Here is a 70252-nt window from a genome sequence, read left to right on the forward strand (position 1 = left end):
GTTTACATGTTATGACAATTTGAGATATGAGAAAATCACTTTAACTCACACAAAATCATAACTACTTGATGGGGACTATCACCTCCAAGGTACATCCTATAACTCCCACATCTCCTAGAAGACACATTTGCAATCATATATAAAGCATTTTGATTCTTTTTGCTTTTATTTATCTTTGCATATTTTCTTTTGTTAAGCATATCATGCATGGGCATATAAGAGAGAGAAAATAAATATCCAATGATGTTAAGCTTTTGACATTGCACTTTTGCTATGCTAAAGCATACAAATATCATTTCATGATTAGCAGACAACAGTGGTGAGATGGTTATTTATGCCTTTCTCTTAGTATTTTCTAGTCATTCCAGTCGAAAAGAGTGATACAAGTGTTAAGTACAAGAGTTTACATAATCTTACTCATCACAAACACGAGCCACAAAGCTCACTTGCTTAGTTGTGCATAGAGATGCTTATCTAAGCTACAAATGACACAAAGTTAAGAAAACCTTGTTTCAATGGTCATCCAAGGTACACAAATACCAATGTACACAAAACAACACTGTTTTTGTATTTTTCTGATTTTTTTATTTTATTTTATTTTTATGAAAAATACAAAATAAAACAAAACTAAAAATAAACAAACAAAAACAAGTTAAACCAAGCAAAGCATAAACTAGACTGACTCAAAACAAAAAAGCAAAACACACAAGTAATGCAAACTCAAAAACAAGGAAAGGGGAGAGAGAGAGAAAAAGTGACTAAATCACTTGGAGCCCTTTTCCTTCCACACCTTGGAAGAACCTTTCTGTTTAGCAAACCCTTTAGCCGGCGGTGAAGGGGAAGAATTGAAACCGTTCAAGTTCGAAAGGAACATGGGGGCTTTGAGTAGATCTCCAACAATATGATCTCATCAGGAAACTGATTCTGGTTTCCCAATGAGATCATACCATTTCTCTGTAAGTGGCTAACCACTTATAGCAATTTGGTTGAGTATGTCCAATCACTCCACAATGATGACAGAGATGATGCTTCTTCTGTTTAGGCTTTTGAGTGTTTCCCTTCTTAGCCCTAGAGTTTTTAGTCTCTTTCTTATCCAGCTTAGGGGGTGCTCCTAAGATAGATTTACCCTTATATATGTTCTCACTAGCTAAAAGAGTTTTGACATCATTGTTCTCAAATTCAACATTATTAGCAGGTGAAACAAAAATAGTAGTACTAGTAGAAGCAACCTTGGGAGAAGAAAAATCATACCCTAATCCGGTTTGATTTGAAGTAGATTTCTGAATGCTGAGCATCTCGTTAAGCTTTGCACTTGAAGTTCTTTCCAACTGAGCTTTGACTTGGAACAATTCTGCCTCAAGCTTTTTGGTCTTTTCAGCCAAGAAATTGTTCTCAAACCGCAGTGCTCCAATAGTCTGATTAGCTTCATCAAACTTTATGGAAAGCTCTTCTCGATCAAGTTCCATATCACTCAGCTTCTTGGTGGCCAGCCTATGTAGTTTCTCATGCTTCTCAGAAACTTTATACAACTTTTCATAGGCTATATGGATATTATCTTGATCATCCATTTTCTTGAACTTAGAATCCACCAAGTCCTCTTTATCATCCACATCTTCAACAATCCCCTCAGTAGGATTTACAGTGGCAGTGAAGGCATTTAGGATTCCATCATCCTCATTATCAAAATCACCCTCAAGCTCGATGTCGCTCAAAGTAGCAGTAAGTGCCTTGCTCTTCCCAATGGTCTTGAGATACGTAGGGAACTCTTGTTTCATGTGACCGAAGCCTTGACACCCAAAGTACTTTAGTTCGAAGGGAACAGTGTACTAACCGTCATCCCTAACATCCTTCTTTCCTTTGTCTTGGTTCTTGAACTGAGATAAATTGGATTGCTTGTGATTTTTATCAAATTCTCTTGTATTGGCATTCTTCAAGATCTTTTTGAATTGCCTTGTGATATAGGATTTCATTTTAGAATCTTTGTCATCAGAAGACTCATCAGTATCACTGCTTTTGACCTTCAGTGCCATGCTCTTGCTCTTACTTGATTTCCTGATCCTTGTCAAACCCAACTCATAGGTCTGCAGATTGCTAACCAGCTCTGTCAAAGGAATTTTGTCAATATCCTTTGATTCTTCAATCGCGGTGATCTTGGCATGAAATCTCTCGGGTAGAGATTTGAGCACCTTTCTAACAATCTTGGGTTTGGGAATGGTTTCCCCAAGATTAAAAGCTGAGTTCACTATGTCCTTGAGCTTGGCATAGAACTCATCGAATGTCTCATCCTCCTCCATCTTGATCTCTTCAAATCTCGAAGTAAGCCTCTGAAGCTTCGAATCCTTGACAGTCTTAGTTCCTTCATAGGTTGTCTGGAGGATGGTCCATACTTCCTTTGCAGTTTTAGTAAAGGATATCTTCTTTAACTCCTTATTCATGACCACACTGAATAATGCATTCAATGCCCTATTGTTGAAATTTGCCGCCTTGATCTTAGCATCATCCCAATTAGTCGGCGCTTCCTTAGGCTTGGTCCAGCCTATCTCCATAGCTTGTCACACTTTCTCATCTAATGACTGTAAGAAAGCTCTCATGCGTACTTTCTAGTATGTATAGTTAGTGCCATCAAATAAAGGAGGTATAATAAGAAACTGTCCTCTATCCATAACAAACAAGGGTCAATGGATCATACAGCAAAGATTAACCCTAATCAGAGTGTGCCTGCTCTAATACCACTTAATAAGCCAAGAATGTATTAACCCCTTATGATGAATTAACCAATTAATTAGCCAAGTCAATTAATTAATTCAATTTGCATGCAATAAGCGTGGTAGCACAAAAAAATCACCAAATAAGTTAATATGCAGCGGAAAATAAATTGACATGGTGATTTATTTACGAATGGGGAAAACCTATACAACAAAAACCACAACGGGTGATTTTAAGGTTACCACTTTTGAGAATCCACTATTATCACAACAAGCGGTTACAAGTAAAGGAATCCCAGTACCTTATATCAACCTACAGTTGAACCCTTACCCCAATACCTAATTGGACTTGTTTTGTTGTGATAATCTCTCCTTTCAATGCACGGCTCCCAGTACGAGACTAACCAATTGATGCGCAGATCCTAATACGCGACTTATGTTAGGACATATGTGATTTGATGTTAGGAACATATGTCAATTGTTTATGTAATTAACTAATCTTTTAACAAAACACACTTTACTTATATTTAGGTAGATCTAGGATGTGTTTAATACTTCAAGGAACGAGGTTTCAAGTTCAAGTGTTAAAACCATGCAAGTCTGTCCAAGAAATAAGTGAAGGAGTGCTGGATTTTAAAGCTCAACAGCTAACATCTATTGACGTTTAAAAGTTGTTTCAGCCCGTGACTCGACAGCTAGCTCGATAGATGGCTATCTATCGAGGTTTATGAAACTCAGTTTTTCAAAGCTGATTTTCATCCAATCCATGAGTATGTGTTTAGGCTTTCTTTTCTCACAACCTTAAACATATATAAGGATTATTTTGAGGGTTGTCAAAGGTTACACAAGTTGCACGAGTGTGAAGCAAAATTTTGTTCATGCAAATTGTGACCAGAGACAGAATTTGCCTTAGTTCATCTTTTGCTTGAAGAAGCTGCTGTGTTTGTACACCATAGGGTTTTGTGACCAAGGAGCTTCTTGATCTTCATCGTGTGATGAATTGAAGAACTTTGCAGCCAACATCCTTTTCAAGTTGGTGATTAAGTCGCGTACTGCGATCCACGCATCTATTGGTTAGTCACGTACTGGGAGCCGTGTATTGAAAAAGAGAGATTGTCACTACAGAACAAGTCCAAGTGGGTATTGGGGTAAGGGTTCAACTGTAGGTTGGTATAAGGTACTAGGATTCCCTTACTTGTAACCGCTTATTTTGATAATAGTGGATTCTTGGGAGTGATGACCTTAAAATCACCCGATGGGGTTTTTACCATGTAGATTTTCCCCATTCGAAAACAAATCACCAATGTCAATTTAATTTCAACTGCATTTAGTTTAATTGGTGATTTGTTTGTACTGCCATGCATATTGTATGTTAATGTGATTAATTAATCAACTTGGCTAATTAATTGGTTAATCCATCACAAGGGGTCAATACATTCTTAGCCTATCAACTTACACACCAACTTGAGAAGGATGTTGGCTGCAAAGTTCTTTAGTTCATCCATGCGATGAAAATCACAAAGCTCCTTGGTTACAAAATCCTACGGCGTACAAACGTAACAGCTTCTTCAAGAGAAAGATGAACTAGGGGATATGTCTCCGGTTCATAATATGCTTGTGAAAAACTTTTGCATTAAAGTGCATCAGCTGTGATGGCCCTTGAAACAATCCTTATATATATTTAGGGTTGTGAGAAAAAAAAAGCCCAAACATCTATACATGGAATGTAGTGAAATCAGATCTAAAAAAAACTTATTTTCTTAAATCTCGATAGATACCCTATTTATCGAGCAGCTGTCAAGCATTGGGCTTAAACGGCCTTTTGAACCTCAATAGATACTATCTGTCAAGCTAGCTGTCAAGATTTAAAATCCAACACTTCTTCACTTGATTCTTGGACAGACTTGCATGGCTTTAACACTTGAACTTGAAACCTTATTCCTTGAAGCATTAAACACATCCTAGATCTACCCAATTACAAGTAAAGTGTGTTTTGTCAAAGGATTAGTCAATTCTATATTAACATATGTTCCTAACATAATTCACATATGTCCTAACAATTGCAACCATAGTTCAGAACATGTCAACAAAAACCATGGACCAGGAAAAAAAATCGACAAAGACCCTAAATTGGATAAATTACTAAAGTGGGTTTGCATAACCTCCATTTACCACCGTGAATTTATCAAGTACAACGCTAAATCGGTAATTCTTGAGTAATTCTCTCATTTAACCTAAAAAATTGAACCTAAAACTCTAATTAGACTTCAAACCCAAAACATGTGTATTTGCATATCCATCCAAAACTTGTGTATAATGGAGAAAATCCATTGTTATGGATCAAAGGAGCTAGATTTGAGTATGGGAAACTGCCGATCTTGTCTCCTACCTTCCAATTTCCGAAGCCTTGGAGTTCCACCTCTGATTTGAATTCCAAGCCCAACATCACTCCTATCAAAGCAAGTCTATCAAAATTGTTTGATTTCTCTTCAAAAGGGTATGGGTGCTATGAGAGACCACAAACTAGGGGGGCCTCTCAAAAAGGAGAGATTTTTAGAGTGCCTTTCAAGGAACCTCTCTTTTTGGATAAGTGGTGTGGAGTCACCACTTAATTTTTTTACAAAAAAATAAGAAAAACTAAATACAAAATACATGACTTAATTGTTCTATTTCATTGATTGAGTAAAAAAAATACATGTTTGATAAAGTGAAAATTACATGGCTTTGGGTCCTAGTTACAAACTACCAAAAATACATGGTTTTTTGTCCTAGTTACAATCTACCCAAAATAAATAAAGAACAAAGATAAAGCCAAGGTCTAACTATCCAAAGACTCTAAATTCAAAGGCCAGGTTATGGAATGGGAAGGTGTTAAGCACCCATTCCGCCCAAATAGAGTCTGGTCTTCTAGACTCTTATGACCAATGTACCCCTTTTATGCATGTTATGAATGACATGTTGTACATATGAACAAAACTAAATCACACAAGTTTATTTATGAATGCATCCTCTTCTTTGTAAAAAAATTCAGATCCGTGTTGTCAATAAAAAATTAAATTTGATTTAGAAAAAAAAAAATCAAATCTATTTTTGTTGTGTAAAAAAATTGTTTTTTGGAGAGAAAATTCAGGTCTTTTTTTTTTTTTATTTAACCAAAACAAAGTCTTTTAATTTGAAAAAAATATCAAATCTGTTTTTGAGAACTTAGAAAAAAAATGGTTTTTGATTTGTAAAAGACTAGATCTGTTTCGTAAAAATAATAAAAAATAAAAAATCATATTTGTATATTAAAAAAATCAGATCTGTTTTTGTAGATGCAAAGAATGTGAAACAGATTTCTTGAGAAGAGAATTTCATTCATGAAATAAATTTATGCTACATGTATCAAATAAAACAAACACAACCAACACAAACATTCATGACCTTTTTTCTTTATTTCAAAATCTGCTATGTTAAAAAAAAAAAAAAATCAAATTTGTATCTAAGAAAGATACAAATCAGTTTTTATTTTAAAAAATTTTAGATCTGCATCTAATGAAGATGCAAACCAGTTTTCAACTTGAGAAAATTCAAATCTACATCTAATAAAGATGCACACCAATTTTTGATTTGAGAAAAATTCAGATTTGCATTTAATGAAGATGCAGATCAGTTTTTATTTTGAGAAAATTTAGATCTGCATCTAATGAAGATGCCAATCAGTTTTTTTTTTTTTTTTTTTTTTTTTTGAGAAAAAGAATTGATAACATGAAGATTTTTGAAACTAAGAAAGAGATCACAACAATAATAAAAGAATTAAGAACATGCTTTATCAATATGAAAGAACTACACTAAAATAAACATATAAACATGAATCATTACTACAAGAGAAACATAAGAAAAGAAAAAGGGGTAACAAGAAACAACCTCTTGCATGGAGCACTCCTTCTTCTTGAGAGGATATTTTAGGGTTCAAAGAAATTTATGCAATTATCTTTGAAACCTAAAAACCCTAGCTTCAGAGAATATCAGAGAGAGATTTCGGAAATATGAGAATTTCGAGTGTGTGAGAAAGTGTCTCTCTTGAGAGTGTAAAAGAGTGTCTTGAATTTCGAGATCTAGTCTCTATTTATAGAGGTTGGAATGCTTAAAAAATAAGCATCGACAGGTAAAATGAGCATCGAGACGCGTCTTTCTACGAAAAAGTCGAATAGGATGTGCCTTATCATCACCCAAAAAGAGTCGGGCCAAAAAGGTGCCATTCGGCACTTTGAAAGTGCCAAATGGTACTCTTGGGTGCTGATCGCACTTTCATGTTCGGGTGCATTTTGGACTCCTTTTTTAGGTTTTCTTGAACCGGGCCTTGCACTTGGACATGTTTTCAATTCGAATTCTTAGATTTTTATCACTTTTCTGGATAATTCAGGTCTTTTTAGCAACAAATATCTTGTAGATAAATACTCTAAAATAAATCTTGATAAAGTTCAGATTATCTACAATTTTGTTGTTATCCAATTATCCCTTTTTTTCCTATGCAAGCAATCCTATTTTAGACAATAATTATCAACCAATCGCAAAATTATTTAATTAATTTTAATTGTTTAACCAATCAAAATCAATTTAAATTAATCATGCGTGGTCAACTCTACTTAAACACAATGCATGCTAACTGTACAAACTTGATCATGAGATATGTTTCAATTCGATGGTTCGATTTAGAAACCAAACATACTATCGCGACCGTTAGAATCTCAAGATCATTTTTATGATATGAAATGAATGAATTAATGCATGTAATAATTTTTGGGGTACATGGAAGGTCACTCTAGTCATCTTCCTTGATTAAATCATGGGTGTAAAATTGAGTGTCTATAGGTACTTGATTTCTAGCAGAGATAGAAGAGGGGGTTGGGAGAGTTTCACTTTGTGAAACAGAATAGACTACTGCTCAATCCATGCAAAATTTTAACGCCATTTAGTGTGTTTAGTTAAATAGCCATGTGTTTTAATATTAAAAAGAAAACCTAAGGTACTAGACATAAGGTATTGTATCTAAATTTTGCCCTATTTAATTTACATTTAGTATTAAAACCAACACACTAAAAATTTTCTCATTATAAATGCTAATTGGGGAGAACATGTTTTTTTTAATTGTTTTTTGGACTGAACATGGTTAAGAACAATTATTTCACATCTTGATAATTACTATCTAAATAATTTTTGAGTGATGTAATGTCCCTCTTGAGCTAAAATTTAACATCATTTTTATTATGTACTAATTACATTTTGTCACTTCCCAACAAAAAGAAAAAATACAATATTCTATTACTTAAACAAATATTATTTCTTTTTTCCCTCATTAGAGTTATTGAATTATGCTTTAGGTACTAATTGTTGAACTACACTGTATGACTCCAATAATTACTCCGTATTTTTCCTGACAAGGCAAACTCCAAGGGAATATTCATGTTTTGTGAGAATTTTATTTTTATTGAGAATAAGTTCAAAAGAAAGTAAATAGATTTTAGCTTACATACTTGTAACCACCAAAAAAAGAAATAAAAAAGAAGAGCATCTTTTTTAGCATTATTGATCACTGTCTGCCTGCCACGCACACATTATTACACAAACGTAACATATTGTATTGATTAATTGTTGCTATTGCATAATATTTTCGAGTCAAAAGGTTGACACTTCTGTTTGATCAAAGAAGAGGCCGGAAGGACCACCTTCAGGCATCAAAGCAAGCATCACAGGACCTTTTGCAGCTTCTGCAATAGTGAAAACCCCAGTTTTGTCGTTCAAATCCGTTTTCGTATAGCCAGGACCAACTGAGTTAATAGCAATATTGGGATTCTTCTTAGCTAGTACCCTTGTGTAAGCATTCAGAGCTGCCTTGGAGACCAAATAAGCTGAAAAATTGATAGGCCAGCCTTTGACTTCTATGGAATTCTCCTTCACATCTTCTAAGAACCCTTCAACCACCTCGTCCACTCTCTCTTCTGTGAGACCATCTACATCTTCTAACTTCTTCCTAGCATTTTCATTTGAAATAAACTGAAATACAAACACACAATTGAATATATAAGCTCATCATTCATGGTCAATCAATTCTAGCACCAAATGTTCATTGCATGTCCAGTTCAATGGTCAAAGCACAAATCTCAACATGCCATGTCCTGCAACTAATTCACACTTCATATTGTTAGAAATGACCAAGAAATTTCCAAGTGTATTGACTTTTGAATTTTCACAAAATGATTTCATTAACCCTGTGATTGTGAGTTGTACCTTTTTCATTAGTAGCATCTATAACCTAACTACTTTTGGATTAATAATAATTTACCTTTAGCTGCCCCAAACTGGAGGAGATGTTTACTATTCTTGCTGAATTGGATAATTGAAGAAGCGGAATAAGTTCTTCGCTCACTTGCTTGGTCCCATAATAGTTTGTTCTCAAACAATTCTCCGTAGTTTGGTAAGTCTGCTTTATAAGTTCCTTCAAAGGTTTGGCATTTGGACCTATAAACTGTATAATCATATGGAGGTAAGCGATGTTGCACTCGTGCTTAAAACATTTTATTTCTATTTTGTTTTTATTTTGTGAAAATTGAGGGAGTGGGGAGGGGAAAAAATTTATTGCTAAAGTATATACGACTTCAGGATGATGCTCTCTAATTGACACAAATAATGATTACATAGCATTAAGAGACTTACTTCATCCAAACCAAGGTTCCATAATTCCTTATCGACTATGGCTCCATTAATCCCTGCATTGTTTACCTACAATTTTGAAGTTATATCAATCTTAAAGCCATCGAAACTGGGGAACAGAGCAAGATTTCCTGGATTAATATATGGTATATATTTTTCTTTTTCCAAACAGGTGATATATGTTCATCTACTGATGAAAAAGGTCGTAAAAGAAAGAAAGAGGACTCTCTGATTCATCTTTGTTAAACACTATAAACTGACTGCAAGAGGTTCCTAGCATAGCTATTCTGATCCTCACTGGACTATTTGGATTTATTCTCTTCTACTAGTCAAAATTATGTATTTTTTTTAATGTATGAGCTCAACCAATGCTTTACTTTCTTTGTTAAATTCAGAATTCAATGATTCTATGAAAAATTCCATAGATTCACTGTAACATATGAAGAAAAAAAACAATCATCACTATCAAAATAAAAACAGAAAAATAACTTCTCTATAGTAATCCCATCTTCATAACCATTGTCATACCTTTCTATTACCATTGACACCACAAAAAAAAATTACTCACATTGGAAATCACAACACACAAGTTACCCATCCCTCAACCCAGATAAAGTGAATGCTTACCCTCAATCCAATCAAGCCACTCCATGAAGTATTATGTTGCCACCGAGATCCCACTGGAAGCCTTCCTACCCACTCATTGTTGTGCCACTTCAAAAAAAAAAAAAAAAAAAAACCAAGGAGAGAATGGGTCCGACAGTGGTGATGTTGCAAAGAAGGGAGAGGCAAAGAATAGGAGATTGCAAGAAACAGGATAGCTTGAAGTGGCTTTTTTTGAGGTTTTGAGCGAAATAACCTCCTTCAGCCTTTCTATTTTGTAAGTTAGACAACGTTTGAAACAATTTTGGAAAATAGCATCTCGAGTTTCAAAAAATCGAGATCCACTTACAAAACTCGACCTTCAAAGACTCGCGTTCTGAGTGGAAAAATGCCACATAGATCTCGAGTCTTTAAGACTCGAGTTTTATGCAAAAAAATTCACCTATAGTGGCGTTTTTAAGCCTTACAGTGATGTTTTAAATCCCTATAGCGGCGTTTTCCTGCAAAAAATTTTTGTAAGTACCAGGTTTAGGGTGCCCTATAGTGACGTTTTTAGTCCCTATAGTGACGTTTTAAAGCCATATAGCGGCGTTTTTTGCAATTTACGGAAATCGAGTCTCTAAAACTCGATTTTCAGCGCAATTTTTTTTCCCCAAATCGAGACTTAAAAACTCGAGTTCCATATGGAACTCGAGTTTTAGATACTCGAGATGTTATTTTTCAAAATTGTTTTGAAATATGACAATTAACTAAATTGTTTAATATTTATTGTTATTTTAAAAAAAAATTCGGCTTTTTTTGAACCATTTGATCATTTAATTGCCATGTATCCTTTTATCTATACAACAAATGGAGAGAACAGGAGGATTTCTACGGAAGAGGAGCCGGACCCATAGTGGGCCAAATGCCAAAATCTTGTTGGCCCAAAGCCTACCCACTAGGCCCCCACCATTGGAGTTGGTAGTCAAATCTGCTTTGGCATCTCATTAATCATAATAGAGGCTAATTCAGTAATTCACTAATTGGGCTGAACATTTTTTTTTTTTTTTTCATTTTCTAGGCTCTGAAAAACAATTTCACAACTTCATCATTGCTATTTAATTTTTTTTTTTTTTTTATTAATGTAATGTCACTTTAATTTGCACTATCATTAAAGACTATTTTTACTAATTGCTAATTACAATATATTATATTATCACCTCAATAATTATGATTTTTTATCATTAAAGATATTAAATTACGCTTTAGGTACAAATATGGTTTTCCGGGAACAAAGTTAAGGTGGAGGGATCTAAAAGCAAACCAATTGAGCTTGCTAGACAAATAAGGTGTGTCTTCGAGGAGTATAAACAAGCTTGGAGTGAATTACCAAGGAGACCACCAAAAATTAATATTTAGCAGCCCCCCTCCAAACAACTACATAAAATCAAACTTTGATGCAGCAATAAGGAAAGAGAAAATTTCTATTGCAATAGTGGGCGGAGATGATTCAGGAAAGCTTCTATTGGCATTGGCAAAACAATTGGATCCAGGAAATTCTTTGCTAGAGGAAGCCAAAGCAGCTTGGTGTGCTATCAAGTGTGCTGCTATGGAAGGTTATAGAAATATAATATTGGAAGGTGATGCTCTAAATGGTATTGATCCTTTGAAGAATGTAGATTTTGTCCCTCACTAGAGTATCAAATCCATACTTCATGATATTTTGTATTTAACTAAATCTTTTGTAAATATTTTTTTTCCTCTTTTGTAAATAAAGAGGGCAATGTCTCCACTCATCTTCTTGCCCAATGGGCTGCTTTTGTAACTTAGTCTGGGCTAGTTCTCATCTCCATTCTGCCTTTATCTGTGATGAAAACTTTAGATAGAAATAGTTCCAAGCCTAGACTTTTTTGTATTTCTCTTGTTTTGGGTTGAATAATAAAGTATTTATTCAGGAAAAAAAAAAAAAAAGGGTACAAATTGTAGTAACTATACTGTATGACTCCAATAGTTTCACCTATTTTTCCCTGGGAAGACTAACACCATGAAAATTGTCATTGTGCACTATTCATCAAAAAAAAATTATTAAAAGAAACCCCAATGCATGAGCAAGTAGTTCGTACGTCACCCCCCCCCCCCCCCCCCCCCCCCAAAAAAAAACAACAACAACAATCTTAAAAAACAACAACAACAACAACAATCTTTAGCCTTGTTCTGTCTCTGCCTTCCACGCACACATTAGTACACATACGTAACATGTTATTCTATTGCTGCTATAACTATTACACAATATTTTGCAATCAAAACATTGACACTTCTGTCTTATCAAAGAAAAGTCCAGAAGGCTTAGAATCAAGCATTAAAGCCAACATCACAGGGCCTTTTGCAGCTTCTTCAGTAGTCAAGACCCCAGCGTTGTAATTCAAATCTGTTTTGGTAAATCCAGGACTAACTGCGTTAATGGCAATCGTGGGATACTTCTTCGCTAGAACCCTTGTGTATGCATTCAGAACTGTCTTGGTGATAGAATACGCTGAAAAATTATTACTAGGCCAACCTTTATCTTCTATCAAATTCTCCTTCACATCTTCTAAGAACTCTTCAACCACCTCATCCACTTTCTCTTCTGTGAGACCATCTATATCTCCTAGCTTCTTCTTTGCGTTCTCATTTGAAATCAGCTGAAATACAAACACAAAATTTCAATTTTTTTTTTAAAAATCTTGGTAGAGAAAATTCTAGCACCATTCGTTTAATGCATGTCAAATACAATTTCAAAGCACAATTCAAAACATGCCACGTACGCTCAGTTTATATCATCTAATTATCAGGTATAACCATAAAGTTTTCAAGTTATTGGAGAATTTATGGTTTACCCATAATAAACTATATCTCATTTTACACTTACTCCCTTAAAATATATCCTCATTTACACTTACTCCCTAAACTATAAGAATACACACTTTATCCCCCCTAAATTATAGGTCATTTACTCTTACCCCCTAAACTAATCTCATTTTACACTTATCCCATAAACTATGAGAATATACACTTACTTCCCTAAACAATGACCCATGGGTTGGAGTACAAAGTGTTACATAGGCAATAGTTTAGAGGGATAAGTGTGCATTCTCATAGTTTAGGGGAAAATGTAAATGAGAATTAGAATAGTTTAAGAGAGTAACTGTAAAAAGAAGTATAGTTGATGTAATTTTCCTCAAGATTTTTGACTTGAAACAATACGAAGAGAAAATGTATTTACACATTCATTAGTGTATATTCCGTATGCATCATATCTAGAATTTCGTGCATGATTTCCACAATTTTTGTACAAATATTCTTAATAAAATGTGAACAGTGACAGTGTATACGGGTCATGTACACTAGTAAATGTTTGATAATCATGACTCAAAATACTAAATCTACAATCAATTTTACTTCAAAATATTTATAATCTAACATTATAATCAATGTGAATGATGAAACATCAACAATATCGTAAATAAATTTTTTTGATTATCCTTTTATCTTGTATTTAAAATGTGACATTTCAATTTGCAAAATTTAAATAATAAAATTGTAATATTCCTAGTATTACTATTTAATTGTCACATAATAATTTTATCAACCATGTAAGGGATGTGATGTATATACCCAATACATAAGATACATTCTCTTTCTTCAGTGGTTGCATCTACTATGACATATATAACTAGAGGTAACTAGATTCTTTGGATTAATAATATTTTACCTTGAGCTGTCCCAAGCGGGAGGAGATGTTTACTATTCTTGCTGATTTTGATAACTGAAGAAGTGGAATAAGTTCTTCGCTCAAATGCTTGATCCCATAATAATTTGTTTTGAAAGAGTTCACCGCAGATTCATAAGTTTGCTGTACAAATTTCTTAAAGGCTCCGTCATTTGGGCCTTCAACCTATTATCGCATACAGTGGAAAACGATCTTTCATACATATCTAAATTAAATTATTTGATTACTTCTTCTTTTTTCCACTTTTAATTATTCATCCTGTCATTGCCACTAAATTCTAGACTTTGTCCTCAATTTTGAAATACTAAAAAGATTATATTACACTGAGAGACTCACATCATCACGGCCAAATTTTAAGTCTTTTGGATCCACTGTACCAACTGTGGTTAATCCATTAACTGCTGCATTATTTACCTGCATAAGAACAAAACTTCATCTAGTTAAATTGGGTTTCAATTTCACCAAGCTAGTGACTGTAGGTTTTTCTTTATTTAAAACTCTATATAGAAAAATAATTCAACCATATTTGTCTTTTTCATAGCTACAAGCTGATTAAAAAAGGAGTCTAGTCCAGCTATTAGACATATTCATATAAATATTGTTGTATATCCCCCATCTATTAGTCAAAATGATATAGTATTTTATTAGAATCTCATAAATTATTGTTTATCTCAAAAGTTTAAATTGTTAAGAAATTATTAATTTAATCATTTAATCTAATACTTCCCTAGTCAAAATGATATAGTATTTTATTAGAATCTCATAAATTATTGTTTATCTCAAAAGTTTAAATTGTTAAGAAATTATTAATTTAATCATTTAATCTAACACTACCCTTTCACATGAGGGCCCAAGCTGCCTTATGTGAGAATTTTTTATATATTTTCTTAAAAAATAAGAGGTAATGTAGAGATAAAGATAATTCAACTAAAACTTCCTACTACAATACAATGATAAATTTTAGAACAATCAGTAATATCATAATCAAAGCACCCTATTAATGTATTATCTTTGCTAAAATCAAAATTTTGGTAATCCAAAACTCTAGGAAAATGGTTGTAATAGATGAAGAAGCAATTAAACACAATCTTCACAATCACATGCAAGTAGTAGTATATATCGAGTCCATTCAGAAGAGGGCTAGAGAGTTGGATTAGGTACCAATATGTCAAGCTTCCCAAATTCGGTTTTGATGAAATTCACGAAAGAAGAAATGCTAACTGGGTCCGAGACATCAAGTTGATGAAAACTCAAATCGGAGTATCCAGCAGCCTTGAGTATTTCAACAGCTTCAGTGCCCCTCTTCACATCTCTAGCAGTTAATATTACCTTGACCCCATTTGAAGCTAGCTGTTTAGATATCTCAAATCCTATTCCTTTGTTGGCTCCTGTTACAACTGCAACCCTGGGAAAAAGTTTGAAATAAAAGCAAAAGAAACAAGGAAAGAATAACGAGTATTAGGGATGTCATTAGGATCTCAGGCTTATGTTCAACTAAAAACATTATAATTAAAGATCAAATTACCTCTTCGTTTCAGGATTCTTGGTTGTTTCAGCCATTTCTTATGAGCGTAGAGTATGTACTACGGTACCAATGCAGAAGATGCCTTAATTAAATTTGTGGTTTGAAGTTGGTGTAAAAAATGTTAAGATAATTGGTATTTATAATTTGGCTCTTTGAATTGCCTCTTTGTCAGTCTTGGTAAACGTTGGCATACGTAAGCCATGACATTTTTTTCCATCTAATCTATTTAACGCGTACGCCATGACGTCTATGATCATCTATATAAATATTTACCTGTTCTAGACATTGAATTAATATTTACTATGACATCTTTTTGCTCCTCCCGATTGGAACAACATTAAACTTTAGTCTCAAATTTATCATATATAGTTTCTCATATATATATATATATATATATATATAGAACTCAGTCAAAGGAACATTTCAGGAGATTTGCTCCCATGGGCTTCGTGCCTCTCGTGTCTTCCTAGTGAAGCCTTTTTTTCTCCCCGTGAGTGTTCCTATCTTCCCAGTGAAGCTCTTGGATTCTCTTATCCCCTGATATTATACCATCCCACTCTCTATTTTCTCGTTATTGCTTCCTAATCTATTGAACCTATTGGCCTTGTCTTTTTCCTTTCAGCTAAGTCCTTACTGTCATGGCAGAAGACTCGGTTGACACATTAACTTCACAAGCGGCCAAACTCAGCTGGCTTAAAGGCAAGATCAATCTAGAGGTGGTCGAATCTTCCGGTGAAAGTTCAAAGAAGCTTTTGATTGGTAAGATTATATCCAACAAGCCCTTTTCAAAGAGTTTAGTCAAAGAAATTTTGGTGAAAGCTTGGAATGTGATAAATGATATAGAAGTGACAGTAGTAGACAAGAATGTTTTTATGTTTTCTTTTCAACATGAGGCAGACGTGAGACGGGCTTGGGATAGAAGGCCCTGGACAGTCAAGGGCGATCATTTAATCCTAAAACGTTTCTGCTCTGATATCAGTGTGTCTGAAGTAGATTTCTCCACCACTGAATTCTGGATTCAGATCCATGGTCTCCCACTTAACAGAAGAAGTAAGGAGAACGTGCTGAAAATTGGTAGTATAGTGGGTAAAGCTTTGGATACTGATTTGGTTGGCCCTGGTTCTGGGATTTGGAGCAAAAGTGTTAGAGTTCGGGTTGAATTGGATATTTGTTGCCCGTTAGTGCCAGGTTTCCCGTTGGAAAGGGATAATCTTCCTGTTCTGTGGATCCCATTTAAGTTTGAAAAATTGGGGAATTTTTGTTTTGGATGTGGTTTGCTTGGCCATGATCTCCGTAACTGTCAGGATTTGGGAGTCCAGAACGGTGGTTTCTTTGGAAGATGGCTAAGAGCAGATAATGATGAATTTCAACCGGGTATCAAGTTGGATGACTTTCACATTCCAAATCGTCCAGCATTGATGTCCATTATCCCAGATTCAAGGCCCTCTGTTCAGATAGAACAGTCCAGTCGGATCCAAACAGCCATGGGTTCTCGGGATGAAATGATCACAAGGGAGGCACATGGCAAAAGAGTAGAACCAGTGGAGGTCCTCGAGCAGTGTAGGATGGTGACTCTCCTTCAGAATGATGGGACTTCATTGGAAAAGGTTACTGATGTCCGGTCAGAATCCTTAGTAAGTCCCATTCCTTGTTCCAATTTAGTTACATTTCAACCCAATTGTTGGGGCCCAGATTGCTATCCTTTGGACTCTCCCATACATAAGAGAGCTGGCCCATCTTATACAAGACCCAATATCACAAAAAGATCCACCTCCCAACCTTTAAACAAAACTAGCCCATATCCCCATCCGTTGCCAGGAAATAAAAGAAAGGCAAGCCAGTTAAGCCCCTCAGAATCCCCAAACACCTCGCCCAAAAAATCAAAACACAATGTCACCGACACCTTGCCCAAGCTCACTCACACTCCTTCCCATCCTTTACCAAAACATTCCAGTCATCACAAGAGAAAATCACTCAAAGTGCTTGCCAGAGCAAAGGCTATTTCACGTGCTCAGAAATTAAAAAATGGTAAGGATGATTCCTTTATATCTCTCTGCTCTTTTTCTACATCTTCATCAAATGTATCTGCTATGGCCGAGGAGGCGGGCCTTACCATGCCCCCCTCCCCGCCATGAGAACCTTTGCATGGAACTGTCGGGGTGCTGGCAGAGCTCCGACAGTTAGAGCTCTTAAGGAGCTTTTCCGAGAGTCTAATCCGGACATAGTTTTCCTCTCGGAAACAAAAATAAATTCTCCAAAGGTAAATAAGTTATGCAATAGATTTAAGTTTGCTGACTCGTGGTGTGTTGATTCTAATGGAAGTTCTGGTGGTCTTGCCCTTTTTTGGAGACTTGGTGTTGAATTAGAAGTAGTGTTTTCTGATAGGAATATGATAGTGGCTCTAGTTTATTCGGATCCTCCTGAAGCACCTTGGCTTCTTTTTGCTATCTATGGTCCTTTTCAAAGGTCTAAAAGGAAAAAATTCTGGGAGTTGCTAGAGGACATGGTCTCTTCATTTTCGGGGCCCTAGGTTGTGATTGGTGATTTCAATTGCATCAAGAGGGCGAAAGAGAAATGTGGTGGTAGGTTAGTGGCTGAGAGCTCAGTGAATTGTCTTAGAGATTTTATGTTGAATACGGGTGCTATTGACCTTGGATTTATTGGGCCTTCGTTCACATGGTCTAATAGAAGGGAAGGTTTGGCCAATATAAAAGAGAGATTGGACCAATGTCTGTGTGATCAAGAGTGGCAGAACTTATTCCCCAAGGCTGGGGTTAGACACCTGTGCAACTCCAACTCGGATCATAATCCGATAATGCTTGATACTCATTTAGATTCTGGGAAGTGGCCTCGACCATTTCGTTTTGAAGCTATGTGGACCAAGGAGGAGGGTAGTAGACAGGTGGTGGAAGGTGCTTGGCAGACTCGGGTGGAGGGCTCTCATGGCTTTAAACTAGTTAAGAAGCTTTCTGTGACTTGTCGTGATCTCTTGCGATGGAATAAGGAAAAATTTGGAAACACAAAAGAAAAAAACAGAGATCTCCAAAATAAAATTTCTTTGATTCAACAAGCGGTTCCTTCTAGAGAGAATCTGAATACTGAGGCTTCCCTAAATTTAGAACTTGATGACTGGCTCACAAGAGAAGACCTGCGGTTACAGCAGAGTTCTAGAGAGCTGTGGGTTAAAGAGGGGGATCGTAATTCTAGATTTTTCCATCTCTCAACCATCATCAGAAGGCGTAGGAATTGCATTTCAGAGATAAAGTTGGATGATGGGTCGTGGATTAGAGACCGGGAGGATATCCAGAGATATTTTTTGGATAATTTCTCCACTCTGTACAATTCTTGTCAACCCCAGTTCCCTATGAATCTTGAGAATCTCATTCAACCATGTGTTTCTGATCAAGAAAATCTGGGGCTGTGTAAAGTTCCCTCTAGAGATGAGATTAAAAAAGTGGTTTACGAGATGAAAGCCCTTAAAGCTCCAGGTCCAGATGGCTTCCCAGCTCTTTTTTATAAGCATTACTGGGACATTGTGGGGGACCAGCTAGTTTTTGCTGTCCAGAGTTTCTTTCTTAATGGCAGGCTGCAGAAAGATTTCAATAAAACCTTCATCGCCCTTATTCCAAAAAAGAAAGGTGCGCATAATTTTAATCATTTCCGTCCTATCGGTCTGTGTAATGTGAGTTATAAGGTGATATCGAAAATCATTGTTAATAGACTGAGGCCTCTTTTAGATAAAATGGTGGATCCAGCCCAAGTGGCATTTGTTCCGAATAGATGGATTAATGAAAATATAGTTCTGGCTCATGAGATTGTGCACAGTTTCAAACACACAGGGAAGAAGAAGGGCTTTCTTGGAATCAAACTAGACTTTCAAAAAGCATACGATAGAATGGAATGGAGTTTTCTGCTGGAGGTTCTTAAAGCTTTTGGTTTCAGCAACTCCTTTGTTAACCTCATTCATCAATGTCTATCTTCAGTTGAATTCTCACTTCTATTAAATGGGAGCCAATGTCCAAGTTTCTCCCCCTCCCGTGGCCTTAGGCAAGGTGACCCAATATCACCTTATTTGTTTATTCTGGGCAGCGAAGTTCTTCTAAGACTTATAAAAAGGGAGGTTGATCAGCAGAGGCTATCTGGTGTTAAAGTGTCCAATACGACTCCTCCCATTTCTAAGCTATGTTATGCTGATGACATCATATTATTTTGCAAGGCAAAATCTTCTGAGCTAGCCACCCTTAAAGTTTGCCTGGAGAAATATTGCTCTTGGTCGGGTCAGTCCATTAACATAGAAAAATCTGGTTGTTTCCCCTCCAAAGAGGTGAGCCCTCAATTTATCAATCAAGTGAGATGTAGCTGGGGTCTGAACATTCTGTCAAATAACACCACCTATCTTGGAGTTCCACTCTTTCTTTCTAGGAGCAGGAATAAAGACTTCAGATACATTAAAGAGAGGCTGGATAGTAAGCTAAGTGGATGGAAAAGCAAGAATTTGTCTTGGTCTGGGAGAGCAACTCTTATCAAATCGGTGGCCCAAGCCATTCCAGCCTATGCTATGTCTACCATCCAGCTTCCTAAAGGTCTTTGTGAGCAACTTGACGAGTCAACTCGCAGATTTTGGTGGAATTCTAAATCTAAGTCCGGTTCATACTGGACTCCAGTATCTTGGTCTACTCTTTGTTGGCCCCAAAAGGAAGGAGGCTTGGGTTTCAGGAATCTCTGGGACTTCAACCAAGCTCTCCTCTCCAAATTTGGCTGGTGGATTTTAACAGGAAAAGATTGTCCTTGTGTAAATGTGCTGAGGGCGAAATACAAGATCCGTAATAACTGGCTGACTCATTCCTATCATGGCCATGCTTCCCTATTTTGGAAAAGCTTGTTGGGTATTAAGCACATCATCGCCAAGGCGGGATGTTTTGTTTTGGGCAGTGGGGATTCTATTAGAATATGGTTTGATCCTTGGATCCCCGATCTTCCAGGCTACATTCCTTCCCCTAAGGTTGATGCTAATCCAGACTTGGCCTTGGTTGTGTCTCAGCTCTTGTCATCGGATCCATGTAGATGGGATGTTCACAAATTGAACTATTTCTTCGACGAGACGGTAGTTGATCTCATTCTGAAAATCCCCATCCCAATCAGTCATTCTGTGGATAGTTGGTCGTGGACTGTCACAAACTCGGGGTCTTTTTCAGCCAAATCTGCTTATTGGCTGTGCAGGGCAGCCTCGTCCCCCTCGAATATTGATGCTACTAGGGGTCAAATATGGAAATCCAAGCTTCATGAGCGCCTTAAAATGCTTTTGTGGAGAATTGCTACCAATGTGCTGCCTTCTAAAGAGGTAATCAGTAGATTTAATGAGAATATTGATAGTTGTTGCTCATTGTGCGGTTTGGCTACTGAGTCTTCCCTTCACCTATTTACGGTTTGCGCTATTGCTAAAGCTGTATGGTTTCAAAGTCAGTGGGGGTTGAGGATGGAAGAGGTTGGGATTTGAGTCCACTTCGGACTTTATTGGCTTTCTCATTTCTCCTCCGTTTGTGGACAATCTGAATCCTTGTCAAAGAGATGATTTTTTGCTGTTTGGCGCCATCCTTTGTGATGTTATTTGGAAGCTTAGAAATAGTTCCATATTTGATTCCGTTGTGCCTAACTTGGAGGGTGCTGTGTCAAGGATTTTTAGCCTTTTTGCTGAGCATAAAAATTCAAGAGCATCCTCTACTAGTCATCTGGCCTCGGCCTCTCCTCAGGTTTGGTTTCCCCCCTCAAGGCGGGACATAAAAATAAATGTAGATGCAGCAGTGGGTCCTCGCTTTTCTGCCATCGCTGTAGTTGTGAGAGATTGGAGAGGGGAGTTGGTGTTTGCTGGCTCTATGAAAGTGAACACCACCCTCCCTCTTCAAGCTGAAGCAGAAGCAGTTAGATGGGCAATCTCTTTAGCTCCTGCTCTGGATGGTGTTTCTGTGCTTGTGGAGTCTGATTCTCAAGTTGTTGTACAACTTCTATCAAATTTGACACTACCTCCTCCTTGGAGAATCAGGTCGCTTTGTGTTGATTTGAGGTCTCTGCTCACTCTCCATGGTAAATTGTTGGTGTCGTGGGTTCCTAGGCTGTGTAATCAGGCTGCCCACAGCTTAGTAAAATGGAGTTTATCTTGTAATTTTTTTGGCTCTTTTGGCAGTGGGTTTTGCTCGGACTGTCTCTCTTCTGTTGTTGTGAGAGAGTCCAGTAGGGAGTTGTAATTTGTTTCTCCTTCTTTAATAAAGTGTTTGGTTCATCAAAAAAAAAAAAAAAAAAGTCAAAGGAACATTTCTACATCAGCATGGTTTTTTTTTTTTTTTTTTTTTAGAAATAAAGATTGCAAAAAGGCTAACAAACAAGAACGGTAGAAAAACTATAAGGGTGTGTTTGTTTGAAGGTAAAATAAAGTAAATGGAAAACTTTGAAAAGAAAATGGGAAGAAAAACTTTTTTAGAGTGGGTTTGGTTGGGTGGGGAGGAAAGAAAATAAATGATGTAACTTAGACATTTTTTCTCTAGGCCCACCAAAAGGTTTTTTTCTCCAAAATGGGGAGAAAAGTGAAGGGAGAAATTGGACATCATTTTTAGACGAAAATGACCATATACAATTACAACTTCACCCATGTTACTTTTCTTCACACTTTTTTTTTTCTTTTTTTCCTAAGTTGCCTGCCTCTCTCTCTCTTTTTTTTTTTTTTTTTTTTAAGGCAAGCATTGCCTGCCTCTCTTTTTTTTTTTCTTTTTCTTTTTCTTTTTCTTTTGATTTACTGGGCATCTTGTCTGGTATTCTTTTTTTTTTTTTTTTTTTTTTGCCTTCTTTTGCGTTTTTTTTTTAGATGTAATTTTTTTTTTATGGACATGATTTTTATTTTTTAATAAATTTAGGTGATTTTTTTTTTTTTTGGGTTGTTTATCACTTTTTTTGTTTTAATTGGGCATCATTTTTTAATAAGAGTATATGCATAAATTTATACAAATTCACTTTTTCCATTCCTTCATTTTTCCACTCCCAACCAAACAAAAATGAAAGAAATTAAAATATTTTCTATCCTCTCACTATTCCATTCTCTCACCATCTTCTATCCTCCCATTTTTCCTCCCCTCCAACCAAACGAACCCTAAAGTAGGGGTGTGCAACCAACCCACTAACCCCCAAAACTGACCCGACCTAACCCAACTCACCGGATTGTGTTTGTTTTTAGTGGTTGGTGGGTTGGGATGGGTTCTGAAATTTTTTTTAATAGCGGGTCGGGTTGGGTGCAGGTCATAACAATCACAAATCCGCCTAACCCGACCCTACCCACCTATATATTTAAAATTTAAATTATATATATTTAGAAATATATTATATAATTAATAATGTTTTCTCATATTCGGCTCTTCTTATCTAAAACTCAATTACCTTGCAAATTCTAACAATCTTATTTCTCTCTCTGCCGCCTCCCACTCCCACTCTCCAATTCCACTCCTACTTGTTTATAACTGAGTTGAGATACTAGTTCATATATATTTTGTTTATCAACTTAATTGGATATGTTTTTGTTTATAACTAAGTTAGAATACTAGTTTATGATATTTTATTTATCAACTCAAGTGGCAAGTGGGATATATATTTTTCCTAATCAAGTTAATAATAATAGTAATAAATAAATAAATAAACAAAACTGTCCAACCCATGGGTTCAACTCGACCTAACCCGATCCATGTGGGTTAGGTTAGGTTGGGTTGGGTTGGGTTGGATTTTTTTTAACCCACCATGGTGGGTTGGGTCAAAAAATCCGTTCAACCCGACCCAACCCGACCCATGCACACCCCTATCCTAAAGAACAAAGATAGTGCTTAACAATAAAAAATTCTTAAATATGTAAATATCTAAGAACTTTGATAGTTTAAATGGTTGACACTTTTTGGTGTTTTAAAGAAGACATTCAAAATTTAAATACTGAATCTCCCAACTATCGAATTAGCAAAAAAAAACGACAAGGTTAGTAAATTACTATTGTGGGGATAAGAGAACCGAGTAGGGGTATTAGGTCATGGGCCATGCTCGAGGATGCCAAGGAGCCTAAGGAAAACCAAGTACTAATAACGGAAAGTGGGTTAGTGGGCTGAAGAGAAGGGCCAGTAACAACGAACAAGTAACGTTTCTCGAGGAGCCAAACTTCCTCAAAAAGCGGAGTGGGGGTCTGGAGCCCGACCACCCAATGAATACTAGGCAAGAGGCAACCATACTTGGGAGGATAAGTTTCAAAGAGAGGAGTCAACAGTGAACTAAGAAATATCTGAGAAGAAGGTTGCTACCACCACATTGAATGTTTTGCACCTAACCAACTGGCCACATTCATGTGAAAGTGATATCTGAACAGTGATATTCAACCTTATAGCTACACAGAGATTTCAGGAAGGTTCTAATGGGACAAGCATCCAAGAGATCACTTACTTGATCAACAAATGGAAGGCTAAGATAGGGAGAAAGGGAATGAGTATATAAGGGAAGGGATTCCTTGACAGAAAGGGGGATCTGATTATAAAAAAATAAAAATTTGTAAACTAAGAACTCTGTGTATTCATGAAAGTCTGAAATTTATATAAGAACATACCTTCCTCAGATTTGACCGATGAATGTTTTTCTCTTCAAATTATACTTCTCAATCACTATAGCACTAAACCAATCCATTGTGACTCATACTTGATTCATTAAGTCTTTACCTATTAAATCTACTCTCTAACAAATCTATTATTGTGGGCTTATTAGGCCATCACTGTCTGTTGGGCTGAGGGTCAATTTCAGTCCATACAATTGGAGCCGTTTGTGGGAAGAAGGTAAGCACCCGTGGTCTTGTTCAGTCATGGTGGGTTCAAGGCCAAATCAAGAAGAGTCTGTGGGATCTCAACACCAGGACCATTTTCTTAACTTGGAATGAAGGAGTGATCGTCAAGTAAGTTTGCACACGACTCATGCCAGTAGGAGTCACTCAAGAACTAGGAGCCATGTCTCACATGGGGAAGAGACTAGAAACTTGCAATTAGAGATTGATCATTTACATAGAAAATTACGTCGTGAGCAAAGGAGAAAGTCTCCTTCAAGCTCAGGATTCGAGTCTGGTGATGATAACAGTTATAAACCAAAATCAAGAAATACTCCTAGTGAATTCTTTTCCTATAGGGAGGAGCGTTACCATAGGTGAAGGAGTATAAGTCCAGCCCATAGGGGCTTGGTAAATGATGCAATGAGTAGAGCCCTACGCCAAATCTTAAAGTCACCATTTACATGGAGAATTGAAAAGGCAAAACTTCCTCATTGGTTCACACAACCTGCTTTTACCATTTACAATGGGAGGTCAAACCCGATGGAACATGTTAGCCATTTTAATCAAAGGATGGTTGTTCATTAGAGGAATGAGGCCTTGATATGCAAAGTATTCTCGTCTAGTTTAGGGCCTGTTACGATGAGATGGTTTGATGGACTGGATAAAGGTTCTATCAACTCCTTTTAGGAGCTTACCAGGGCCTTTGGAGCTCAATTTGTTACATGTAGCAGAGTTCCTCATCCCCAAGATTCCTTGCTATCAATGGCAATGAGAGAAGGGGAGACTTTAAAAACTTATTCAGATAGATATTGGGAAATGTTTAATGAGATAGATGGAAACTTCAAGGTCGTGGCTATAAGGACATTTAAGGTTGGTCTCCCTACTGAGCATGAGTTGAGAAAGTCCTTGAACAAGAAGCCTCGGCAGAGCATGCATCAGTTAATGGATCGAATTGACAAGTACAAACGGGTCGAGGAAGATCAACAGCAAGGGAAGGGTAAAATTAAGGTAACTCCTACTGAACGAAGGGATTTCAAGTTGGAGAGGTATAATAACAATAGACCTAGGAGAGATTTCCCAGGACATGCGGGGCATTCTACTCCCCAGATAGTTAACACAGTTTTCAAGGAACTAGTACACCAAATCCTTGATAAGATAAAGAACAAACCATACTTCAAATGGCCGAATAAAAAGGGGGGAGACCCTACCAAGCATAACCAAGGTCTTTATTGCCAGTATCATAAGGATCGTGGACACACTACGTAAGAATGCTAAACTTTATGAGATTATCTTGAGAAATTGGTCAAAGTCAAGAAGCTGAAGCAGTTCTTACCAACCATCTGTGTAGGGAAGTCAAGCTGGATCAATATATCAGTGAGAGAATCCCTTAAGACCTTCCTTGGGGACAATCAATGTAACCCTAGCAGCTCTGAGTTGGATGGGCATGTGCTCATCCAAGGTCATGTCAGTATCAAGTCCACACACCGAGGATCCATTCCCTGAGCCTAAATGGGGAAAGATGCAATCCGGACCTATTTTGAGCTTCTGTAATGAAGATAAGGTAGGAACTTATCAACCACATGATGATGCTTTAGTGGTTACTCTTCAAATAAAAGGTTACGATATGAGGAGGGTCCTGGTAGATCAAGGCAATGATGTTGAGATCATGTATCATGATCTGTACAAGGGACTTAAGTTAAAGTCCGGGGATTTGGTTAGCTATGAATCCCCTTTGGCGGGGTTTGATGGGAAGACCGTTGTCCCAAGGGATATGATTAGACTGCCCGTTCAGGTGGGGTCAAGAGTAGTGGAGGTCAATTTCATTATGGTGGATGCTTATTCACCTTATACTGCCATCTTGGCAAGACTGTGGCTTCATGCCATGGAAGCTGTATCTTCAAATCTACATTTGAGGGTGAAGTATCCCTTTAGGGACCATGTTGAGAAGCTGATTAGAAGCCCAGTCATGGCAAGGCAGTGCTTGGTTGCTGCTATCAACTATCAAACACCAATCCGAGGTAGGGATGGCAATTTTTCCCCGCCTAGCTTGACCCACCCCTCCCCACTTTGCCCCATGCAGATTTTCCCCGCCCCACAAAGGTGGTAGGGTGGGGATGGGGCCAGATTTTTGCCACACACCACAAGGTAGGACGGGGATGGGTTTAGACTTTTTAGACCCAACCCGCCTTGCTCCGCCCTATCCCTACCCTACCTCGCATTAATAAGGGTTAAATTGTAAATTTTTCATTCCGTAAAACCCTACTATTTAAACAAACATATCATCAATTTATTTTGTTCTACCCAACAAGACTTTCTACCTCTCTTTTTTTCTTTAGCAAGGTTTGAAATAAGGTACCAATTTTAACATTTTCTTCTATCTTTATTATAAACAAATTTATATACTATTGAATCATCGATTTTGTATTATGAGATTTTTGTTTTTTTTTTTTTGTGATATTGTCTTGTTAAACACTTTAATAATATTATTCAATTTTTGCTAAAAATTATTTTGATTTGATGGGATACATTTATTTGTAATGTCAAGTATATTTTTATTAACGAAATAAGTTTTATTAAAAACAATTGTAATAGTTGTGAGAAAATTAATAAGAAATAGAGTTTTACGAGGTGGGGCGGGGCTTCGTAGGGCCCCAAGGGTCGGGGATGGGGCAAGAAAAATTTCCCCGTCATGCGGGGCAGGACGGGGATGGGGTAAGACAAAACTATGCGGGGCAAGGATGAAGACTTCATCCTTCTGACCTGCCCCGCCCCATCGCCATCCCTAGTCCGAGGATGAATCCTTAGGAATCCCTGAAAAGGCTTTGTAGCAGTTAATGGAGGTGGAAGTATCCTCGGATGCCACAGATGAAGAGGTAAAGTGCAAAGAGTTAGAGAAGGTCACAATAGATACTGATGAAGAAAAGCTTTTCCAAATTGGAGTCCAGTTGCCTCTTCAGGAGAAGGAGGAATTGTTAGCTTTCCTTCGAAAGAATGTGGATGTTTTTGCTTGGAGTGCTTATGAAACTCCTGGAGTGCTTATAAAGCTCCTGGAGTGGATTTGAATTTCATCTGCCATGATTTGAATAACAACCCAACCATTATCCCGAAGAAACAACCACCTCGGTGCTCTTCTAGAGAACATGCCAAGGCTGTTAAGGAAGAAGTGATAAAGCTTAAGCGTGTAGTGGTAATTAAGGAGGTTTTTTTATCTCGTGTGGTTAACCAACACAGTAGTGGTGAAAAAGAAAAATGGGAAGTGGTGAGTGTGTGTAGATTTCACTGACTTAAACAAAACTTGCCCCAAGGACCCCTTCCTGATACCTTGAATAGATCAATTGGTGGATGCAACGGTTGGTCATTCTTAGATGAGCTTTTTGGACCCCTTTCAAGGGTACCACCAAATACCACTACCATTATCGAGTTATGCCTTTTGGATTGAAGAATGCAGGGTCCACTTACCAACGAATGATGACTAGAATGTTTGAATCTCAGCTTGGCAAAAATATCGAAGTTTATATTGACAATATGGTTGTAAAGAGTAAGGTGGTGTCTGAGCATTTAGGTGACCTTGGAAGTATATTTGAGGTGCTGAGGAGACATAAATTGCCTCTCAACGCTTCCAAATGTTCATTTGGTGTTAGTATTGGTAAATTTTTGGGCTACATGGTCACCCATCATGGAATTGAAGTTAATCCTAATCAGATTTGATAGGCCACAAACTGAATAACCCCTTGTGATAGAGATTAATTAATTAATTAGCCAAGTTATTAATTAATCAATTTATCATGCAAACGCGTGGTAGCACAAACAAATTACCAATAAACTAAATATGCAACGGAAAATAAATAACACGGTGATTTGTTTACGAATGGGGAAAACCTAACGGCAAAAACCCCACCGGGTGATTTTCAGGTCACCACTCTCAAAACTCCACTATTAACACAACAAGCGGTTACAAGTAAAGGAATCCAAGTTCCTTACCAACCTACAGTTGAACCCTTACCCCAATACCCAATTGGACTTGTTTTATAGTGACAATTCCCCTTTCAGATGCATGACTCTCAAGTACGTGACTAACCAATTGCGCGGATCCTAGTACGTGACTTCAATCACCAACTAAGAAGGTTGTTGGTTGCAAAGCTCTTCAGTTCATTCACACGATGAAGATCAAGAAGATGCTTGGTCACAAAACCCTACGGTGCACATACACAACAACTTCTTCAAGAGAAAGAGATGAACTAGGACAAGAATTTTGTCTTTGGTCACAATTTGCTTGAACAGAGTTTGCTCAAAGCTTGTGCAACTTGTGAACTCTTTGACGGCCCTTAAACTGATCCTTTTATATGTCTAGGGTTAGGAGAAAAGAAAGCCCAAAGACACATTTACGGATCCCAAGAAAATTAGATTGGAATTCTAAGAATCTTAAATCTCGACAAATAGCAAGTGTTGAGTAGCTGTCGAGCACACTGAATGCAGAACAGCTTCCTTAAGCTCGATAGATGCAGCTGTCGAGCTTTAATGATTTTGCACTCTGAACTTGTTTTCTTGAACAGACTTGAAGGCTTCAATACTTGACCTTGAAATAAGGTTTTTTGAAGTATTTAAAGACATCCTAAATCTACCCAAATACAAGTAAAGTGCGTTTTGTCAAAGGATATGCCAATTACATAAAATCATGACATATGTTCTTAACATGTGAAACACATATGTCCTAACAAGATTGAAGCGATCAATGATCTACAGCCTACTCGAAATCCTAAAGAGGTGCAAAAGCTGACCAAAATGACTGCAGCCTTGAATAGGTTTATCTCCCGATTAGCAAATAGATGTAGACCATTTTTCTATCTTTTGCACAAGTGGGAAGGGTTTGAATGGAATGAAGAATGCATTCTTGACTTCCAACAATTGAAGGAGTATCTTTCTCGGCCACTAATTATGTCTTGATCCAAGAAGGAAAAGGTCCTCATCGCCTACATTGTTGTGGCCTCTCATGTAGTTAGTTTAGTTTTAGTAAGGTTGGAGAATGGAGTGCAGAAGCCAGTCTATTATGTGAGTAAGTCACTGCAAGAGGCAGAAGTTCGCTACTTACCCTTGGAAAACGCCATTTTGGCTATGGTGCATGCTACGCAAAAACTCCCCCATCATTTCCAAGCATATACGGTTGTAGTTTTCACTCAACTCCCTTTGCAATTGTTGCTTCAGAAATCCGATTATACAGGGAGGGTTACCAAATAGGGGACAATTTTAGGTGCATTTGATATAAAGTATATGTCTCGTACTGCGGTTAAAGGGCAAGATCTTGCGGATTTGGTGGTAGAGTTTACTGAAACTCCAATAAGGGTTGGAGCCAAGGAGCAAGGGTTTGGGGGAGAACAAGTTTTAACAGTTTCTCCCCATGGACATTCACCTTGGAAGCTATATGTTAATGGTGTGGCTTATCAAAAGGGATCTGGAGTGGGAGTAGGATAATGTCTCCAGATAGAATCACTATTGCTGGTGGGGTAGCTATGGTTAGGAAACTGGGTGGCAAGGTCATCGGGGTCTTCTCAGACTTAAGGCTGGTTGTTGGCCAAGTTAAAGGGGAATTAAAGGCTAGGGATCTGAGAATGTAGGGATATCTGGTTAAAGCTCAACAGTTACAATCTGGTTTTGAGTCTTTTTCCATACAACAAGTCCCGAGGAATAGGAATGCTCATGCAGATTCTTTGGCAACATTGGCGACCTCTGCTGAACAGGACCTTCCTCGAATTATCCTCGTTAAGGATCTGGTGAGGCCTGTCGAGGAGGACGCGAGAAAAGTTAGCGTACTTTAGATTAGGGCTGTTCCTAGTTAGATGGATCCCATAGTTTCATTTTTGAAGGAGGGGATATTATGGAAGAAAACTCCTCACTTCTGGTTGTCCGAGGAACAAAAATTGAATAAATGCTCTTTTTCAAGGCCGTACTTGATATGTCCATCCTAAAACAGTGGAGCCACTCTTGGAGGAATTGCATGAAGGAATATGTGGAAGTCATACAGCGGACAGATCCTTATCGCACAGAGCTCTCACTCAGGGTTACTGGTGGCCCAGTATGCAAAGAGAAGCGCAAGTGTATGTTAAAAAGTGTGATCAATGCCAAAGATTTACTTTAAACATTCACCAGCCTAAGGGTGTACTCAATCCTTTGTCTAGTCCATGGCCATTTGCTCAGTAGGGCTTGGATATTGTAGTGCCTGGATATTGTAGTGCCATTCCCCAGAGTTGTGGGAAATCGAAGATGGCTTCTTGTTGGAATCGATTACTTCACAAAGTGGTCGAGGCTGAACCATTGTCCAACATTAGGGATGTTGACGCGAAGAAGTTTATTTGGAAGAATGTTGTCACCCGATTTAGGATTCCTCATATGCTCATCTTGGACAATGGGCTCCAGTTTGATAGTAAGAACTTCAAGAGATATTGTTGTGAACTGGGTATTCGGAACAGATATTCAACCTCGGCCTATCCGCAAAGGAATGGACAAGCAAAAGCAGTCAACAAAGTTATAGTCAGTGGGCTTAAGAAGAGGTTGGATGAAGCAAAGGGTAGGTGGGCTGAAGAGCTCCCACATGTTCTTTGGACATATAGGACAACTCCTCATCGATCAACTGGGGAAACGCCTTTTTCTATGACGTATGGGTCCAAGGTTGTGATCCCTTTGGAGACTGGGTTTCCGACGTTAAGGTCAAGCTTGTTCACCCCTAATAGAATTGATTAACTATTAGAGAGGAGTTTGGACTTAGTTGATGAACGAAGAGAAGCGGTCATGGTCCAATTGGCACACTACCAACAAAAACCCAAACAGGGGTATGATACAGGTGTGAAGGTTAGACCATTAGCATGGGGGGATTTGGTGCTAAGAAAAGTAGTGGGAAATGCAAAGAACCCATCTTGGGGGAAATTATGACCTAGCTGGGAGAGGCCATACCACATCACTTAGGTGGCCGAGATAGGAGCTTATTTTCTGTAAGATTTAAATGAAAACGTTATACCATGTTCGTGGAATGTAAATAATCTTCGAAGGTATTATTATTAATGAAAGGCAATCTAGCCATCTTTTGTCTTTACGATTACATGCCCCAATTTTATTTGTTTAAGTGTTAAACAAAACCTTGGTCATGCCTTGTTCCTCTAACCACATACCTTGGATAAATTAATGCTTCTTACTTTTTTAAGTGTTAAACAGAACCTCGGTCATGCCTGATTCCTCAAACCACATACCTTGGGTAAATTAATGCTTCTTACTTTTCTAAGTGTTAAACAGAACCTTGGTTGTACCTAGTTCCTTGAACCATATACCTTAGGTAAATTAATGCTTTTTACTTTTCTGAGTGCTAAATAAAACCTCGGTCATGCCTGGTTCCTCGGACCACATACCTTGAGTAAATTAATACTTTTTTTTTATTTTTCTAAGTGTTAAATGGAACCTTGGTTATGCCAGGTTCCTCGGACTACATACCTTGGGTAAATTAATGCTTCTTACTTTTCTAAGTGTTAAACAGAACCTTGGTCAAGTTTGATTCGTCGAATTACTTACCTTGGGTAAATTAACACCTAACTTATCGTTGAGGGCTAAACAGAAACTTAGTCAGGTTCGATTCCACGAATCACCTACCTTGGGTAAATTAGCACTTGATTTACTAGTAATGGATAATACAGACTCTTAGCAGAGCACCCTAATTGAAGAAATCTCAATGAGTATCACTTAAAGTATTTAAAAGTATATTCATGAAATATTCTTTAATGATAAGCGTAATTTCAGTATGCATTGCTCCTCGGATCACACACCTTGAATGCATTAATATCGTTCATTTGATTCAATCTCAAGTACATAAGTATTTTATTAAGCATTTCTTTTGCTTTATTGCTTGGGTATTTGTGAATATACAAGAATGGTTTTGTGCCAATTAACAATCTTTGGGGACTTACAAAGTCATTTCTATACATTCAAATGTAGCCATTATTGAGATAAGGTAGATAACAAGGTGTATTATGCTTAAAAAAAAAAAAAAAAAAAAAAAAAGGAATTGAAATTTTTCATTAATTAAGAACTGAGACTTTTCATTGAGTTATAGAATTTTTCCTTGCAAAAACATGGGAGTACATTACACTGTGAGACATTCTCTTTCTATTAAAAACAAAACAAAAAAACAAAAACAAAAAAAAAAAAAAACAAAAAAAGGTTGATGTTAGGACATATGTGATTCAGTGTTAGGAACATATGTCAATATTTTATATAATTGGCTAATCCTTTGACAAAACACACTTTACTTGTAATTGGGTAGATCTAGGATGTGTATAATGCTTCAAGAAATAAGGTTTCAAGTTCAAGTGTTAAAGCCATGCAAGTCTGTTCAAGAATCAAGTAATGAAGTGTTGGATTTCAAAGCTCGACAACTAGCATCTATCGAGGTTTAAAAGCTGCTGAAGCCCATGGCTTAATAGCTAGCTTGATAGATGGCTATCTATCGAGGTTTATGAAACTCAGTTTTTTAGAGCTGTTTTTCATCCAATCTGTGAATATGTGTTTAGGCTTTCTTTTCTCACAACCCTAAACATATATAAGGATTATTTTGAGGGCTGTCAAAGGTTACACAAGTTGCACAAGTGTGGAGCAAAGTCTTATTCATGCAAATTGTGACCAGAGACAGAATTTGCCCTAGTTCATCTTTCTCTTAAAGAAGCTATTGTGTTTGTATACCGTAGGGTTTTGTGACCAAGGAGCTTCTTGATATTCATCGTGTGATGAATTGAAGAACTTTGCAGCCAACATTCTTCTCAAGTTGGTGATTAAGTCACGTACTGGGATTTGCGCATCTATTGGTTAGTCACGTATTGGGAACCGTGCATTGAAAAGGAGAGATTGTCACTACAAAACAAGTCCAATTGGATATTGGGGTAAGGGTTCAACTGTAGGTTAGTATAGGTACTGCAATTCCTTTACTTGTAACCGCTTGTTTTGATAATAATGGATTCTCGGGAGTAGTGACCTTAAAATCACCCGGTAGAGTTTTTGCCGTGTAGGTTTTCCCCATTCGTAAACAAATCCCCATGTCAATTTAATTTTCGCTGCACTTTAGTTTATTGGTGATTTGTTTGTGCTACCACACATTTTCCATGTTAATTTGATTAATTACTAAACTTGGCTAATTAATCAATTAATTCATCACAAGTGGTCAAAATATTCTTGGCCTATCAGTTGAAGTTCATAAAAGTGGTGGGTTAGCGAGCATAATGAGGAAGAGTAGAGTCCTAATTGCCTTTGGATGGAGAAGGGTCAGCCTTAATTGTTGTGGTGGATTTGAATGCTCAACCTCTTTCCCTTGGGAAGCCACTTTCTCTTTTGGTGCTTTTGGAGGCCTCGAGGTAGTTTTGGAAGTAACCTCTTTTCCTTGGGAAGCTTCTTTCTATTTTGAGGCTTGTGCTGGATCAGAGATAGCTTTTGTGGTACCCATGTTGGCCGGTTGAGTGGCTGTAGAAGCTTTGGCCATGGATAAAGCAATGGCAAGGGCCTTGTCAACAGGCTGGATAGTTAGGGGAACCTTGGGGGCAGTGGTTGCCTGGGAGGCCTGAGAAGTTGCTATTCGTAGGGCTGGAGGGTAGAAAATGTTCTCCTTCTTCCTCAAATCCAAGGAAGCTTCTACTTTGGCCAAATTTAACGCCTCAGTCCACACTTGTAGGCAATAACCTCGGCAAACTCTCGTGACTTGGGCCCTGAGAGCGTCCTCCATTTCCTTCACCCCTATGTCGTAACCAGACTATTCAACTTGGGTGATAGCCTCTTCTTTTTTATCCAGCTCTTTCTTTTGAGCCTTGATCTACTCACAAGCAATGACCAATTGTTCCTCAGTTTGGCGAAGCTGCAGATGTTGATCCTCGGCCTACTTCTCAGTGCCAGCTAGTGCATCTTCAACACTCTTCCTCTCTCTATTGGCCTCAATCAGCTTGGTGTTAAGGTCTTTAATTCTTTTCTCCACCACAGCTAGAGTTTAGACAATAGCTATACACCTTGCTTCCTCCTCCTTTAGCTGAGTGTGGGCATCATCCACCCACTCCTCAGCAATGTTTGTTGTTTGGATGGCCTAGAAGAAGGTAACACAGTGAATCCATCAAAATATATATATATATATATATATACACGATAATGAATATATGTAACGATGATAGTGGAAGAAAGATGCACATAGTAATATAAGAAATGGACTGATTGGCATACCTTGACCAAGTCTCTTTTTAAGATCAGGAACACCTCATGCCTTTTTAGAGTTTTCAAGTCGGCCATATCCTAAGGCAGAAGCAGGGGCTATTTTAGTGCATTGGCCACATAGCCAGCCTTGCCCTTCTGCAAGTCCCTATTGGAAGAGTCTAAGGGGAATGGGGCTTCGTCCAGCTCGAGTGGTAGGTTCCAGGTTGGAACCCTAGGGTTGCGCTCGGGTACTCTCTCTATGCCTGTACCCTCGGTCGAGGGCTTCTTTTGTGCCCCTTTTGCAATTTTTGCCCCTTTTTGGGGTTTAAGCTCCTTAAAAGGTACAACCTCGCCTTCTTCAGACATGTCCTTCCCTTTTTTATCCTTCATCCTCTTCTTCTCTGCTAGTTTGGAATGGGATATATGGGTAGGAAAAGGTGTAGGAGGGCGAGATTGAACAGCCACCTTAGGGGTAGACCCTCCAACATGTGATTCCAAGAGCTCTAGCAGACTGGTGTTCTTTTTCCTTTGGAGCACCATAACTTCAAGAATGTTAGAGGGCTCTTGGTTGCTGCTTACTTGAGCAGGAGGTAAATCGGAGAAGGAAGCTTGGAGAGATTTGATGGGGGATGACCAATCAAAGACCTTGAAGTCCTCTTTGGAATCTATAACCTCAATTACTTTGGTCACCTCTTCCTCAGGAGCTTGGTGCGAAGAGGTTGCTTCTTCCCCAGAAGTTTGTTGAATGGGCAATTCAACTAGCTGGGTGCCTACAGGAGGAGGACCGCCAAGGAAGCTGGGTACTGCAATATGGATTTGTTGCAATAGAGGAGGGTCTTTCACGGTTATGATGTACTTGGGAGATTGAAAACTTGTGGAGATCGACTTATATCCCAAGATGATGTGGGCGGCCCGTAGTTGTTCGTCCGTATGGAGGAAGATTTCGGACTTGAATATCTTGGTAAGGTCATGCTCGTTAACGAGATTGAGATTAGGGGCTGTGAAGTTTTTATCTGTAAAAAAAAATAATAATAATAAAAAATTAAAAAAAAATTCAGGAAACAAAGACATAATTAGAGAAAAGGGTTTGGTAAGCATCTAGGAATAAACTTTTGAGTTAGAAGAAGAGAAACAACAAGCTAGGAAGTTAAAGTATCCATTTTTAAAACAGGGAACCTAAGCTTAAGTACCACACCTTGTTTCCCCTCTCATGTTGGGCAATGAAGTTTATCATGCCATTCTCCCGGGATAATCAAAAAATCCTGGTCCATGCCCTTGTTAGATTCGGGGAGACACAAGTTGAGTCTGACTTCAAGGACCCTAGTTTTAAGATAGTATCTCGTACTCTTAAGGAGCTGGCAATTATATACCCAATTAACATCATGAAGGGTGAGATTTACACCCATCTTTTCATTGAGGGTGTCCACATAACCTAGTATCCTAAATACGTATAGGGAACATTGGGTCGGGCAGAGTTTATGGGCAATTAAGAAATTCCTAATCACTCTACCCATAGGGATCCTTATCCCTCCGTCTATGAAGGCAATCATAGGGATCACCACCTCCCCCTCTAACCTTAGAGCATGCCATTCTCCTTGAAGGCAATGCCGAATAGAGACCCTAGGTGGTATATTGTATCGGGCCTTAGAGTTTTCTATACCCTCAAGGGTATTTACCAAACTAGCAAACCTACCCATCTAGGAAGTCAAAAAAGGGTGTTAAAAGAATGAGGCGAAAAACAAGGGGCTGAGAAAGAGAGGGTCCTAACAGTCAATATGTGGGCTAAAGGGTACTTACAAAAGTATAGGAAAGGAACACCTCGAACCATTTCTTGAGAGTTTGAAGATTCAAAAAAATGGAGGATTTAGGTTCTTTGAATGTTTTATATAGGAAGAGAGAGTGAGCGGGAAAGTTCCCGCTTAAGTCCCTATAAAAAACCTCTGCCATAATATTCTCATCACACCATAGAATGTGGGGGACAAGATGCCATGTGAAGTAATTAATGAGGCGTCTTAGATGCCGAAGTGTCAAGAATGTGCTCATTGTAGGTGAAAAGACACTCACATGTGAGAAGGTTCCATGAGCGTGGGAAACTCAATAACATAAAATCAAAACCCCATTTTTCTCAGAAGAGAGAAAGACTGGAGTTTTGAGGGGCTATTGTGGGGATAAAAGAACTGAGTAGGGGTATTGGGTCGTGGGCCATGCCCGAGGATGCTAAGGAGCTCGAGGACAACCAAATACTAATTAGGGAAAGTGGGTTAGTGGGCCGAGGACAAGGGCCGGTAGCAACAAACAAGTAACGTTTCCTGAGGAGCCAAACTTCCTCGAAAAGCAGAGCGGGGGTCTAAAGCTCAACCACCCAACAAATACTAGGTAAGAGGCAACCATACTTGGGAGGATAAGTTTCAAAGAGAAGAGTCAACAGTGAACTAAGAAATATCTAAGAAGAAGGCTGCTACCATCACATTGAATGCTCTACACCTAATCAATTGGCCGCATTTATGTGGAAGTGATATCTGAACAGTGATATTTAGCCTTACAACTACACACAGAGACTTTAGGAAGGTTTTGATGGGACAAGCATCCAGAAGATCACTTACTTGATCAACAAGTGGAAGGCTAAGATGGGGAGAAGGGGAATGAGTATATAAGGGAAGGGATTCCTTGACAGAAAGGGGGATCTAATAAAAAAAAAAATAGAAGAACTCTGTGTATTCATGAGAATCTGAAATTTATTTAAGAACAACCTTCCTTGGATTTGACCGATGAGTGTTTTTCTCTTCAAATTATACTTCTCAATCACTATAGCACTAAACCAATCCATTGTGACTCATACTTGATTCATTAAGTCTTCACCTGTTAAATCCACTCTCTAACAAATCTATTATTGTGGGCTTATTGGGCCATCACTCACATCTGTTGGGCTGAAGGTCAATTTACAACTACATTGTACTAGAAATTTTACTAATAAAACTTACAAATTGACATGTAGTCAATTACAAAAAAAAAATTATCCAAACATTCATTTATTAAGTTTATGTAATCCGCCAATTATATTCATTGACATTACAATATAAATTTGTAATTTTTTTAATAATAAAATTGGTATTAGAATTTCAATTTTCCTAAATGAATGTCTAAATTATTTTTTGAAAAATGTTACAGCTACTACAAATTTTTTTGATGAAATTACACTTTACAAATTTTACTATATACCCCCTTCTACATTTACCTACCTAAACTATATGAATGCATACTTACCCACTAAACTATTACTCGTGCAATACTTTGCACCTCATCACACGAGTAATTGTTTAGTGAAATAAGTGTATATTCTCAAAGTTTAGGGAGGTAAGTGTAAAATGTAGCATAGTTTAGAGAGGTAAGGGTAAAAATGAGTACAGTTTAGGAGGTAAAATGTGCATTCAAATAATTTATGTAAAATAATGTATAGTTTAAGGGATAAAATGTAATTTTCCCATTGTTTTTACAAAAAACTTACAAACTAAAGCGATAAGTATATATGATTGGTGCCATTTTATTTTTTGTGATTGGTAATTTTTTTTTTTTTTTTTTTTTTTGTGTGTGATAAGTATATGTGATTGGTGCCATTTTGTTTTTTGTGATTGGTAAATGGTTGGTGAAAGGTTATTTAGTTTGTAAGGATCTTTCATGTAACACAATTTATAGTATATATCCTTAGCATTATTATTATTATTAATTTTTTTTAATTTTTGTTATTGATATCATATAGTTTATAAAGGTTATGTAATAAATTAAAATGAATCTATCTCTAACTGGATGATGATAATAATAATAATAATAATAATAATAATAATAATAACAATAATAATAATAATAATAATTTTTAGTTTTCTTAGTCCTACTACTAAAAAAAAAATAAGGGTATTAAATTGGATATGATAGAACTTCAACTTATGATATTGTTCTATGATGATTTATATTTATTATCAGGTTGAGATTTCAATCCATTTTTTTATGTAGATGAATTGAGTTAACTAGAACTCAAAAAATTAAGGGTGTACGGCACCGAGACCCCAAAGCCCATACAGGTCTTGGGCCCAGGCCCATACCGGTTTTGGATGCAGGCCCAGCGGAAAGGTCCAGTTACCCTACGCCCTTCTTGAAACTGCCTTAACGTGAAAACAAGTTTTGGGGTCTGAGTTCCAACAGACGATCAGTTTAACTTTCCCGGGCAAGTGAATTGGCCGTGTCCGGGAAAGTCATGACATGCACGGGAAACTCCTGATATGCACGGGAAACTGAGTTACCGAACATATCCATCAGGCAAGAACCAAGTTCCAAGGTCATAAATGCTGCACCGCCCTCTCACCTAAACATCCACTTTGACCAGATAATATTGGACCCTTAGTAGCACTAACGGTGGCTGTAATCATAATCTCCCCACTAACCTTGGCTATAAATAGAAGAAATTGGGGAGAAGAAGGGGTTCAAAAATTGAGAGAAAACAATCAAGTGAGAAAGAATAAACTGAGTGTTGCTTTGAGTCTCTCTGCCGAGAACGACCCAAAGTAGGAAATCCTCAAACCTACTACAAATAAGTTGTGAGCCCAAGTAATTTAAGGCCCAAAAGTCTCGTACTTGGTTCTTACAAAGGGGATTGAAGAACAATTAAATAAGAATCATTTTTAAATTTTAAATACTAAAAGTGAACATTGGACACATTGCCTATACCAATAACATCATTAGAATTTAGGACGTCTGTTTATAATCCGCTTATTTTGCTTTTACTGAAAATATTGTAGATAAAAGTAAAAATAAGTTAAAATAGTACAATGAAATCCATAAATAGTACTAAAAAGTACAGTGAAACTCATGAATAGTAATAAAAATAAACTGAATAGTAAAATAAGCTGGCTTTTTAATTTGGAACCAAAGGCATAGTTAAAGTGTGCAAACTTGCCTTTACCAATTAAATTTTAAATATTAAAGTTTGCATGCTTTTGGCCAACCTCTTTTGCCCATTATTCTATTTTTACAAACATATTCATATAGGTATATATATATATATATATATATATATATTGTTTTAAGTTCTAAACTCAAGTCTCATATTTCCAAATGAGGTCTCATGACTGATATGTTTCATTTGAGACCACGTAATGGATATGTATATAAAACAAAATAATTAAAAAAAAAAAAAAAAAACTTGGCCAATGTATTTTGGTGAATGTCATTAAAAATAATATAAATAAATAAAAGTATTTTGGACAATGTAAAGTAAAATTTTGTTTTGTTTTTTTATCCCAATAAATAAAAGTTTTGCGGACTGAGAGCTGCGAAACCCGTTGAGTTGCGGATCGGACAGCCCTCCTTTCTATGTTCTCTTCAGCTTTGCCTTTACCAAAAATTCGAAATTCTCTCTCTCTCGCCCTTTTCCCTCACACCGTGACCTTCTTCTGCCTCCGTGCTCCGGCACCGGCACTCAAACCTAAAAGGTATTCTTGCAATTTTTCTTTTCTTTTTTGTTAATTTCATTTTTCACGAATTCCTTCGAAATATTTTTCTTATTATCACTTTTGATGCTTTGATTTGCATAGTTTCTTCGGATTCATTTGACTTATTGTTGTTGCAATGTGATCAGTGTTTGTACACCCAATTAGGACTTGCAGTTAATTTTTTTTTTTTTTTTTTTTAATTTTCATTATGTGAAATTGCAATCAATTTTCGTTCTAGAACATTGTTACCAAGTCAAAACTGAAATTATAAGCAAAAACAGCAACTTCCTGAGAGATTTGGGTCAGCTCAATAATGCTACCTTATAATATAACTATATAAGCAGAGGGGGAAGGGTAGATTCGAACTAGTGATCTCCGTTTCATGCGGCATGGTTTGTGTCCGATTGTGCTACCCCTTGGGGTTAATGCTACCTGATTAGTATATTTTTGTTCTCTTTTAACTTCATCATTGGTGCCTCTGGCCAGGGTCATTTCTATGTTGGCATGAGGTTCATTTATTAATTCGAAGAGAACACTTTATAAGGGCTAAGTATGTTGTTGTATGGGTGTTATACAATAGATCAATGGAGATGGTAGGAACTAGGAAACCGCTGGCAAAATCCATCGAGTCCTTTCAAATGTGGAGAGAGAGGATTTCAAATATAGCCTTGCTTTATCTTCCTTTTCTTTATCATATAAAACGGGATATTATGCATATGTGCTTATTCTGCCATAATATGCTTGTCAATTGTCATACAAGGAATGAGGATTCTGAAAAAAGCAGACAACTTTCCTCCATATATGTCTTATCCCTTTCATACTTTATCACTAATGCAAATTGGTAGCCACCAAATACAACATAAGAGCTTAGGTGCTCCTATCAACATAATAGCTTTTATTCTCATTTCTGTGATTTAGTTCTTGCCAACTTGCCAGAGATTTTCTGGCAATAATTCTGCAAGAAATTTGTTTGTAGTTATGCCTATAAATGAACCATTTGGGGGCTTCTGCTAGTCATTTCTTGGTTGGAGAGTGAATTTTGATTTCCCAAACTAGGGTTTTGGTTATTGGCATTTTGTGTATGCATATGAATTTTTTTGTTGATTTATTGTCTCATATTTGTCTTTGGAAAATAGATTTTGATTTCCCAATACTCAATTTTTGATTCTTCCATTTGAGGAGCTCAGAAAGGGTTTGTTATGGTTTAAGCATATGTTTAGAAAATGTTAATCAAAGAGAAGAAATTTAGCTTTTAAATTTTCAACTTTAGAGAGGAATCATTGGAAAAACGTTGATTTTATCCTAATCGTTGATCAAATACTAGAGCTTAATTGATCAAATACTAGAACAACAATTAGTTTTTTGATCTCTAATAGTTGTGTAGCATGGTCGTTGGAAACTCAATTTCTTATTTGTCCTTTATTCTTCAAATACTGCACTTGGTAGTGAAATTGTTGCACATGTCATTGCATTAAGCCATTAGAAGATCAGATGAAATAATTGTTATTGCATTATCTATGAATGACAAAAAAGGATCAGAGGTTTAATGTAGGGAGACTATTGAAGTTTTTTGTCATTCATAGTTAGGTTTCCAGCGAGACATGTTGATTCAACTGTGGGTCTGTGATTAAAAGTTCTAAAAATATTGTCCACGAACGGCCTTATCACTTCCATTAGTGTTCTGTTAAGAAGAAATTGGAATTTTTGGAATTACTTGTGTTGCTAGTAGACTTGTGCTTGCATGATATTGTAGTATGAAGCCTTCTTAGTAACTTTTAGCTATGTCTTGATTTCTAGCTGTTTATTCTTCCTGCATTTTTCATGTTATGACTTGATTTAAGTTTCGAAGTCATTGTGGTGATTTAGTCAGTTAATTTAAACTCTGACCAATATTACAATCTTGCACTTTAAAGCACTTCTTTATCATATTTTTACATTTTATTGGTGGGTTTGAGCAGCCTTAAAGAAAATAATTTTATTTCTAGATGGCATTACAAGAGAAATTAGATAGATTCAAGAAGCAGCAAGAGAAGTGCCAGTCAACCCTCACAAGCATTGCTGCATCTAATAAGGTGACAAGTCATAAATTTACGCCAGCACCAGCAGCACCGTCAGTCAGTGCAAGAGCCCCCGCTCCTGCTGTCAAATTTTCAAATGATACAGAGAGACTTCAACATATCAACAGTATCCGGAAAGCCCCTGTAGGAGCCCAAATCAAGCGTGTTATAGATCTCCTGCTGGAGGTTTGTACTTGATTATCCTATCCCTTATATATACATATATGTTCCTTGATGCAAGTATTTGTTTTGTTGTCATATTTACAATGCTGAATGCTCCTCATGAATGATGTTTATTCGTAATTCTCTTTATGCCAATATCTCAATTACTTCGTCAACCAGGGACCTGAGTTGGAAAAAATTCAGATTTTAATGTCTTATTTTGTGCAGTCATCAGGTTAAAGTTAATTTGGAAAAGAGCAAGATGGTCGAGTTTAGAATTGTGTTATTATCTGTGATTCTACTAATCTTTTTAAAAGAGGTATCATATCACTATGCACCTTCACTAAACTGGCCTACTTTTTCTCAATTAATTGTTGAAATTTAAACCTTGTTTGCATGGCATTGATTTTACTGGAAAACTGATACTACTTAATTAACAGATGTACTTCCAGTTGAAGGTAAGTATAAATTATAGATGCTTGTGGGAAATTTGTAGTTGTGTTTTAGTTTACTGTAATAATCGAGTATATAACCCGTCTCCCTTCTTGTTTTTTGTGACAATTTTAGAGGTCAATGTGATTTACTGACTTACAGTAGCCTGGTAGGACCAGATGAATGCTACTAACCACCAGTTGAATGCTCTCTATGTTTGCAGACAAGGCTAGCCTATACACCTGAACAAATAAATGATGCCGTTTATGTTGATATCAATTCCAACAAAGCTGTATTTGATAGTTTGAGGAATAACCTGAAAGTCCACTATGATGGAAAACGTTTCTCTTACAAGGTAAGTTTAAACTTGTTTAGCTGCAGATCGTCACGGTCTCATAGCATTTTATTTGCACTTAGTCATCTCATTTATAACTCTTTCATGGTAAATGACTTTTTGACTTATTGTTTATCTGCAGTCCAAGCATGATTTGAAGGACAAGAGCCAGCTTCTTTACTTAGTAAGGAAATTTCCAGAGGGCATTGCTGTCATTGATCTTAAGGATGCTTATCCAACTGTGATGGAAGACTTGCAGGTAAATGCAATATGTGGATGTCTCATCTTGTTAGATCAACTTTTATATTATGGTATTCATGTCTTGATAAGAGCACAAGAAATTCATCAAAGGGGTTGAGAATCGACAAGAACAAGAAAAAACAAAAGATAAACCAAGGAATTAACACTTAGGTTTGCTTGGAATCAATACCAATCAAGAAAAAGAACAAAACCTAGGAATTAACGCCGAGGGTTACCTAGAATCAGTTTTGGAAAAATTCCATTAGGAAATTTTAGTACTGAAGCATAGTAGCAAACCATAATACTGACCTCCAGGTTCTTGAAATAGAGTTTCGAACTTATTATCATAGTAAGGAAAGGAAACAATTATAACCAATGGCATTAATTCTATGAATCTAGTGAAAAAAAGGAATTAAATCCCCTAAACTTAGTAGGAAAAGGAAAATATGTTTAACTAATTAAGTAAAGTAAATAGAATTAATTGTAAAAATTAATTGATTAGGCCTTAGGCCCAAGTGGTAGCATATTTCTTCCATAAGGGTCACTGATTGGATGTCTTCTTGTGTCATCATCTATGAGTATGTGAAATTGCAAGCCTATGCATATGTCATTGACCTTCCACCTGATTATGGCATTAACTACTTTTCGTATAGGTGTGGTTAGGATGAGTATCAATTATATTTGAATCACTCAAGATGAGCTACAGAAGATTGATCCATACTTGCTTGAAATTATATCCTTTTACTACTTGGTTTAGGGATTTAATTTATTTTCTTATTAAGTTGGTAGAATTAGTATCATTAATTAGAATTGATTCCTTACCTTATTCAAATAATAAGTTTGGAACTCTATTTAAAGAACCTAGAGCTCAATATTGTTTATAGTTTGCTTCAATAGTAAAATTTCCTATTAGAATTTTTTCAAAGGCTCAGAGTTGATTCTTAGGTTTTGTTCTTTTTTTGCTTGGTGTTGATTCCTAAGCCTTTTCCCCCTGTACTTGTTGATTCTCAATCTCTTTGAGAATTTTTGCTGCATAACTATCCCTCATTGTGGCCCCTAGTAAAATGTTTCATGTTGCATTGAAGGCTACTAAACAAACCTTTGAATTTTATTGTTTTGATTCTGTGTGTTCGACTCACCTAATATTGTTCAAAGGTGACTGCTAATTTTGTGTATTTCTGGGATTTGAAAAAGGCCCGAAGTAGTGATTGAGACCCTTCCCTTTGACCTTTGGCGTTAGAATGGCTAATAAGTTGGAACAAGGAACTCTATTGTTCAATAACCCGTCAAGGTGTAGACTAGTGGTTAGAGGATTGGGATGAGCTTTAAACCCAAACATCCTAGGTTTGAATCCTCACAAGGAGTGCCACTGGATTACTTGATACATGGTTTTGGTAGGTGGAATCATGTATCCATGGTTCAATCCTCAGGGATGGGTCCAAAGGGCCTTGCCTTGGTGAGGTTCCACGCCATCAAAAAAAAAAAAAGGGAACTCTTTTTCTCAATAAAATAAAGCAAAAAGCTATAGGACTGATGAGTTTTGGTTTAAATGGCACCTCCTCTTGTAAGAGTAAGGTGGAGGGTGAGCTCGCAACTCGTGAGCACAAAAAGCATCTGGTGCATGTGTAATTTACCAATAAAAAAAGGTGTTTGAATGGCCATAATTTAATAGGATACACATGTGCAATATAGTCGGATGTGATAAAGTTGACCTTGAATATTTAGGCAGAAATTTGTTGTGTTTGAAAGAAGCCATTGAAGCCTCTGTATGTTTTCTGGCTTTGGATGCTTAAGTCAGTTTTCTCAAAAGTTTTTCTTTGCAAAAGCAGGAGTGGTGGCTTTGGAGGTGTATACAAGGAATGGTTTGATTACTCAATGGTGTTTGTTTGCCCCTTTATTCTGTGACTTTGTTTTTCCTTTTCTTTATTGGCTTTCTCTCTCTTGCTTGCTCATTGCCTGCTTGGTCTTTGTTTTAGCTTTGTGGAAAATCTTACCTCTGTAATGATTTTCTTGTACCTTAAAAAAATGAAGTTTATGACCATCTTCGTTTTCCAACAAAAAGTTGAGTGGTAGTAATGTGTCATTGTCTGCTGTGAGATCATCTGGCCATACAAATCATATGACTTCATTCTTCTTCTGACTTTGAAAGCTGCAGCCCAATTAAATCAATTGCTTGTTTCTGTTGCCATAAAATTTTATGAATTCATTTTTATTCAGGCATTGAAAGCTGCTGGTCAGATTTGGCTGCTATCAAACTTTGATTCACAGGAAGACATTGCCTACCCAAATGACCCCAGGGTACCCATCAAGGTGGATGATGACCTTAAACTGCTGTTTCGGGGGATTGAATTGCCTCGTGATATGATTGACATTGAAAGGGATCTCCAGAAGAATGGGATGAAGCCTGCCACCAACACTGCTCAGAGGAGAGCCAGGTCAGAGGTTCAAGGCATGTCCTCCAAGCCCAAGCCAAAGAAGAAGAAGCACGAGATCACCAAGAGGACAAAGCTGACCAATGCCCATCTTCCAGAGCTTTTCCGGAACCTTACTGACAATAAATCTTGATGTTAGGACTTAGGATGACCCTTTATTTAGCTATGGGTTGAAGGTATAGGGAATGATACAACATGCTCTAATGCTAGTAGCATTGGGTTTATATAGATTGGAAGTGTTCTAGCAGCTTAAATCCGTATTGATGACTCTTGCCAGATTTGCGCATAACAGTTCATTTCTGTTTTATATCTGTTCTTGTAGTATTTTTGTTTTTTTCATATTGCTGAATCTCTTGTACCATTACTTGATATCTAATAATGAAAAAAAGAAAGAAAGAAAGAGGCCAAATTTGCAACCAAAAAAAAAAAAAAAAAAAATTTAAATTAGTGGTTTTATTTTATGATTTCTGTGGAAGATTAATTCCAAAGAATTGACACGTCTCATTAATGCATTAGACAGACATGTGGCAGTGAAAAATGAATTAAAATAAAATAAAGTGGTGCGGTATTAGTATTACTCACTGTACTTAGGGAGGGGAGATTTTGATTAGTTTGAAGTTTGAAGCTTGAAGCTATCCTTGTGTTGTTTGGGATGATTTTGGGTATAATAAGTTGCAAATGGCTAGCCTATATTTGAATGCTCTAGATTCACTCTGACTCTAGGCTGAAGGCCTTCAGTAGTTAGTATTGAGTAACAGTAAGTGCCTCAGCTCAATATTGGTCCACGTAAACATTATCCAAAAACGTTCTAAAATCTTAAAGCTACGATGACAAATTTAACAAATAAATCTTATTAGTCTTGTAATAGATAAATTGGGTAACATTAACAATATTAGAATTTAGAAGGGTAATAAATTTTTAATAATTCCTCAAAAAAAAAAAAAAAAAATTTAATAATATTTGTACCGATAATTTTTATTTTTTTGAGAAAAAAAAAAGCGGCAATAAACGGCTATTTTACAGATCGTTTTTCCTAGTCCACCCATTTTCTTTTCTTAAAAAAGAAAAAAAAGAAAAAAAAAAAGAGGAACACACAGTCACACACACACACACACAGAGAAAGTGATTAACCGGAGAAGCAAAAGAAAAAGAGAGAAGAAAGTGAAAGGGTAGAGCCACAAAGAAAAGGTCGAGAGTCGAGAAAATGCTGATTCAAGCTCCAACCCCGTCTCCCACTTCCACTTCCACTTTTCTCATCCACCAACCATTATTCCCGCGCTCCGCTTCTTTAAACGGTGCGTTTCATTCCTCTCTCTCTCTCTTACATTTTTATTTATTTATTTATAAAAAATTGTATGAATATTATTTTATTCTATTCTATTATATTCCAGTTTCTCGAGTGAATGGAGTGATGAACACGTGGTCTTCAAGGCGGGAACTGAGTCGGCGAATTGTGGTTTCCGCTGCTGACGACCAAAGTAACTCAACCGCCAATTCCGAGCGGAAAAGGTTCATTCATACCCAATCCCTTTTTAATTCTTCTCCTTAATTTTTTTGGTGTCTGAATTACAAACAAACAAACAATTGTCTCTATCAAATGAACCTAACCATTGAACAGATTAAGGATCAATCTTATGTCCCTCAAAATTTGATTACTTTTAAATGTTGCTTAGACCTTATAGTACCTCCAATTCTTACACTATTACACTTACAAACACAAACACACATAGGATAAATGGTGGGTGGCCTTTGTGTTTCCAAGGCTCCTTTTTATATGCCAATCGACAATGACGGTTATGATTGATTGGAATTACCTGTGTGAAAAAATGACACAAAGAAAATGGTTGAGTTGGTTTCTATTTTTTATACAACCCTTAATCCAGGAAATCATTGCAAATTGATTTATTCACCCCATATCAATCTGTTATAGTTGCAAGACCATTCCCTTTAGCATTATGATATAATTCAATTGGCTGTTTCTGTTTATTTTGTTTAGATTTTTGTGTGACATTATTACTTGGTACCATAAGCATTGCGTTAGCTAGGTTCTTTGTTGAACTTCAGCTTTCCAGTTTTGAGCATATGGTTCTTCTTGTTTGCAAATGCAGTGTCTTATTGCCCTGGTTAAATTTGGATTGTTTCTATTTTCTACAGAAAAGTTGTGGAACATATATGTCTGCTCAAAACCAAGGAGAATTTAACTGATGAGGAAGAGAAGGATATGTTGGATTATCTCTATACAACCCAATATCAAATGAGAGGCATTGTTGCAATATCATTAGGTGAGTCATATTGAATGCAATGCAAGGGCACATAAGGAATAGCTAGCATTCCTTGCCTGAATCAGGCATTATATTCTTTTCAAAGAATCTGAAGTGTAAATTCAGTTGTCCGGTCATCCCATCTATGCTGAAATGTCGGCCTATGTGCATAACCTATCAATTAATTTGCAATTTTGATTAGGTGCACAGACATGCACACTGGCACTCACACTCAGACAAGCCTACATGTTTATTGATTTATCTTTAAATATATGTTCTAATTGCTGCTGCAGGACGTATCTCAGAAGAAAATCTTGAAAATTACACCCATGCTGTCTACATGCGTTTCCAAATAAAAGAAGATCTTGCAAAGTTTTATGAGAACCCTTTCTACTTGGGAGTTCTCAAAAAGCATGTTATGCCTTACTGTCATGTATGGCTTGACATGTAAACACTGACACTCTCTTCATACTTCTCTTTCTTCTTTTGAATAAACCGTATCTCAGATTTTCATACTTGTTCAACATATTGGACTGTCTTTTTCTGTTTATATAAAGGGTCTAATCAATGTGGATTACGAAGCTGAAGTAGAAGATGATATCCTTCCCATCTTTAGGAAAGGAGAGGTAAGGAGTGATGTGCTTTTAACTCTCTGGCAGATGCTATGGCAATTCTTTAAATTTTGATTCCCCTGTAGTTATTTGTCTATAGCTCAATGCTAATCATGTAAATGCAGCAATGCTGTTGAAATGCTTGGAAATGATATTCTATATTGCCAATCATGCAAATGCGGCAAAGGCATTGAAATGCTTGGAAATGGAATATATCTGGCTATTGGCATTTATGTCTTTATTAACAAATTTGAACCAAAAAAATATTTTGAGTTTCCATTATCAGTTGAACATGTGGCAATATGGTTTTTGTCCCTGGTTACTGGTATCTAATAGTTACTTCTAAAGAGATTCATATTACTTTTGTGGCAGGAGTTCAATTATGGTGTAGAGTTTGTGCTTTTGATTTCATTTGTTGATAATGCATTTGGTGTACCTGTACAACATGCATTGGCTTCTCTGGCGAGGCTGACACATGGATTTCCGTCATTAATTGTCCAATCTACTCAAGGTGTGTGTTTGAGGTGAAACTCATTAGTTGTTATGCTGCTTAGTGGTTCCCTGAGCAGGCTACTGCAGATTAAGAAGTTAATTTGATCTGTAAAGAGGTTATAAATAAATGTTTTTTTTTTTTTTTTTAAACCAAATTTCATAGCAGCTATACAGTTAACTCTTTACAGCTTGGATGAGATTTCTTTTTTCTCTATTTTTGGGCTTGTATGAAGAATTATTCTTATATATGCAATTATTTAACAATATATCGTTTCTTACTAGTATCTGATTGGTCAGGTTTGAATTGTAATCCCAGCAATAAGGAATTTACACATGGAGTAGTGATACGATTTCGGTCCCGTGAGCTCTCTCTTGTGTTTAATATCTGAATATATGGCATCTCCATTTGTTGACTGCTGTGTACTGGCATGTTTTGCAGTCGAGGCCTTTGAGATATTTGTGGGCAGCTCAGAATACAAAGAAGTAAGCAGCCTAATCTATAAATTATAGATTTGTGTTTTTAAGATTTTGTTTGTTGTTCAAGTTTTATGGTATCAAATGAAAATCATTTTCTTATCAAATTTAACACACTCTTGTGGTGCAGAACTTCTTGATGAATATATGCTTTTTCTACCCTATCAAATGGTTAAGGATTTCCAAGTTTTACCATTATTGTAGATATTATATTACAGAATTCTTTGGCTTACTTATTTGTTTCATGGTAGTTTTCTATTTATGATCCTTATCTAATGTAAGGTTCTAATCCAAGTTTTAAATTCAGTTTTGAGATTTGTTTTAGACTTGGTCAAAATTGACAAGTAATCCAAAATTTCTGGTAAATCTGGAAGTTTTACTTAGGGCTGAGGCTGAACTTCTGGAATTTGAGATCTTGGAAAGCCTTTTGAGATGAGATCACCTTCCATTGAATACTCCAATTCCAAAAATTTATTTTTCCAGTTCCAAGTCAAGCTATAGCAAATTTATCTTTGTTAAAGAGATTAATCTGCAAGAGTCTGAATTATTCTTGAATTTGATAAAAACAGATGTGGAGGTCTGAGTTCCAGCCAATCACCCAGAAAACACTTTCTATTCATTTTTCTGTTGATCCACTGGGCACTGAGATCATGTAGCAAGCATCCTTCACGGTTTGTGATCCATGATAATTTAATTTGATGAGTATTTGAACGAGAACTTGTCTTTATTTTATGTCTTATGTTCCAGGTATTGAAAAGACATTCTTGCTCGGTTTGTTTTACTTTCTAAGAGTACATGTACAGGTCAGTGTTTCTTACCCCTCATCCCTAACCACCCCCCCCCCCCCCCCCCCCTCTTTGTTTTTTGGTTGTGTTTGTTTCCTTAAAATAAAGTATATCTGCCCATTTCTTGCTGCATGTCTCTTCAACAAGGGTAATATACTTTTGAAGACTTGTTTATTGCTTGTTTGCATATATATAAAAGCATAGCATGCTCAGCATATATGCATATACAGAAGCACGAGTTTTTTGTTGAAGGTCTATTTCCTTGTCTAGATTAAAAAAAAAAAAAAAAATTGTCATTTATGTTGTTGATGTCAGGACCAGCTCTTCTAAACTCTGATAGGAAAGCAATCTGTTGGATGATACTTCGAACCCAATTTAGTACCATTCTTGGAGAATGCTGGAGAAAAGGGTGTACCATCAGGAAGATATCTCCCTTTTTCTTTTATCTTTTATTCTTCTTCTTGTAAAGATTTTTTTTTTTTTTTTAATAAATTTATAAATCATGGGACACACATTTCTGTATTGGGGCCCCTCTGACTGATCATTCTGATCTGTCCTAGTGTAGATCCTTGATTGCTAACCTTCATCTTCTATGTGATTCTCCTATATAAGGAAAATATATTTTATATATGCAGTTGCATATTATTAAGACCTTTCACATTCCTGTTTGGCTTTTAGTAAAGGTCACATATTGGAATTTATCCAAAAGGCAATGTTTGACCTTGCTGAGGATGAACTATAAAACATGTATAGAATTGCCAATCGATTATTGTTTCTACTATATCTTTAAATATTTAAAAATTCACTGAAAAGCCAAACTTCTGCCCCACCATTCAGGCTGATAGTAATAAAATAATAAAGCCAAAATTAGTTGGTAATAGATTGATGTGCTTGAATTTGACTTGTCTAAACCATTACACTTCTATAGAATTGTACATACTTTTAGTCGGTGGCTGATCTCCATTCAGGTCATCTGTTGTACTTAATCCATTGTTTTTATGCCATGAAAATTCTTTATTCGACTCACTACTGACCTTTTGATAATTTGAACTGTTTTTGCCTATACTTTCTTTATTACAATCATCTCAAACTTGAACTGTTTTTGCCCATACTTTCTTAATTACAATCATCTAGCTTGTCAAGTATCCACCAGATCAGATTGCAGCTCTGCTGAAAAAACAAAACTCCAACAAACTACATGATTAAATTTCTTGTTTTATCCAAGTATGCATGCATGTTTTATTTATTGTCTTCACTATTCAATCAAGTACGATTACATTTTCTTTAAACACTACAATCAATCAAGTTCCTTCTCAACTCTATATATCATACATCTCTGTAAAGAAAAAGAAAGGAAAAAATTACACTACAAACTGCAAAAATTTTGTCTTGACCGAATACACACAAGATTTTCAACAAGGCTGATCAGTTATGAAGTGGGTTTGGTCCCTGTGGAACTGTTCGAAGAGAAACTCCATATATTGGGTCGATATCATCTTTGGCGGATCCCACCAGAGCTTTAGCTGAGAAATGCCACGAATTCCGAGAATAGAAGTTGTTCTTATCTCCTGGCTTGGCTTCTTCACTATTACTTTTGTAAATTTGGCGGCAATTTGATTGCTGGCTGATTGCTAGAGTGATCACAAAGATCACAAATGAAAGCCTGAGATAATGAATCCCCATGATTCTATTGTTGGCAGAGAACAGATCCGATAGATAACTAAGGCAGTAGAAGTAAGTTTTAATTATCTTTAAGTACAGGCAAATGAAGGCTGGTGAGGACTCCTTTTATAATGGACGAGGCAACCTGTGTCGAAGATAGAGCCAAAACTCACAATAAATTCAAATGAAATGGCATCAATGCCCCACTTGTCAATGATTTTGCAATTAAATCAAAGCCGCCCCAACTCTCTTTTGAAAAACCACTGTAATTTGAATCAACATATCAAGAGTCTTATAACTTAATGACATTGCTTGGTCTCCTTGAGATCAAGACTCGAATCTCTCTCTCCAACTTGTTACAAAGTATTAAAAAATATATATAAAATAAAAATCAGCATCATTTACATTATAGTATTATACTCATTTTTTTATTCCAAATGATGATTACTTGTGAAGCAGGTCATTATACAAGAACCTTGCTCGTTGGCTGACTCAAAAAACTTGGAGATTGTGATCATATAAATATAGATACATGTATCCATGCCCAACTTTATGATACAAATGTAGGTTTTGATTCGATATATAGTGTGAGATGTTGAAGGCTAATATGGTCCTTTTGTACGCGGTGGAGTGCTAACCTGGAAAACCGTTTTTCTTGGCGTTGACTCTTACATTAAATGCGTGTCTAATTGCCCATTTGTGTTGCATTATTTAACTTATATAATTATTGTTGGGGGACTTGAGGTGTTCATGGACACGTGTTGCTAGATCATAGTGACAAGTGGCACCGCATTGCATGTATGTTTTGCCTCATCACATGTTCTTGCTTCTATATATATAACTCCATTGAAGAATGGCAATCAAATAAGAGCAAGACTTAGGTACAATACTTAGGTGCTGTTTATAAGGTTCCTCTTTTAAGATTCTGTCATTTGGATTTTTTTCATGAGATAAAAGTGTATTTTTTAAAGAATAATATATAAGGTATTGTACCTAAGTTAAGTAGCTATATGATTGAATCTTAAGGGGGGAATTTAAGGAATAATACATAAGGTACTATACCTAAATTTTGTCCATCAGATAATTATGATTTTTCAGCTGGACGGTATCTGTTATTAAGTCATGGTTGTACTATTTAGATGCAACCCGGCTTGCTCCATGTTTGAGCTGTTATTGTTGTTAAACAAATAATTAATAAGACCAATAACAAAATAAGATTGTTGATAGAGACATTTCTAACTCACACAAGGATGTATTATTTAACATGTTAATTTAAAAATAATGTGAAAATATTGTGATATGACATGCATCCAGTTTTGGACATATATTTGCATTCTAATGTGTTCAGTGCATTAATGAGTCTGTGTTGTGTTCCTAACATTATTGATAAAATAAACATATAAAATAAAGATAATTGAAACAAAAACGTTTCTTTTTTCTTTTTTTTCTTTTTTTCTAATTTTTGGAATTTGGTACTAAAACTTTTGTCAAAACTTTGCCACAACATATCCATATAGTGAGTAGTGAATAGTAGAATTGTGGATCCATCACTTTTACTCCACCACTTACAACTTGTTATATAAGTAAATTGTGGCAAAAATTGTGACAAAAATTACGAAACTAGCATTTTCCTTTAGGATATAGGAATTGTGATAATAGAGCATAGGTGTACTACGTCATGGAGGAAAGGATGGTTTAGTGGAGACGCAATTAAAAAGATTGAAAGATGACCGGCCTGAATATTATTTTAAGGTGTCGGTCCACAATGACGTGGTTCTAATCTAAAAAAAGTGGCTCCTAGGGAGTAGCGTGTTTGAACGTTGAAATGAAGATTGAAGAATCCATGCAAAAAACAATTTCATTTTCTAGGCAACTCTGGTCCGCACCGGCCCACCTAAGTTTTTAGACTCCTAAATTCTTCAAATTAAGTTCCCACCAATAATAATGGTAATTTTTTAGGTTGAAAATCTGGACTTTAATAAGGTTGAGTACTATCTTAAGTATATTGGTGTCGATCGGTCGGAGAGAAGTTAGGTAAAAGAGTTTTCTTTTTTTATTTTCTTGACCCTCAACCTTGAAGATTCACATCATATGAGCTTGAGCTAGTTTAATTATTGGTATTCATAAAGTCATGTTTTTCAAAGATTGTACAATATATCTTGAGTCATGAAACTGGAGAAGATCACCAAGGCAATGGCTTTTCAATGAAGCAGTACTTTGGTGGGGTCATGTCCACAGCAGTCCACGAGTGATGTCGTCTGAGATATTATGCATTTGAACTTGTGACCTAATCTGGTTTCAAATTATTGAGTCATTTTGCATATTTCTTTTTCGTGACTCTAAAGTTGTCTAACATTCTGTATTGTATAATTTTTTTTTTCTCTGGCATCCTGGGAATGCCGATATATATCCTAGCAGACTAGCTTCAAAACGGCCCAACAGTACATTCTTTAATGCCTCATTATTGGTGTATGTATTTTATAGAAAAGGCTAAAGTACTAAGAATATTATATGAAAACGATAATAAATATAATTGGTAAGTTTTAATCATTTTAATAAATGAATATATGAATTATTTTTTGGAAATTCTAAAATAGAATTATTGATAGATTTTTTTTTTCTTTTTTTTAAGAATCATTTTTTTGGTAGTTGATGACATATCAATTTGTATATGACTAAATTAATCCAAAGAGGATTAGATTATTGTAAAGTCTAAATCTTAATATGCAATAGTATTTAGAACCCATAACTACTTATCCATCCATATCAACAACAAGCAAACCTAAAAATAAATAATAAAAAAACCTACCGATCCATCGGTTAGCTTAATTGATAAAAAAATTTGTCGCTTGATAAAAGATTTAGGATCAAATTTAGCTTGCATATTAAAAGGAAATCCATTAATGTCTTGACATGATGTTAAATTGGCTAGCAAAAAATTTAAGTCTCAAAATAAGATTGAACTTATCTTGTCTATCCTGCTAACAATGTTGATTGGATTAATTTGTTATTCAACACTAATGTATTCGTTTTTGGCCCTGCAGAATGATACTTAGCAGCTGCCAAAATCCTTTTCTTTTTTTTTTTTTTTAGTTGGAGAGTCAATCCTAAACATCTTCACTTAAAACACCAAGATGTGTTAGTTGACTCCAAGGATTTTGGTCGTAGTAGCCCAACTTGACAATTCTTATGCAAGATATTATTATTGGAAATGCGAAAAAGTTATTCACTTTTTTTACAGCTTTTTCAGTTTCTCATAAAAAGTTTTCTAGAATAGATGATTAATGTATGTCCTAAGAACACACATTAACTAGATTATTATTATTATTATTATCTTCTTCTGAGTCCATCCAAAAATCCTGGTTTTTTCTTTGATAATTATCAGAAAACGATACGCTATTGTCTATTGCCTTGTCAGCTAACCATTTTATATAACGGATAAGGAATATAGAGGACATTCCAGGAGCCTCTTAGAGTCAATATTTTGATTATTTTAAACTCTAGTGAGAAAATTTTCTACGTCAAAATCTAGGAAGACAAGCAATTGCATGACGACTCGACAGACAATCAGCTACATGCTTTAAACTGTTGCAATAATAATTGTACAAGCAGCTAGATTAAATGTTGGCTTGACCATTTTATTTTGCAGAAATACGTAACTCTCATTACAGGTTAAGAGTTTAATGTGTTAATTCCAAGCTCATAACTCTGCACATCAGCTGGGGTCTAGCTTCAGGTTTTTGTCATGGATTAGGTCTGGAATATTTATGATGATTGTATATGTGATGCCCCAATTTGATTGATTGTGTGATGTGTGTGGGTGTGTGATAAGTCCCACATCGGGTATTTACTGGGTTGAACAGAGATTTATTGACAACTACAAGGAGTCTCAATTGTGACTAGTCCTTTTGAAGTATAGCGCAGATGTGGCTAGTGCTTTTCCTTGGGTCGTTACATATGATATCAGAGCCGGTCCGGTAATCCCGTGTGGGCTCAGAAATACTACCTTGTGGGCCCTAATAAGAACGTTCGGGATTTAAGTGGGGGAGATTGTGATGCCCCAATTTGATTGATTGTGTGATGTGTGTGGGTGTGTGATAAGTCCCACATCGGGTATTTAATGGCTAAATCTAGGCTTTATTAAGCCGGTCTGGTAACCCTATGTGGGTTCGGAGACACTACCCCACAAAGTGGGCCCTAACGAGGACGTTAGGGATTTAAGTGGGGAGATTGTGATGCCCCAATTTGATTGATTGTGTGATATGTGTGGGTGTGTGATAAGTCCCACATTGGGTATTTACTAGGTTGAACTGGGTTTTATTAACAACTGCAAGGAGCCTCAATTGTGACTAGTCCTTTTGAGGTATAGCGTAGATGTGGTTAGCGTTTTTCCTTGAGTCATTACATATGGTATTAGAGCCAGCCCAGTAACCCCGTGTGGGCTTAGAGACACTACCCGACAAAGTGGGCTCTAACGAGGACGTTAAAGATTAAAGTGGGGGAGATTGTGATGCCCTAATATGATTGATTGTGTGATGTGTGTAGGTGTATGATGAGTCCCACATCGGATATTTACCAGATAAATCTGGGCTTTATTAACAACTACAAGAAGCCTCAATTGTGATTAGTCATTTTGAGGTATAGTGCATATGTGGCTAGCGCTTTTCCTTGGGTCGTTACATATGGTATCAGAGCTGGCTTGGTAACCCCATTTGGGCTCGGAGACACTACCCCCAAAGTGGACCCTAACGAGGACGTTTGGGATTTAAGTGGGGGAGATTGTGATGCCTTAATTTGATTGATTGTGTGATGTGTGTAGGTGTGTGATGAGTCCCACATTGGGTATTTACTGGGTTGAACTAGGTTTCATTAACAATTACAAGGAGCCTCAATTGTGACTAGTCCTTTTGAGGTATAGCGCAGATGTGACTAGTGTTTTTCTTTGGGTCGTTATAGTATATGAGATATGAAATTGCATAATTGTGATACTAATTCATAAACTGCTTTTTTATGATGATTGTATATGAGACATGAGGCTGGAATATTTGTGATATTAATTCATAAACTACTTTTTTGGCTTCTCATGTATTTGTGTGGTAGTGTAAATAATTTTCATGATGCTGAAATACGTTGAATCAAACCAAAAAAGCATTGAGATATGAGGCTTCTCATGTAAGCATTTTATGAATTAATATCACAAAGCTTTATGCATACATTAATAACCAAAGTAACATTAGAGCATTCTCATCAGGTGTGCCAAATGCCAAATATTTGGCATTTGGCACACCAAACACCAAAGCAGCCCCTTATGAGGTGTGCTAAATGTCTCAAAATTATGAGACATGCTACAGTACGCTCTCAAATATGAGAGCGTATAGATAGAAATGCTATAATTCTTTTAATTATTTTATTTACTTTTCTTTCTCCTCCCAACACATATCTCTCACCTTCTATAACACAGCTCTCTCTCTCTCCTCTCTGGTCTCCATCTCTCCGTTGCTCCCTATTTCTTTCTCACTTTCATTTTTTTTATCTCTCACTCTTTTCCTCTCTCTCTGCATTTCGGTATTATCGCCGCAGATCCGACCTACCTTTGCGCCTCTTCCTCTCTCTCTCTTTCTCTTTTTTTTTTTTCCTGTCATTATCTCTCTCTCTCTTTCTTTTCATGTCACGAAGAAGAAAGCGATTCCGATATGAAGAAGAGCTTGTTGATTGAAGCTCGCCAATCTAAACCTCTGCTCGCTCAAAGGCAGTCGTCGATCTTTGCTCGTCGTCCTCCACAGCTCTCACCGCTGATGGTTGGTTGAGTTTGGTCATTGATTGATCTATTGGGTTGGGGTTTTATTGAAGATTTTGAGTTTTTTTTTTTTTTTTTAAATTTTTTTTTAAATTTTGTTGAGGTTTTTGGATTTGGAATTTGTTGGAGGATCCGGTGATTGTGGTTGTAGTTTATGGCAGTGGTTGTAGCAATGGTTGTTGTTGTGGCGGTGGTTGTAGCGGTGGCTGTTGGTTCTTGGGTGGTGGCAACTACCATTGGCTGTGCATTTGTATATTTGCTGGGTTTTGGGTAAGTATATTATTTTAATGTGTAGTAAATATTATTTTAATGTATAGAATTAAAGAATAAAACATCTGATAAATGGGATATTGTAAAAGGATATGTTAAAATGATAAAGTAGGTTTTTGGTGTGTCAAAATGACATTTTTTATGAGAAAGCTGATGAGAATGCTCTTAGAGTAGTTGATTCCTTTCTCTGTGGAAAAGCCAATTTAAGTTGTTAGAGTTTTCCCTTAAATCGATTGGTAATATGATTGATCCTATCCTCAATTGCTCATTTTCTAGGCTACTCCAATCCACACCAACCATTATTATACCTTCTCAATGTCTTACAGAGGACCTCCAAATAGCACTTTCACACAAAATTCATTGTAAAAATATTATGGGCTTTATAAAGATTTAGAAAACAAATAGTATCTATATTTTTTAATAAATTCAGATTTAAAATAAGTATTTTGGACAAAATGGCCTTATGCCCTTTTCGAGCAAATTAATTAGTTTTATACCCTCTTTCCCAAACTAAGTAAGGAAATGCCCTTCTTTTAAAACTCGATTTACGATAAATCGAGTTAGGCCCTATAGCGGCGTTTTAAGGAGCCTACAATGATGTTTTTTAAGACCTATAGTGACTTTTTTAACTCGACCTCAATGAAATCGAGTTATAGGTAAAAAAATTGCCTATAACTCGATTTCATTGAAGTCGAGTTAAAAAACGTTACTATAGGTCTTAAAAAGGTCACTATAGGCTCATTAAAACGCCACTATAAGGCTTCAGAATTATTTTTTTTCTAACTCGGTTTATCATAAATATAGTTTTAAAAGAGGGGTATTTCCCTACTTAGTTTGGGAAATGGGGTATAAAGCTAATTAATTTGCCCGAAAAGGGTAAAAGCCCATTTTGTCCTAAGTATTTTCAACCAAAACTTGTATATTCTTATTCTCAAGTATGTGCATTGAACTTTCTCAAAAAAAAAAAAAAAAAAGTATGTGCATTGAAATGAATTAAATGGATTGAAATGAACTGAAGTTGATCAAAATAAATCAAAATACTACAAGAGTATAGTAACAATAAATGTTACCATTTAGTTTTTAAATATTATATAGATGAATATGTTCCATGAATAACTCATGGAAATAACTCTTTTTGGGCTCCTCTAGTGTCGACTCCATACGAAGGTGCATTTGGCATGTTAGATGAGGTGCATAGTTATAGACCACCGAAAAATCCAAACCGGAGGAAACAATATAGCAGGTAAAAGTTCACACTAATTGAGACATGACAGGAAAGCAGAAACAAATTGAGGCACCTTGTTCCCACCAAACAACGTAGATCGTTATTAAAGGCTATAAGTAATAAATCATCCAGCAGGCAGAGGGAAACATTGTCACTTATTTTTATGGGTCCCGTTAATGTGTGCCCTAAGCCACTTATATTTGGAAATATTTTCTTAGAAATTGAAAAAATATTGACAATTTTTTCAATTTTCAAGAAAATATTTTCAAAAATTGATGGTTTAATGTGTGCCCTTAGGACACATATTAGTAAAATCATATTTTTATAGACTATAGGATCCTGAAGTTGAAATATAGGGACATGAAGAATGACAGAAGTATCCAAAATGGATGCTCAATGAAAAATACAGAAATATTATTTATTTCATGCACTTAAATGTTCACCATTTAGAATAATTGAGTAATACACAGTTATTCAGGCTTTTCTCTATAACCAAGAGACTCAGATAACAAGTTTGACTTGAAGAGATAATGCCTAGTCAAGAAACATCGTTAGTGAAAATTGTAGTTCAGAGTCTTCTGGCCCCCTTAGTTAAATATGCAGTAAAATTATTAGTAAATTACCTATTTATCTCAATTATGTGATTCACGAGATTATTATTACTAACCACAAGTACTCAACAACTCACCAAATCATAAAGTAATACACACAAGATTTGGTGACAAATTGGGAAACCGATTAGGAACCTCTTCATAGGAAAACCAGGAAATTTACTATAAAATAACAAGTTTACAAGCTGGGAATAGAACTTTTCTGACTAGACTCTACAATCAAAGAGAAAACCTTTGTGCACAACAGCTTCAAAATCTCTGAACTTTTTTATATGGATCCCTACAAATAATACATCTGCTTCATTAAAAAAAAACCTCCAAGGCACGTTCTTGAAGATTTAATCTATCATAAACTCACTAGAAAAAAAAAAAAAAAAAACTCTGTTGTTTCAAGCACCCAAGAACTTTGATCACAAGCACATCTAATAAGCTAGCACGGTTTTCTCATGAGAGCACAAGAGAAGGAGGCATGGATTTTTCTCTCAATAGCTGTGGCCCTTCTATGGGTCTCTAACTCAATGAAAATCTTGTTTAATGTACTCTATATAGATTCTCTAAGTAGGGTTTTGAATGACAGCTGCAACTAAGAATAAACAAAATCAAGATTATGGTTTCCGAGATCTTGCTCCAACCGATCCTCGAGCAAGGGGTCTGTGTACTAGCATGAGCAAGTTTTCATCTCGCCTGAGCAAGTTCTTATGCTGCTCGAGCGAGCTTCATCATCTCACAATTAGTCGAGCATAACAAAATTTCACACTAAATATAAAAACATCAAGACTTGAATTTGATGAAAAGAAAATGTTATGAAATGACAAACCTAACAATTAACTTTTCCTGCACAACGTAGGACCTAATACAAAAGCAATAAACCAAGGAAGTAGGAAGAGAGAGCATGACATCATGGTTCTATTTAGCTTTATAACACAGCTCTACGGCCCAGCCTATGCAAACAAAGCCTGGAAGGAGATTACTTCACTTTCTCTACACACTAAAAGTCATGCTGATGGTGTCCAATCTGCTTGTGATGGTGCATCCAGCATGTAAAAGTATGATAAATCGAAGTTCTTTCTATACGTAATTTTTCTCATGACATTTCAAATTCTATTTTCATTTGGTGATGTTTGCAATTAACAAATTCATAACATCACAGTCATCTAAACTGATAAACTAGATCAAATGAAGAAATATTTATATATATATATATATATATAAATATATCTTTCTTCATTTAGGTGACGTTTTCAAAGATAATAACCATTTTAAGAAATCTGAATCTCATGTAATGAATTTCTATCCAAAGAACTCAAGAATTTACTTTTACGAAGATTTAAGACCATATTGTCGAAATTATAAGAATGAAAGAGAAAAGCAATAACTAAGTCTACTAGTCTAGTAATAATGTACTACGCTGAATGATGGGGTGACAGTCTTATAGTGAAGTTGACTGATGGAATAAATCTTCTGAAACCAATTGCCCTAAAAAATGCCAAATACAAATAGAGAAGAAAATCATGGTCATGTCCTTTTAAGGACATCACAACATTTACGTGTATGAACTAAATAAATTAAGGGCTACTCCATCCACCAATTCCACTTATGCCTATTTAATTTCCACCATTTATTTTGCTATGGCATTTGTGTATATGGATATATGTAATTGAGTGTGTAAAATAGATACTATCCTTTTTTGAATACGACGTACACTTTAAATATGTAACATATCTAAGGATAAAGTCAATGTCAAAACTCATAATACTAAATGATTTTGATTTTATATATATATAAAAAACTGAGTGTGTACCATGTGTATGAAGTGAGTGTATGCAATAAGTTGAATAAGAGATTTGAGATTCAATCTCTGTCTATACCCAAAATTGATTGGTGTTTTGGTATGATGATAAAGATTATCACGAATGGATGCCATAGATTGAAAGTTGAAACTCTTTAAAAAAAAAAAAAAAGTGAGTGTATATAATTGACATTTCTCTTATACTATATACTATCAGTGGCTGATCTCTGGAGTTTTGAGAACGATAAGACTGCCCCCATTTATTTTGATTTCGTGACTGCTAAAGATCACAGGGGCACTGAAAAAAGAATGAATGTTCAAACCCATACACAAGGACAAAAGAGTCACCGAAGGACGGGATATGTAGACGCTTGGGTTTTCAAAATAAGATAATCGTCAAAAAGAAGAAATGGTCCTCACGATTTGAAATTTAATTAGAAGCTAGTCCATTCATCACATAGATGCAGTGATACAATGATTTTCTTTTGATCTTGATTAATATACAATGTTCAATGTTATTATGGAAAATAGGGTAAATACACTTCAAACCATATGTTTTAAGGATGGCTTCAAATTTAATCCTATATTTCCAGAAGTCTCAAACTAAGCCCCTAAGTTTAAAATATTAGAAATTAAACAGTATTTGCGGTCATAGGTGAGTTGCAGGTCCTGTATTTTGCCATATTGGGCCTATTTCCAAGCCTAAATACTTCAGTATTTCACTTTTGCAAATTCCATCTTTACATTAGTACTTCCAAATTGAAGAAAAAAAAAACCTTGTTTTCCAGATAATGAGTGAATCACCACTGGGCAAAAAGCTCCCGAGTGAGCTCAGACTAGAAAACAAAATTAAAGTCAACTGAATCTGTAGCATATAAATAGACCGTACAACAAAGTGAAAATTTGATGCATCATGCATGATAGCCACAAGCTGGCTCTCAAGTTTTTTCAAATTCAAGATTTTGAGTGATTCAATATTTCAGATAAGTTACTGATGCTTTATATAATTCCCTTTCAGAGCATTGTTCCTGTCCAAGTTACTAATAATAAAGCATGCATTATTTGCTGACGATAGCAATCACACAAAAATCCATCCTAAATGTTAATTAGCGTAGTCCAACGTGGTCTAGGAGATAGGAAGACACATAAGAACCAAGACATTGCACCAAAATAAAACAAAGCTTGTGGATCATAATCACCTTGTTGCTTACAAATATCTACACAAGAAATATATTGGTTTTGGTATATATTTTGAGCTATGCCATGGGTTTTCGGGGAATTGCAACCTAATGAAGAGAGAAAGACAGAGATTTGGGAGGGGGGGAAAAAGACAAACTGTTATGCCAGATATTACCGGGAAGCTTTTGAGACATTACTTCCTAATTCTGATGCCAGGGATGTCTTTCAAGCCCATTTTAAGAGCTGTCTTCCTGAAGAGGGCAGGAGGTTTCTGTAAACCAATTGACTGACAAAATTGATTGGCTAATTTGACAAGAGTGGTTTTATCCCTGCCAATTTCCCTGATTGAGTTATAATAGCCAAGCCAAGCATGATATGCAGATTCTTTTACACTAGTATCAATCTTTGCCAATGAATCTTCCATCTGCAAGTTAAACAGATCCCAAACATTACATTTAGGAATAGAAGTTGGAAATCATCACTTCAAACTAAAAGCCTATAACCTAGCACCACACACTTCACAAACATCATAACGGTGAAGTCATAGAAGTTGGGAATCATCACTTGAAATTGGAATGGAAAATATAAGTTTAAGTTCCTGCCATCTATGGAGCTAGATGCTGTGCATCCTGCATCCACAGTGGCCATATATTCCATAAATCTGAAATGTAGCAGGGGCTAAGCCATAAAGCATAAAAAATTGCTGGAATACGATTTGATGACACATAGCTCAATGAACTTCAGCATGTAAATTACAAATACTCCAAAAGAGAGGACGACCCAAGTTCCAAACTAGTGACTTCTGCTTCATAAGTCCCTAAGTGACAGCACTACCCTTGGATGCTTGTAAACAACAACAACAATAACAATAACTACATTACCATTTATAAGGATGTTTTGTTATAATTACATTTCACATTATATATGACTAATAATCTAGTTCAATCCAGTATGAATAGATAAGTATGGAAAATGCCACTAAATCAAGCCTTGAGTTGGTTACTAACCTTTAGCTTTATGTTTGGATCTAAATGCGGTAAAGGAACTTTCTCAAGAGGCAGGTCTCTAATTTCATCTAAAAAATATTCTTCCCATGGTGCCAGCAACAATATGCCTTCCCCTTCTTTGCCTTCCCGTCCAGTTCTTCCAAGGCGATGTATATACTGTTCTCGGTCAGAAGGAATTCCTATCTGGTAACAATCAGACCTTCACATTAGCTTCCCTCAGTAAAAGGTAACAGGAAAAATTAATAGTTCCATGGGCCTATTTGACATCTACTTCAACATTAAATGACCATAAACATCTTATAATTTTCCATGTTGCTCTTTATCCATCCAGATGATTTCCAGATTTAATTACAGATAACTGCAACAGGACATTTGCTGACACTGAATGAGTAAATTTATTATCGCAGCAAAAAATAAGACTAAAATGTTTTGATCAAGTCCATGTGCTTCTAATAGAAATAAATTTGAATTTTTATTCTTTTCCTTTTGATAATGATTATTCTTTCTGTTTGATGAAGAGAAAGTAGACTAACTCAAATTCTATACAGAACAAAGCTGGGCATATTGAATATTGTACAAAGAATTGAGATATTACCATAATCATTAAAAATAAGAGAATGCAAACTCGAGCTCATTGGCACCCCAAGTATATTAGTTAGAACGCACATGCCTTGTTTTCCCAATATCATTCTTCCGCAGAATGTAAATATACACATTATTTTCGGATGCGCATATCTATTAAGGGGCAAAGAAGTTGCTAAGGGATGCAAAGTCAATAATACATTTGAGGTTGCATACATATGCAGATCATGAATTAATATCTCAAGCTTTATGCATACCTGAGTGACCAATGTAACATCAGGGTAATTCATTCCACGTGCTGAAACATCAGATGAAACAAGAATCAGTCGTTTGGATTCCCTGAACTCATCAGATATGCGAGTTCGGTAAAGTTGAGGCTTTCTTGAATGTAGCTCCCTAACATTCATTTTCATTTCCCGGAGAAATAGACACATGAGAGATGTTACCATCCCAGTCGTACAAAAGACAATAACCTGAATGCAAAGAAGTGATTTAAGCCTTGAGAAGCAGTTCAATTTCCCTTAAAAAGTGAGGACATACATACTAAGAAAAGGAAAAGAAGAAGCTACAAATCAAATTCTTACCTTGTAGTCGGGTGTTTGTGAGACATGTTCCTTCAAGAGATGGTGCACTATTTGAAAATGTAATTCATGGGAAGCAATCAGACAAGACTGCCTAATCTGCATTTAGCAAACCAAAATGAGCATTAAAGCTTGTTGCTTCCCATGTCTGGCTTAGAAACAACCATAACATCCATTACTAAACAATTTACAAGAGTTGTATGCACCTAAAGGAACATCAAGACAGAATCAAATAAAATAGTGTCTACCACAATGGTATTAAATATTTTTATTGATAAGGACAATGGTACTAGTTCAAGAGCGCTAGTAATTTTCTTTTCTGATTACCAGAATAATAATATACCTTAGCAGGAGTTTCTACACAACCAAGACCCACTGTATCAATAAAAGCATGTTCTCTTCTCAAAACAAGTTGAGATATTCGGCGAACCTGCATAATTGTGGTCCACAATGTAAAAATTTTAGTTGTTTCATACAGAAAAATATAAACTGCCAAAAGTTAAATGGTTTTAGAACTTGAGATGAAAGAACAAGAGAATGTAACCTCTTTTGGGACAGTTGCAGAAAACAGCAAAGACTGTCTCTGACGAGGCAAGCAATCAACAATTTTTTCCATGTCCTTCCGGAATCCCAGGTCTAATAAGTGATCGGCTTCATCAAGTACAAGCATCTTCAATCCCATCAAACGCAAGGACAAGCTGGACTTGTTTTCAATGTGATCTAACAACCTACCTGGAGTTGCCACTATTATCTGCAAAAAGTTCAAACAAAAAACAGGAAATCATTATTCATCTTGCACTAATGTTGTAAGACACAAAAACAGGAGCATTTGAATGTTTGTAATTTAATTTTTCACTCTCTTAGTAACCATGCTCCAAGAGCACAAAATTCAACATGCATAACATGTAAGTATACCTGGCATGGATCTGATTCTAGGCGCCTCTGGTCATCTTTGAAACGTGTACCCCCAACTAGTGTTTGCACACATACGCCATCGTGGTACTTTAGCATAGCATTTGCTTCTGCAGCAAGCTGACTTGCCAGTTCTCTTGTGGGGCAGAGAATAAGAACATAAATTGGAGGCACCCGTTGAATGGTACTATTACTTGAAGCTTTTAGAACTGTTTCAATAGCAGGAAGCTGTTTGTGTTTAACAACAGCAGTTGATGGGGAAAAAAACAATTACTCACAAAATTCACAACAATATAAAGGAATCAGTGATGTACCAAAAAAGCTGCACTTTTGCCTGTACCAGTTTTAGCTTTGACCAAAGCATCCTTGCCTGCACCCACAATATAATGGAAACCATCAATTATAATCTTGCTTCTAGAATCAATAAAATAAATAAATAAATAAACATGTTTAGGCAATACATACTGACTCAGACTGTAGCTACAAGAACATAACACTTTTGCATGGAATTAGCATTCAAGCACGACAACTAATCAGGTAAATATCAATAAACCATCTTAAAGATGAATGCATCAGAAACAAGGATAATAAAGACGAACTACACGTGCTGTGAGATCCAAATGGGACCCAGATGGATCCCACAAATTGAATGGTCTGGTTTTCAGCAACTCGAGGAAATTTTAGAATACTGGAAATATGAACCCTCAAAATGCATGAATGCATCATAGAGATCTACCATATGAATGTAGCACTGTCAGAATCCAGAGAAAAGCTAATGAGTTCATAGGAGATTTAATGGCTGTATGATTTTCATTTATATCTAGGAGGATGTGATAATTAATTTTGGCATGTTTGACACTGCAAAACATGATATCAATTGTAAAAACATGACTACATGGTAATTGAGAGTTTTGAAGCCTACCACACACACAGTTTCACACGCATCCCATGCATCTTGAACCCACAAAGTCACATACTAAGCAATTGGTAAAGTAAACATAAAAACGGACGCAAAATACAACCAAAAGGGCAATGAAGCAGCCAGCATACCCTCAAGGCAAGCAGATAGAGTAGCCTCCTGTACTCGTGTCATTTGAACATACCCAGCAGCAGAGAGTGCCTTGACTGTCAATGGAGATATACCACACTCATCAAATCTGGATAAACAAAAACCCACAAAATAACCAATTAACACAAAGAAATTCTCTAAATTCAAAACCATATTAACTATACATCCAAAACTAAAGCTATCATTTTACACACTCCACAATGAATGCTAGGAATCAGTCACAAATGAAAAGTGAACAAACGAAGTCATTATCTCATAATTTACACTTTCTAACATTTATTTAGCAACCAAACATACAAAGCATACAGGTATCAAAACTCCCAATTCTTGTACGAAAACCAAAAAAGCCTTATACCTTTTTTGACTAAGAATTGATTCCTCCCCTCTCTTCTTCTCTCCTCCATTCTCCTCCACCAAACTCTTCTTGCTAAGCTGATGCCTTATCAACTCAACCTGAAGCGGAAAATTAACCTCCTCCTCCAAAGACTGAAGCGGCACCCGTTTCTTTATCTTCACATCATACTTCCCCAAAGAAGCACTACTCCCCACCTTCCTCACTCCTCTCTCTCTCCCTTTCCCTCTCATTATTCCCTCATTCTCTTCCTCCTCTCCTCCACCAACACTAAGCCTTGGCCACCTTGAACTCCCCGCAAAATACTTCACCGACTCTCCCTCGAAATCCGAATTCTCCTCCTTAGAGAGCCTTGGCCTTTGACCCGAAATTTTCGGGATTTTTTCCGAATCCGTATCTCTCCGATTTCCCGCCAAATTTCGGGCAAAGGGCTTCGGCGATTCGTTTAATGGACCGTAATCCTCGTCATTGTCCTCGCTCTCTGAGCTCTCATTTCGCCGAAATCTTCTCCAGCTTTGCCCCGAATAATTCCTTCTATTTACGTAACTGCCACTCGGATTTGTGAAATCCACATTTTCCCGCCCTTCTGGGATCAGCTTCCTCAAGTCGATCGGCGATCGGATTGATCCTCGCCGCCCGCTCGGTCCGACAAATCCTGGCCGTTCATTCGTTCCCCTCGGCGGTGGCGACTTTAAAGGTCCATCGTCTTCGTTCCACAAGTCTTCAGCTCCTTCTTTCATGAAGCGACTGGCTAGAGCTTTAATGTGGTCAGTGGGGCTCATTGGGCCGTGACTCATTGACGGGTCCGGGTTCGAATACGGGTCAGGCTTGCCGGCGAGTTTGGCCCGGACTTGTGAGCGGATTCGTGCCTGGTAGAGCTGCTTCTCTTGCTCGAGAAGTCGCTTCTCTTTCTCTCTAGCTCGTTTCTCGTGCATGCGCTTCCATTGCCACTTGTTTACGCCGCCGGGGAAGGTCCGAGGCCCGCCGCCCATGTCTCGAGTGAAGATGAGATTGCAGAGGAGCTTCGAGAGAGCTCTGGGACGTTCTAGAAGGATCGAAGGGGACATGGGTTTGTGTGAGAAATGATTGATTCGTGAAATGGGGTTTGAATTTTTGAATATTTGGAGATAGAGAAAGTGAGGGGTCTAGGGTTTAAGGAGGAGGAAGAAGATGATGGGTTTTAGGGTTTAAGGAGACTTGCAGTTGAGAATATGGGCTTTTATTGGGCCCAAAAGGCCTTGAGTTTCTTTGTGACTCAGATTTCAGGCCCTTGCTAAAATTCAAACCCGGATGGGTGATGGTTTATGTGGGGGAAGAGAAAAGGGTGTTTTTCGTCCTATTACCAAAATTAGAAGCAATTTACATGTCTCGTATCCTAAGGAAATATCCAAGTTTGATAAATCTCCTCACTTTCAACTATGCATAGTAAGGAAAAAAAACCTGCCTAGTATGCAATAAATATGCTTTTAGTGGTTAACATTTTAGAGTAATTCTTAAACACTTCTAGAGTACGGAAAATGATGTTCCCTCCTCTCATATTCATAATGGGATCTACTCATTAAATTCATAGTAGGATCCACCATGAATGTGAAAGGAGGGAACATCATTTCTTCGTATTCCGAAAATACCTAAGAATTTTCCAACATCTTAGGATTATATTAAAAGATTCCTATTATAGTAATAGATTTCTTCATGTAATAAATTGATGGTGTAAAATGAACAGTTACACACACTACATGCACCCCTCATAATAACCAATGCATATTATTTTTGCTCCATAAAGTATCACATCACATTACACGTATCCCTTATAATAGTCAATGCGTAGTATTTTCGCTCCATACAGTATCACATTCATAGTGTATGGAGCCCCACACATAGGGCTGTAGCCATGCTTGGACTGGACCCCCATTTAAAAGATACTAGTTTATATACAGTCACTAATTTTAACAATTTGATTCAATAAAAATATACTTGACCCACCTTAACAATATCATTTGTCCTTTCAATGGCGACAAAAAAAATTTATAAAACTAAAATCAACAACAAAATTAACAAGCCCAAAAAAAATTACCCAACAACAAAAATTATCAATAACAAAACTAAAAAAAAAATTCAATAACAAATTTTACTCAAAACAAATAACCTAACCCTTTAAAAAAATTTAAACAAAATAACTTTCCCTTTAAAAAAATTTAAACAAAATAACTTTCCCTTACCTAGCAATAGATGCATGTCAAATTCCCTTTTTTTTATAAATAATTGGATTGTAATGTATTAAAAAAGCAATGATTTTATGTCTTTATTGATAATATGTTAATACTAAATGAATGTTTATTTGAAATTCTATAATGATTTTTTTTTATATATATACTTTTGCCCTCATGATTGTGATGTTGTATAAAACGGAAACATAATAAACTTTTACAAGAAAAAAAAAAGATCATTTTAATTTGATATAAATATTTGTAGGGAAAAACTAAGGGCTAAAAAACACTTAAAAAAAGATTTAAACGAGAAAATTACAACTGAGTTTATAGATAATGAGGGTCATTTAAATTACAAGATTGTTGAGACGTTGAAAATAGGTAAAATAAATATGTCTATATTGTTTATCCAAAAAAAAAAGTCTATATTAGATAAACAATAAAAAAAAGGAAAAAGGAAAGTGAACCTACTATTGTTGACCCGCGAAACTCTCAACACCCAACTCAATCCAATCCCAAACTCCAATATTTGACCAAGTTATTATTCTTCACCAAGGGCTCTTTAACTGTAGTAGTAGACTAGACTCCTGAGCTTTGCCTTCTTTCTTATAATTCATAATCATTCTCTTAACAACACGTGGCCTTTTCTTCACACTCATTGCGGTCCAATTAATTTAATACTACTACTATACCATCTCTCTCTCTCTCTCTCTCTCTCTCTCTCATGTTATTACTCCTTCCCATTTCACTATCTCTCTCACTCTCCCAACCCATTTTCACGAACCTGAAAAAACCTCAAACCACTCACTGACTTTTTCCATCCAAGATACTCATCGTCGGAGAAAACCCTCAGATTCCCCTCCACTTTTCACCGGAGGCCTTATATTCCGGCGACATGGTGGCCCGGAACTCCTCCGATTGGCTTCCTTCCGGCTGGAC

At 36.4% G+C, this 70252-nt stretch overlaps 7 protein-coding genes across 14 annotated transcripts in view; 5 read left to right on the forward strand and 2 right to left on the reverse strand.

Annotated features, from left to right (window-relative positions):
- Positions 1-8153: 8153 nt before the first annotated feature.
- On the reverse strand, positions 8154-15405 carry LOC126708578 ((+)-neomenthol dehydrogenase-like). 2 transcript variants are annotated; one of them, XM_050408369.1, is made up of 5 exons: positions 15275-15405; positions 14911-15154; positions 9402-9467; positions 9031-9213; positions 8154-8741 (listed from the first exon to the last, which is right to left on the reverse strand). In XM_050408369.1, the coding sequence occupies exons 1-5, from the start codon at positions 15307-15309 to the stop codon at positions 8364-8366; spliced, it is 906 nt and encodes a 301-aa protein (XP_050264326.1). In that variant the 5' UTR covers positions 15310-15405; the 3' UTR covers positions 8154-8363. The 2 variants fall into 2 exon arrangements, with proteins under 2 accessions (XP_050264326.1, XP_050264325.1); XM_050408368.1 differs by lacking the exons at positions 8154-8741; positions 9031-9213; positions 9402-9467 and adding exons at positions 12183-12661; positions 13732-13914; positions 14086-14163.
- A 507-nt stretch (positions 15406-15912) lies between these two features.
- Positions 15913-21493, forward strand: LOC126708334 (uncharacterized). Its single transcript, XM_050408129.1, has 5 exons — positions 15913-16908; positions 17805-18186; positions 18394-20759; positions 20890-21355; positions 21456-21493. The coding sequence occupies exons 1-5, from the start codon at positions 15913-15915 to the stop codon at positions 21491-21493; spliced, it is 4248 nt and encodes a 1415-aa protein (XP_050264086.1).
- A 3373-nt stretch (positions 21494-24866) lies between these two features.
- LOC126708335 (uncharacterized) lies at positions 24867-25370 on the forward strand. The gene has a single exon (XM_050408130.1). The coding sequence runs from the start codon at positions 24867-24869 to the stop codon at positions 25368-25370; it is 504 nt and encodes a 167-aa protein (XP_050264087.1).
- A 14228-nt stretch (positions 25371-39598) lies between these two features.
- LOC126708585 (transcription initiation factor IIE subunit beta-like) lies at positions 39599-45786 on the forward strand. 2 transcript variants are annotated; one of them, XM_050408378.1, is made up of 5 exons: positions 39599-39790; positions 41749-42033; positions 42665-42796; positions 42918-43034; positions 45233-45786. In XM_050408378.1, exons 2-5 carry the CDS (start codon positions 41776-41778, stop codon positions 45578-45580), a joined length of 855 nt encoding a protein of 284 aa, XP_050264335.1. In that variant the 5' UTR covers positions 39599-39790; positions 41749-41775; the 3' UTR covers positions 45581-45786. The 2 variants fall into 2 exon arrangements, with proteins under 2 accessions (XP_050264335.1, XP_050264334.1); XM_050408377.1 differs by having other exon boundaries at positions 39600-39790; positions 41776-42033.
- Positions 45787-46534: 748 nt separating this feature from the next.
- On the forward strand, positions 46535-50728 carry LOC126709313 (stress-response A/B barrel domain-containing protein UP3). 4 transcript variants are annotated; one of them, XM_050409509.1, is made up of 11 exons: positions 46535-46742; positions 46839-46956; positions 47602-47729; positions 48002-48141; positions 48266-48334; positions 48692-48830; positions 49109-49171; positions 49251-49294; positions 49855-49956; positions 50033-50088; positions 50392-50728. In XM_050409509.1, exons 1-9 carry the CDS (start codon positions 46652-46654, stop codon positions 49939-49941), a joined length of 879 nt encoding a protein of 292 aa, XP_050265466.1. In that variant the 5' UTR covers positions 46535-46651; the 3' UTR covers positions 49942-49956; positions 50033-50088; positions 50392-50728. The 4 variants fall into 4 exon arrangements, with proteins under 4 accessions (XP_050265466.1, XP_050265468.1, XP_050265467.1 ...); XM_050409511.1 differs by having other exon boundaries at positions 49109-49166; positions 50386-50728; XM_050409508.1 differs by having other exon boundaries at positions 46536-46742; positions 50386-50728.
- Positions 50729-62570: 11842 nt separating this feature from the next.
- LOC126709256 (probable DEAD-box ATP-dependent RNA helicase 48) lies at positions 62571-68284 on the reverse strand. Of its 2 annotated transcripts, XM_050409405.1 has the most exons (10): positions 67110-68280; positions 66736-66842; positions 66000-66055; positions 65689-65913; positions 65318-65524; positions 65117-65203; positions 64777-64872; positions 64450-64665; positions 63611-63793; positions 62571-63027 (listed from the first exon to the last, which is right to left on the reverse strand). In XM_050409405.1, exons 1-10 carry the CDS (start codon positions 68171-68173, stop codon positions 62797-62799), a joined length of 2472 nt encoding a protein of 823 aa, XP_050265362.1. In that variant the 5' UTR covers positions 68174-68280; the 3' UTR covers positions 62571-62796. The 2 variants fall into 2 exon arrangements, with proteins under 2 accessions (XP_050265362.1, XP_050265363.1); XM_050409406.1 differs by lacking the exon at positions 63611-63793 and having other exon boundaries at positions 67110-68284.
- A 1724-nt stretch (positions 68285-70008) lies between these two features.
- Positions 70009-70252, forward strand: part of LOC126710470 (uncharacterized) — a 9720-nt gene continuing 9476 nt past the window's right edge. For both annotated transcript variants that reach the window (XM_050410937.1, XM_050410938.1), the window contains exon 1: positions 70009-70252. This exon is cut by the window's right edge and continues 40 nt beyond it. In XM_050410937.1, coding sequence (XP_050266894.1) covers positions 70209-70252 — 44 coding nt within the window. In that variant the 5' untranslated portion in view covers positions 70009-70208.

The sequence above is a fragment of the Quercus robur genome, chromosome 12 (assembly GCF_932294415.1).
Source record: "Quercus robur chromosome 12, dhQueRobu3.1, whole genome shotgun sequence".
NCBI lineage: Eukaryota > Viridiplantae > Streptophyta > Magnoliopsida > Fagales > Fagaceae > Quercus > Quercus robur.

Bases quoted from the DNA above. Each gene is read 5' to 3' on its own strand.
- LOC126708578 (XM_050408368.1), bottom strand. From the start codon at position 15,309: ATGGCTGAAACAACCAAGAATCCTGAAACGAAGAG. The intron at 15,155-15,274 runs GTAATTTGATCT...ACTTTTTCCCAG, and splicing joins AAGAATCCTGAAACGAAGAG to GGTTGCAGTTGTAACAGGAG. The intron at 13,915-14,085 runs GTGAGTCTCTCA...ATGCGATAATAG, and splicing joins TAAAATTTGGCCGTGATGAT to GTTGAAGGCCCAAATGACGG.
- LOC126708335 (XM_050408130.1), top strand. From the start codon at position 24,867: ATGGCAATGAGAGAAGGGGAGACTTTAAAAACTTATTCAGATAGATAT.
- LOC126708334 (XM_050408129.1), top strand. From the start codon at position 15,913: ATGGCAGAAGACTCGGTTGACACATTAACTTCACAAGCGGCCAAACTC. The intron at 18,187-18,393 runs GTGCTTGGCAGA...CCCTAAATTTAG, and splicing joins TAGTAGACAGGTGGTGGAAG to AACTTGATGACTGGCTCACA. The intron at 21,356-21,455 runs GTAAATTGTTGG...CTCTTTTGGCAG, and splicing joins GTCTCTGCTCACTCTCCATG to TGGGTTTTGCTCGGACTGTC.
- LOC126708585 (XM_050408378.1), top strand. From the start codon at position 41,776: ATGGCATTACAAGAGAAATTAGATAGATTCAAGAAGCAGCAAGAGAAG. The intron at 42,034-42,664 runs GTTTGTACTTGA...CTATGTTTGCAG, and splicing joins TTATAGATCTCCTGCTGGAG to ACAAGGCTAGCCTATACACC. The intron at 42,797-42,917 runs GTAAGTTTAAAC...GTTTATCTGCAG, and splicing joins GAAAACGTTTCTCTTACAAG to TCCAAGCATGATTTGAAGGA.
- LOC126709313 (XM_050409509.1), top strand. From the start codon at position 46,652: ATGCTGATTCAAGCTCCAACCCCGTCTCCCACTTCCACTTCCACTTTT. The intron at 48,142-48,265 runs GTATGGCTTGAC...GTTTATATAAAG, and splicing joins ATGTTATGCCTTACTGTCAT to GGTCTAATCAATGTGGATTA. The intron at 49,172-49,250 runs GTGAGCTCTCTC...CATGTTTTGCAG, and splicing joins AGTGATACGATTTCGGTCCC to TCGAGGCCTTTGAGATATTT.
- LOC126709256 (XM_050409405.1), bottom strand. From the start codon at position 68,173: ATGTCCCCTTCGATCCTTCTAGAACGTCCCAGAGCTCTCTCGAAGCTC. The intron at 65,914-65,999 runs GTACATCACTGA...AAACACAAACAG, and splicing joins GCAAAAGTGCAGCTTTTTTG to CTTCCTGCTATTGAAACAGT. The intron at 63,028-63,610 runs GTTAGTAACCAA...TTTAACTTGCAG, and splicing joins ATCCAAACATAAAGCTAAAG to ATGGAAGATTCATTGGCAAA.